The sequence below is a fragment of the Nelumbo lutea genome, chromosome 2 (assembly GCF_056320005.1).
Source record: "Nelumbo lutea isolate HS-2025 chromosome 2, American lotus-T2T, whole genome shotgun sequence".
Taxonomy (NCBI): Eukaryota; Viridiplantae; Streptophyta; class Magnoliopsida; order Proteales; family Nelumbonaceae; genus Nelumbo; species Nelumbo lutea.
In genome coordinates this window covers 33,404,709-33,461,865 of record NC_142685.1, presented here as the reverse complement: position 1 = coordinate 33,461,865, position 57,157 = coordinate 33,404,709, and the positions used below count along the sequence as shown (strand labels likewise).

The 57,157-nt window shown below is 37.5% G+C and overlaps 3 protein-coding genes across 7 annotated transcripts in view; 2 read left to right on the top strand and 1 right to left on the bottom strand.

The window, feature by feature from the left end:
* The window catches only part of LOC148869726 (Sas10/Utp3/C1D family), an 11,911-nt gene extending 9,545 nt beyond the window's left edge, over positions 1–2,366 (top strand). Inside the window, exon 6 of one of the 4 annotated variants that reach the window (XM_088972474.1) lies at positions 2,125–2,366. The gene's annotated coding sequence lies outside the window, so the exon portion shown is untranslated. Of the gene's footprint in view, positions 1–53; positions 270–1,114; positions 1,383–2,112 lie in introns of those variants that run through there. The other 3 variants (XM_088972471.1, XM_088972475.1, XM_088972470.1) reach the window with 3 other exon arrangements.
* A 9,271-nt stretch (positions 2,367–11,637) lies between these two features.
* Positions 11,638–39,546, top strand: LOC148869725 (nucleoid-associated protein At4g30620, chloroplastic-like). Its single transcript, XM_088973341.1, has 7 exons — positions 11,638–12,140; positions 13,413–13,567; positions 25,691–25,791; positions 25,895–25,934; positions 27,340–27,411; positions 39,119–39,175; positions 39,261–39,546. Exons 1-7 carry the CDS (start codon positions 12,050–12,052, stop codon positions 39,333–39,335), a joined length of 591 nt encoding a protein of 196 aa, XP_088829467.1. The 5' UTR covers positions 11,638–12,049; the 3' UTR covers positions 39,336–39,546.
* Positions 39,547–42,006: 2,460 nt separating this feature from the next.
* On the bottom strand, positions 42,007–52,863 carry LOC148869724 (serine carboxypeptidase 24-like). 2 transcript variants are annotated; one of them, XM_088973339.1, is made up of 9 exons: positions 52,276–52,863; positions 46,226–46,333; positions 45,938–46,033; positions 45,750–45,842; positions 45,292–45,377; positions 44,030–44,427; positions 43,802–43,897; positions 42,541–42,646; positions 42,007–42,435 (listed from the first exon to the last, which is right to left on the bottom strand). In XM_088973339.1, exons 1-9 carry the CDS (start codon positions 52,517–52,519, stop codon positions 42,292–42,294), a joined length of 1,371 nt encoding a protein of 456 aa, XP_088829465.1. In that variant the 5' UTR covers positions 52,520–52,863; the 3' UTR covers positions 42,007–42,291. The 2 variants fall into 2 exon arrangements, with proteins under 2 accessions (XP_088829465.1, XP_088829466.1); XM_088973340.1 differs by having other exon boundaries at positions 46,226–46,346; positions 52,276–52,826.
* Between the last annotated feature and the right edge of the window lie 4,294 nt (positions 52,864–57,157).

Sequence of the window (57,157 nt, the reverse complement as noted above, 5' to 3'; positions counted from 1 at the left end):
GGACTGATGTGTTTTTTCCTACTTTGTTAATAACCTTTATATTGGAATTTTAGGTGTATTGCCAATATGTGTATGGGTAAACTCGTCAGTCACTTACTGAAGACGACTTTGACAAGCCAGAAGTGGTTGTGGTACTTTACCCTTAGTTAAGTAGGATATTGTACTTTGCTACTCTCTTTGGATTGATACAGTTTTCCTACTAATCCAAAAAAATAGGTGTATCTTCAATATAACTTCTAATTTAAATCTATTTTCTGTTTGACTTGGCATGTCTGGTGCTTCTAGAAATAGCTACTTTGTATCAGTGTCTTTCCGAGTTTTGGTAATTAAGTGGGGCATTTTTCTTCAAATGGCTATTGGAAAAGAAAATTTAGACTGTGCAAGCCACAGTTTTTTTTTTAATTTTTTTTTTCATGCAACCAATAAAAGCCACAAAAATACTGGCCTTCTATGCTTTCTATTTGATCGGTAAAGGAAACTTCTTTGTTCATGGTTATAAGTCAGGTGTTGGAGAGGATTAAGGTTGTATTTTCTTTTTTCTTTTTTTTTTTTTTTTGTTTTTATCAAAACAACAGATTTCATTAAATAGGAATAAACTTACAAAAAAGAGGGGCTAAAGTATCTTAACTCCCCAGAAATTGGGTAGGCACCTAAACTGAAAATAACAAACAATTACAACTGAGCCTAGAACCCAGAAACCCTATTCATCCCTTGCCTAGCCAATCCATCAGCAAAGGAGTTTGCATTTCTCTTTACCCAAGTACACTGAACTTTCATATTCTTGATCAGCCATTTGAATTTTTTCTTTTCATTACTGCAACTCCAAAGCTTAGAATTGTCTTCTTTTAGCCAATTCACTACAACCACAGAATTTCCCTCTATAATCAGTTTATTGACATTTAGGTCTTTAGCCCTTTGTACCCCTTCCAAAGCTGCTAACACCTCAGCCCTCTAAGAGTCCCCCACTCCAATTGGGCTAGAGAGCATAGCTATTATATTACCATTCTCATCTCTTAATATCGCCCCCCAATACCCGAGGGCCTGGTTTCCCCATGCTACTACAAGGTTGTATTTTCTTCTTGCGACTTATTCTTGTTTCTAACAAATTTATCAGGGCTGCATGGACAAGATGTGCTATAGTTTTTCAATTTTCAATCTGGCAAGCAACAAGGCAGGCTTACCATCTGTTTCCTGCCGTCTCCTAACATTCTCTGTTACCTGAGGCTTGTTTTTTATTTTTTCTGCTATAAGTTTTCAATATTCTTTGGAGTTTTGAGTTGGTAGAAACTAAATTTTATACCTGTATAAGTGATGCCTGTCATATTCATTTTAAACAAGGATTTTTTTTTTTTGATAATTCATTTTAAACAAAGATTTGCCCATCAGGTTTTGTTAAATATTAGACACACGCATGCATGTATACTATTTTTTTCCTATTTTTGCCACATGGTAGGTTTTGGGGGTGGGGGGTTGCCAGCCAATAGAGTCCCCGCCATCCACCTGAGAGGGGACCTCTCTTGATTAACCATATGTTGAATCCTCCACTCTAAATCAGTCCTATCCCCATCTTGTATTGGTATTTTACCCACTTAATTAGCCTTCCAAAGATTCAAATCTTGATCTAAAAGTTGCCCATGGAAGGGCATCTAAATGCAGGGCAAGGGCAAGAGTTTGTAGGCCAAAATTTGCCCCAAGCGAAATGGTATGAGGGTGATCAAGGCTCTTCTGGGTTCCGAAGTCCTAACCATGTTTTACATGAAAAATTCGTGGACCATTTAGACTTTTATGAAACTACCTACCTAGCAATCTCATGGATGTGAATGTCAACATGTGGATATTTCCTTGCAAACAACCCAAATGTGTTGACAAATAAGATGATGTTGGCCTAATGCCCTAAGGCTCAGAAAATAAAGGAATAGGGGACTGCTGAAAGAGATGAATTGGATGTCACATTCAGAACATGAAAAATTCCCATGGTTTGGTAATTATGTGTTGTGCCTCAAACATCTAGCTTCTTAATACAGTGCCTTTGCTACCTAGACCATCCACTAGAGAGTTGGTGTTTGATGAGTTTTGACCCTAATTTGCTTATTTTCTGTTCTGTTTGTGAAGCTGAGTTCTCAGCCCTGCAGGAACACTCCAGAGGATGGCAACTGAGTAGAAAAATGAAATCCTGGTGATTCTCAATCACACACATCTAGAGTCTAAACTTGAATATCAGCCCTGCAGGAACACTCCAGATATTCTAGTCTTGTATCAAGGATGAATGCTTGAAATTTGCTGAATAACCTACACCAGTAGGAGTGTGCTGCATGTTTGTCATACTCTGGAAACAATGGAGGCACTTGAAACCAAGGTTCAAAGTATTACTTATTGGCCCGTATCGTAACGGAGCCTCCCTGGTATGCTCCTACAGGGGGTGTTTCAGGTTGCCAAGTGGTTCACGGGGTAGACTGGCCTTAAACTGGTCCCTCTAAACCAGATTCGAAAAAGTAAAAAAAAAACAAAAAAAAAGAGTACCATTATAGGCCGATATGCCCTATTGGCGTTGTATCAGCCTATATTGATACTTTGAACCTTGACTAGAACTTGACGGTCCAATGCCCCCATCCCTTTCCTCCTTTTCATATATGCAAGATTCAAAATATTGATATACCCGATATGCTGGTGGGGGCGTATTGGGCTATATCAGTACTATTTTTTCACTTTTTTTATATTTTTTCAAAACTGTTTCGGGGGGTGGGGGTTAAAGCTCCTCCACCCCCTGAACCGGTCAGAACCCCCGTACACCCTCAGTAGGGGTGTATCGAGGAGCTCCCGAAATGATATATCGCCAATACGGGTCGATATGTGTTGGTATTTGAACCTTGGATATATATGGTTGAAGAGTTTCTGGGGTTGCTATTATTGTTAATTGTGAATTGTAAAATTTGGTAGGAAGCAATTACAGACTATGATCAATACATATGGGTGACCTTAGCAACTTGCTTGTAATTACTAAAATGGGCAGTAGCTGGGTTTGTGAATTTTCCTTGTGCCAATTTGGAGTTTGCTCGACAACTCTTAAACTTTGTGAAAAGGCCAATTTTGACCCAAGGAAAAAAGGGTCAATTTCAATTCCAGACCTTGATAAAAAGGTCACCGGCAAAAACGAATGGCGTCTAAACGGCGTTGACAAATCCATTGAACTGGCACTACTAAAGTTTGATGAAAAGATCACTTTTGACGCTAAAGTTTAAAAGTAGGTCACTTTAATAAAATTAATTAAAGTAAATCACTTTAAAAATTTAAGGTTTAACTAAACAACCTTAAATTATTTAATTTATTTAAGTAAATTGAAAAACTATTCTAATTAAGTAAATTAAACAATTAAATAAGTAAAGTAATTAAGGAAACAAAGTTAACTAATTAAATTTAATAAAGAAAGTTAATTGATCTAAATAAGTAAATTAAGCTAATTAAGCAAGGTTTTAAAAACCAGATCAAAATGGAACCACTTTGGTCACCAGTTTCTAGGTCAGTGGTTCCATTGTTTGGTCTGAATGGATCAACCTATGGTGTTTTGAAAAATAAAAGAATATAATGTAATTAAAATAAAAAAAGACACAAAAACCATTTACTGGATTGAACAGTTTAATAGTTCAACTGTTTGGGTTAACAATTTGTTGACCAAGTTAAAAATTTTGGGCGGTCAAACTGTTAAGTCCAAGAATTGGTCAATTCTCTAGTTCCGTTTTATACCCAAGTGGATTATTGCCCAATTCCGTTTTGTACTTGGCCCGAAATTTTTTCAAAAAAAACATTGACTTTGTTAATAAACCGCTATCCCAAATGGTTGAATTGCCAAATTGTTTGATACAATAAATGGTTTTTGAGTCTTTTTTTTTTATTTTAATTATATTTTATATTTTATTTTTTAAAATGTCATGGGTTAATCCATTTGGATTGGACTATCGAATTGTTGAGTTAGAAACTAGTGGCCAAAGTGGTTATGTTTTGGGTCAGTTTTTAAATTATCTTGCTTAATTGACTTAATTTACTTATTTAGATTGATTAATTTGTTTCCTTAATTAATTTATTTATTGATTTAATTGCTTAATTATCTTAATTAGTATGATTTAGTTAATTAACTTAATTAAATAAATAAAACACTTTAGGGTTATTTAATTAGTCCATAAGTAATTTACTTAATTAACTATATTAAAGTAGTCATTTTTAAACTTTGGGGTCGAAAATGCCCTTTTTCAAACTTTAGCAATGCCACATAATGTTGTCTAATAGATTTGTCAATGCTATTTCAAACACCGTTTGTTTTTTTCTATAAATGGCTTTTTTTTTTGCAAAGTTTAGGGGTTGTCAGAGCCAAAAATCCTAAATAAAAGTATTTAAATACGTGGATGCAAAAGGAAATAGAAACTGAAGTATAACGGAGCAAGGTTTGAAGATGAAGAATTGTCAGGGCCTAGGGATCTGATTTGATCCGATAAGATATCTGACTAATTCAAATTTGATTTGATTAGAATTGCAATAAAAATTTCCATAATATAATATAAATAATATATTAGAATATATAATATTGTATAACTAATGGATTAGATTGGGTTGTGGTGGATTGGGTCAGGGTATATCCGGATTTGATATGTTAACTAAATGGATCTACTTTTTTTTTTCGATTCATTTCGATTTATTAGGAATTTAGGATCAAGGAATGTATCCCAAACCTACTCTAATTGGATCAGGTTTGGGGCATGTTTGGAGTCCCAAGCTAAAGTCTTATTTGGAGGGGTGGGGCATGTTTGGGCCAACCACCTCATTTCGTGCATGAATAGTAGATATTGCAGATTTGGGAGGGAAATCTTGTTGGGAAAGAGTCTTCACTCATGCCAATTTCTTCGGAATTTTGGTGACATAATGTTCCTTTGGGTGTTCAAATAACCCCCAACAAGACTGCTCCTATAACGTCTCACAGCCCATCCCCGCCATGTATTGTGAACAGACCCAATGATAATATCAGGAATGATGATGTCACCTTTGGGAGATGTTCCCGACACATGGTGGGGATGTGCTATTCCCAATACCCATGCACCATTAATAATTTCCCCTTGACCCCTTTTTCCCCAAAGTGTTGGTTATAGGATTTTGTTCTGCATCAACGTTTGAACAAATTGGCTAATACACCAACGAACCAGCCCTTGGTTGGTAGCCTATTAGTTTGAGTCATTTGTAATAGTTGAAGGGGATCAATGGAAAAACTTAATTGCTTTGTCTTTTAATGAGTAAGATTTTAAGGAAGTCAAGACATTAATGGCTGAAGGTGAAGTTGCAAAACATTAAGTATAAACTGGGCTATATAATCAATCAAGAGTAAACACACAGTGTTTTATATACATTGGCATACATCACATGTTGGTTTCATGTATATTAAACATTGATGTGTTCACTTTTGATTTGTTACATTAAACATTTTATGTGTATGTGCTAAATAGTAGATCCCAATGCATATTGTTCATGTTAGCTCATACCCCATTATTAATCAAAATCACCCCCATAAATTTAGTTAATTGTTACTTTAGCCTTAGCTTAAAGGTCCAAGGCTTAGTACAAAAATGGAAGATCTAGATTAAGGGTGACCATAGGCCAGGCCGGGCTTTGCACTTATGATAAGGGCTATAGCTTAGGCCCGACCCTGACTTGACCCAGGGTTCAGGGTCTAAAACATAAGCCCTAGCCCGAATCGGCCCTGATTCTGGGCAATGTCACTCATATATAAAACATTATATATCTATATATTAAATGACATAACATGCATATAAACTTATTTTATACATTATATAATATAAAATATTACATATAATATAAATTATACATGTCATGTTATAATATTTATATATAAAATATATAATATAATGTAAAATAACATGTATACATATGTATACATTATACACAAAATGCGTAAGTTTAAATATATGTAGGCCAGGCTTGAATTATTAAGCCCAAGCTTGGCCCTAAAATTTGCAGGCCTGATGTGGGCCTAGCCCCAGGCCAGGCCTGAACACAAAACCTAGGGCCAAGTCTAAAACTTTTGGGCTGGGTCGGGCCGGGCTGAAATGGTCACCCCTAATCTAGATCTCCTACACTAATATGCTTGATAGTTCCGGATTGGTGTGTTAATAGAACCTAGATATGTTGTTCACTTTGTTGTGTATCACTTGCTATGTAACCAATGACAAGTTAATACACTAATTTTCCATACACTAGCATGTGGGCCCCATGGGTATAGAATTCTAGCATGTTGACTTGTGATTGGTTATGTAGCAAGTGATACGCAACCAAGCAAGTAGCAAATCCTAAGTGGTGTTGATAAGGCCTATCCAACCTCTCACTCTCACTTCAAGCCTTTGTGTTAAGTAGGTGTGTGCAACTCATGTGGGTTGGGATGGGTTGAGCATGGGCCGAACTTAGAACCTACCATGTAGGGGATTATTCTAGGCTACAGGTGCATAGGTGGATTGTTGTTGATGCCTTAGACTTCTTTGATAGTTGATGTAGATGTTAAGGCAAAGTATGCAAGGAAAGAAAGGCTAAGTGCCTTATGCATGTGTTATGTGTGGGCAAAGTGTTGAGGATGGAGTCCATGTTCTATGCACCCGTGGGTGCACTAGACGAATGCACCCGCCAATCACGTTTGACCACGTCGAACTTGGCGTTGAATGTGTAACGGGTGAGTTTGGATGTTCATCAACCGATTCCATCTGGTTCAACTGGATGCAAAAAAGACAAAACCCTCATCTATTTTCAAGAGTTCAAACTCCCCCTCTCCTCTTTTCAATTCAAAACCCTAGCACCTCTAAGCTGACCAGCACCTTCACTCCAATTGGCGCCACCGTGAACGATGAAGCCACTAGCGGCGAGGGATAAATTGTCCAAACAAGCGTCCGTACGTCTTCTTCCTCTCCCTCTTCTTCTTCTTCTTCTTCTTCTTCTTCTTCTTCATACTTTTTGCATGCTTGGACCTAAGATGCCCTTTCCATTCCTTCTAGTTGAAAAACACTTTGTTCTCCCTATTGTTCCTGCCATACTTCCACTTAGCATGGGATGCAAATAGCCAGTAAAGTTCGTCTTTCACCATCCTCTCACTTGACCAGGAAGGCGTACATCCATGTCTAGATTCTTACAAAGCCCTAAATCTCCAGCGAAGAAATCACGATCAGGCTACATGACTGGAGAAGGATAAGAAGAATGAGATGTTACCCATCGGAAAATCCAACCCTGAACCCAAGAATCCTTGTGGCATTGGCAACCGATAAATCCACCTATGAACCCAAGAAGATGTTGATGTTTTCGTCATCTTGCTATCTCCGTTGCTATGGCTCCAGTGGTCGCCAACACTGAAGCTGTTAAGACCATTGACAACTTTCCTATCTCTACTCCTGAGTATGGTGTGGGTTCGGCAATGGCTGGACACCAGTTGATCCTTTGTCGCTGGTGTCGGATGGTATTAGTTGCCGATGATCTGGTAATAGGGCAAGATTTGGAAGATAGAGGGGGTTTGAATTGAATTAGGCCAAATCATATTTTGTGGCCAGTTCAACCAACTGAACCACTAATAACGGAGAATGTCTCCATTAATTTGCTGTTAAGACTGATGAGATGACGTGTTCGTCTCACATTGGTAGGTGCACTCATCCAGTGCACCCATGGGCGCACAGAACACGAATTCTTGAGGATGTGCGTCAACGATGAAAGCAAGGCTATGTATTTTGTGGCCTATTTAATGGGGCAAATCAAGACGTTTAGGGCATCTTGGGCATGAACATTTTCCCTTGGGCTCAGTTTGGAAGGAGTACAAATACAAATATGTACCATGTAAATACATACAAAATAATACAAAATACAAGGTTTTGCACTCTACAAATTTGTATTTGTACTCTTTCCAAACTGAGCCTTAGTGTGTAGTAATAAATCATTCTGGTGACAACCTATTTGACAAACTCTCTTTTGTGTATGTTTCTTTGTCTTTCATGCTTTGTTGCTTGACTAACTAGGTAGGGTGTTTGGTGCCACACGAGAGTTTAACAGGAGAAAAAATAATACTCCCATCTTAATTGGTATTAAAGCTTGGGTTTGACTCTATCTTCACCAATAACAAGACTATGATGGACCATTCAAAGACCTTGAAGGATCAAATCTCTCAATTGGAGTCCTTGGTGGCGAACATCTTAAGATGACCAAGAGGCCAGACACTTAGAGGCATTATGGATGCTTGCTAGTACACTTGGAGACAATAGTAGAGGAATTAGTTCCCTTTCACTGATTCTTGCAATATACAAGTCCCTAAACCTAAACCATTCAATGGTGCTTGAAATGCTAAGGATCTAGAAAACTTACTCTAAGAAATGGAGCAAAACTTCAAGGCTTGTTATGCCCACTGGAGCGAAATATTACCATTGACTACCATGTACCTTATTGGGGATGTCAAAATTTGGTGGAAAGCCAATTAGAAGATGATTTTGAGGCTAAAAGGTCGAAGATAGAAATTTTGGAAATGTTGAAGAATGAGCTACATGATTAGTTCCTCCTTGGTAATGCCTCCTAGATAGCTATAGACATGCTTAAGAAGCTTAAGCACATATGCATCATAAGGGATTATGTGAAGTAGTTCTCCTCATTAATATTGGACATCAAGGGCATTTATGAGGAGGAAAATTTGTTTAATTTTATGTCTGATTTATAGCTTTAGGCTTAGACATATTTACGGAGGCAAACTGTTAAGAATCTATCATCAATCATGTTTGTGATATAAGGATTAACTAGCGGGGACCTGTGTGACGCACATGATTTATTAAGCAAAAGATAAATAACAGAAATGTTCATTTACTAAAATACCCTTATAGTTTCATGGATTTATTAGAATCTACCCTATAATTAGCATTTTACTAAAACACCACTTATAATTTGCAACGGATTTAATTAATCTTCCATTAGATGATAATGGAAAATGATAGTGTTGACCTTAGTGTTCATTTAAATAAATTTAATCAAAATAAAATAGAAATAAAAATGCCATTCTTGCCCTTAATAAGGCACAAACAACCACTCTATTGGTTATATTTGGCCAATTTGTTTTCTTATAAAAAAGTGTTAAGGGTATTTTTAGAATAAAGAATTATGGGTTTAATGGCAAAACAAACACTCATTAATGAAATGTTGATTAAGTAACTAAGTTGTAAAATATATGGAATATTTTAGTGAAATGAAAACTATAAAGTAGATTTAAGTAAATATGTAAAACTATAAGGTGTGTTATAGTAAATGACCCTAATAGAAACACATAAGAGTATACAATTGTTTTATATTTTCAAATTTGTAAATAATTAATAGTTATTCATATTTTATATACTACTTTTAATAAAATTTTTATAATACAAAAATAACAATAATTAATTTCAGTTAGGTTTATTCATAAAACTTATGAAATCGACCAACCCGATCAACTCGACCCGAGTTGGTCGGTTTTCTAGTATTTTAAGTCGCCTTTGGTTAAAATATTTCCCAATTTGACCAAGTTGGATAAGTTTCACTTTGGTCATTTGTAAATCCACCAAAATCGAACAACCTAACCATGGATATATATATTATTATTTTATATTTTAAATATGATTTTTAATATGAAAGAGTGAGAAATTTCCCATATTTCTTAGTCTAAAATGTTTGATTTCATAAATCTATTTTTTAATAATTGCACTATAATTTTTGAAAATAAATTAAAATTTTATGTTTAAATCTTTTGAACAACTTACCTTTTGTGAAAACCGACCCAAATCAATACAACTTGAGTGGGTCGATTTTCACAAAAGGTCAGTCGGTTTCAACTGACCAACTCCCCAACCAAACCAGGTCAATTCGGTTGGCCAAATAGCCTATGGTTGGACCGAACCAACTCATGAACACTCATAATTTTAGCTAAATTAATACTTATCTTCAATAAATAACAATAGTTTAATCTCCAATAATTATTGCAAATTATAGTGAAAATACACAATTACTGAAAATATATTGATAATGAAAAGATACAAGAATTACAATAATTATAAAAATACAATAATTACTAAAAATATATTAACTTAGTCAATAAATAGTATAATCTCAAATAATAGTTTAATCTCTAATAAATATTAATTAATCAACAAGTTATAACAAAAATACAATAAGTACAATAAATTAAATTTAAAAAATTCAATAATAGTAGTTTAATCTCCAATAATTATTGAAAGTTTTATGTTAAATAACAAAACAAAATAAATTTATACATAATCATTGAAAATACATCTATCACAAAAAATAATAAATAATTACTGAAATACAATAAATATTAATTTTAGTATATATAATTATATAATAAATACAAATTAAGAGTTTAAAATTATTATTAAGAAATATTAATTTTTTGAAAGTTATTTTCTTGAATTATTACTTGATATAAGTGAAATTAGTTACTTACAATGTTATGTAAAAATATTAAATTATTATTAATTTTAATATTATGTTAAAATTTTTTTCTACTTTCCAAAAATTTTTAAAATTTATTACATAATTTCTTTATTTTAACTATTTAAAATCTAGCTATGTTAAATATTTTGTTATTTAAATACTTAAATAATATGTAAAATATTTAAATCTTAATATATTAATTATTTATTGAATTTAATTATCCATAAAATCATAATTTATACTATTATTACATAATTTCATTATTAATTTTGTAATATATTAAATTATTATTAATTTTAATATTATGTTATAATTATTTTTCTACTTTGATTTTTTTTTAAATTTATTACATAATTCCATTATTTTAACTATTTAAAACCTTGTTATGATAAATATTTAAACAACCTATAAAATATTTATTTATTTTTTGTTATTTAAATTTTACTATTTAAAGCTATTAAATATTCAAAAACATTTAAATTGATTATCCAAAAAAACATAATTTAAATGGTTAGTACATAATTTCGTTATATATTTTGTAAAAATATAAACTTATTTTTTGTAATTTTAATAGATATTTTAATGTTTTTATATAATTTTGTTAGAATATTTAAATAATTCTTAAAATTTTTTAATCCAAACTTTCTTTAGATAGATATAGATAAAAAGTAGGGGAGAGAATAAATAGGAATCAAATATAATTTATGAGAGAAACTCTTTACTAAATCAGAGATAATTTTGGAGATAAATAGGAATTATAGATAAATTTTGAGAAAGTGGGGGATAATGGGAGAGGTAGTTTAGGAGAAATTTTAGAAGAGATTATTTATGTTTTGGGAAAGTGCATCTCATTGGTTGTTTCAAAAATTACATGGGATAAAAAAATAAAAAAATTCAGAAAAAAGAGAAAATTTCTTCAATTTACTAATATTATCTTATTTATTATTATTATTGTTATGCCATAACTACCCTTTACTAATATTATCTTATTTACTAATATTTCTTCACTTTACTAATATTGTTATGCCATAACCACCCTTTACTAATATTATCTTATTTATTATTTCAAACATAAAATATGATAAAATTTATAAGAAAGTTATGAAAATATTATATATATTCAATAAAATAATCAATTCCGGATCTGAATCAAGATCGGAACAGACAAGAACCGGAACCGATCCAATTGTTGGTCGAGACAAAATCTGAAAATCACGGAACCAGAACCGTTATAATGGATTCGATCGGTTCGGATCCATAAACCGACCAATTAACAGCCCTAGCTTCAATTCTAATACTCAAATCTCGGTGACACTCGGTGCGGATCTTTGAGTTTTAAGCGTGACTCAGATTTCAGTGTTCAGCTGTCGTAAATAGCAAAAGGATTAGGTGCAGTTTTGTCAATATCACAGAGACCCATTAGAGATTCAGACTTCAGACTGGATATTTGGGAAATTCGAGTCATTTTATCCTGTCCTCCAAGAAAAAAGGGGGAAAAAACTGGAAAAAGTTCTTCCATTTCCGTCATTTCTCCAGCTCTCTGCTTTCGGTTCACTTGATGGCTTCGACGAATGCTTTAACCGCTCAGTTTACGAACTTGCACTGTCTAAATGACCGCAGAAACCCCAGTTGTTCTTCAATCTCCTTCTGTGAGCCTTCTTTTCTTGTTCTCTTCTGCTTTCGTCTGTACTGTTCATTTTTTTTTTTTCTTTTTGGTTTCTTTTGCAACTAGTTAACTATTCTGTGTCTAATCGTAGGCTTTCGATTTCGTCTTAAGATGTTAAAATACGGACATTAAGATGCCGCAGCTGAAAATATACACAGTTTGGTTTAGTCGACTATCTAGTTGAAATTCAATTTGTAGACTATATTCTTTTTCGAAGGTTTTTGTTAAGCATCCTTGATGTGAAAATTTTGGTTAAAGATGTTATTCTTTTCTTTTTATTTATTACACAAAAGTGTGAGGTGGAAGAATGGATAATTTGGGAAGAATGGATACAAGGATTTTCAGGGAGAAATCATGTGAGGTGGAAGAGGTTATTTAATATATTCCAAACAATGTGATACACTAGGTTAGGGCTTTACTATTGCTTGATCCTTTTTCCATGGATGATTTATCTAGAAGATGGTCTGGGAGCATCTTCTAGATAAAACTAAATTTGTTTACAATACAAGGATCATCAGGTGCTAGGCAAATGCTTCAGAAAAACGATGGTCCCCACCCAGTCCCAACCATATAAAACTAAATTCGTGTGGTTTCTGCTTAGGAAATCTGGGGTTGTCTGTTATTGGTGAGTGTTCAGGGACCATAATGGATCCATCTTAGGTGTCTTCTCAGGGTTGGAAGACTCATTGAGAGCAGAATTATTATGGCACTCCGCACTACAGGAATTGAGATGGTTAGCAAAAAAGAGACTAGGAAGTCTAGGATTATGGCACTCCAGTAGAGAGAGATTTCTATTATCATGGAGGTAACTTCTCATTCCTCCCCTCCTTAGGGATTTGGTGGATGTTCTTGGGATGTGCATCCATTACTCTCTCTCCCTCTCTCTCTCTCTCTCTTTCTCTGACTTTTAAATCAATATAAACTGAACCATAGGAATAACCTTGTTAATGTTATATAATAGTTTAGAGAAGGCAGCCATCCTTTGAAATTGGGATTCACCATTAGGTATTACATTATGATGCCAGTAAGATTCAAACAATGTCAAGAAGCTCTGAATTACATGGTTTCCAATACCAACTGAGTTGCTTATCTTCTGTACCAAAATAAGTGGATACTAAATCTTTATCACATGCTGCTTTTTTGGTTGGAATTGATTACTGAGTTACTGACTTTCAATTTAGTGCAAAAAAGGGTCTATATTGTATCTGAATTTGTTTATTTATATTGAAATTTATCTTCTTGCACTGCTTATCAGGTAATAGACTAAATTCAAATGCAATTCCAGTTGGTCTACCAAGTTTATCTTGGCCTCGAAGGAGATCTAGGCATATTCAGAAACCTTTACATGTTTATAGTTTATTTGGAGGGAAAAAGGACAACAATGAGAAAAGTGAAGATGCACCATCGAAGGTGAGATCGGCTACTTAATTTTCTTTTTTTTTTTCCTGTTTTCCTAAGTGAGCTCAGCTACCTTATCTTCCTGGTGGAATTTTCAATAGGTTTAGTAATGAGTCCATCTCTTCAGTTTTACATTAATAAATGGTAATGCTTTCATGTTTACGTAGAGATTTACTGGCCTAATTCACATTTATCGTAAAAGCAACTATAACACTTAGTAAATATATCAAAGACACACACACACACACACACACTAATGTGGAGGTTTGAAAAAGGAAAAGAAGAAAGGAGAAAAATAGCCAGATCTGATACTTCCAAGAGTCTCTAGACAAGTTTTTTTTTTTTGTGTGTGTGTGTGGATCTTTGTAGGATGCACTTTCCCAGCCACTCTAGGCTTGGAGAAATATGAGGTATATTGCAGTGTGGTAAGCACCTAAACACTCTCAGCCATGTCAGACATTCAATTTTACCAAGTTTGTATACCAAAGGTAATTTCATAATAGTGTCTTTTAACCATGTGCCCACCTGGTCTTTCTAGAAGGTGTTGATCTCTATAAGAGCCTTTGGGGTCTTTAAAGGTTCTAAGAAATTCCCATTGGTTGCTTAGTGAGGTTGTTGTCTTCTTTTACCTCAGATTATTGTGATTTAAGTTTTTTATTTAGCAAGAGATTTGCCAATCCAATCTCCAGATTCTATAAAATCATCAGTTTTTCTTCTATTCTATTCCTTTACTATTCTATTTCTATTTGTTGCTATCTCTGATTTCTTCTCATACCCATCATTCCATCTATTTCTTGTCTAGTTGCTATCCTAAGTTTCCTGTAATTACTTGATTAATATACAACACCTTTTCTTCTATATTTCAGATCTAAAATCCTTCTATAAAGTATAAACCTTAAATTTCCCCTTTCTATTACCTGATCTTAAAATTGATTACCCTTCTTAGCCACCATGTAATGTGAACCATTCCAGGACTTTCCCTTTCCCAACCCACATAACACGCACTTGCATCAATACAAGCAAAACTTTTATTCATGATATGGTCACAAGGATTCCTCTAGGTCAATAAAAAATTCTCTTTACAGTATTCTCCATGGTTGTCACCAAGGTTCAAAGTATCGATATGTTACGCCCCGTATCGGGCGTATCGTATCGTATCTTTTGGTCTCGATACACCTATTTACGGGTGTTTCGGGACCCTGGTTTATTTCAATAAAAAAACCATTAAAAAACGTCTTTAAAAATCATATTTTGAAAAAAAACTAAAAAAACCATTGAGCGTGTCTTTAAGTACTGATACGCCCCTGCCGATACACAGGGGCGTATCGATACTTTGAACCATGGTTGTCATAACTGGCCTGGAGGTTGACCTTGACAGATGGCTGGATCCCAGGTAACTAGTCGGGTCAACAGGCTGTATGTGATGCTAAATGATATAAGAAAAACTTATCCATAAAAAATAATGTAAGAAAATTTCAAACATGATGTGTCTGGTAATACATAATACAAAAAGCTTTCTATCAAGTTAATATATTTTTTTTTCCTGTTTCTCTTAACTTGTTATTCTAAGTGGGGAAGGAAAATCAAGGTTATTCATTGAAAACCATTAAGATCACAACTCACAATAATTAGTAGACCTGGTCGAGTCATCTGGATTTTTTTTTGAAAACTGGATTTCTAAGAGGCAAGAAGCCCTCAACATGTACAAAAAGTGCCTATATATTGTTTGCAGCATTGACATTCAGCTTGCCATACAAGAATCAGAGAATTGTAGAGATCCAATTGCCAGTGAAATAACTGGCTGGAGTTTCCTCAAAAAGCCTAGAACCACAAGTCCATCTCCTCAAGGTCCATTCCACTTACTAATAACAATGTCAAGTGGAGCGGAAAGGTCAAACAATTCCAAGGAACTTCCCTCTTTCAGAGAAACTGAGAAAGAGCCACTTCTCCAGGAAGAAAGCAACCCAGCCAAAGTGGGTGGAAGGGCCCAATGGACCTGAAACAGCTGAAAGAAGTGGAGCCAAATCTGATTAGTAAAAGAGCAATGAAGCAATAGGTGATGAACAGATTCTGATTGTGCACCACAAAGGCAACATACATTGTTCAGCGCCAGTCCACAGATGAACAGATTCAGATCCCTGTGACAAGCTCTACTTCATGCAGTCTGCTCATCAAATCCAGCAAAGAAGGGACCTGTCAATCTTTCAAATTCCTCTGGAGGGCGGAAGCTAGGAGACCAGACCACCTGTCCATTAAACAACTTCACAGAACTGCTGACATTTCCTTGTTAGAAGCAATTGCAAAAAGGAAGGGTTCAGCTCACAAAGGGGTTGATCTGAGCACCAGGAATCTCTCCAAAAGTAAATACTATTACCTGTTCCTGGTTTGTATTTGATGTTCTTTTGAAGTGTGGGCAACCTGGCCATAATTCCCTTCGGCACACTAGTGCCATGGGATAGCTGAGGTTCAAGAGAAACCCAATCCATTGGTGCTCTTCCACATTTGCCTTCAATCACCTGCCACCACAAGTGAGGCCTTTCTTGCCCGTGCCTCCATAACCATTTTAATAAAAGAGCGTTGTTCATAGTTCTCTGATCTCTAATACCAGTCCTGCCTTTCTCCTTGAGTTCACAAACCAAGTCCCAAGCAATTAGGTTGAGTCATCTGGATTTATCTGGTTTTATTTCATATCTAATCTAATAATCAACCTAAACCTGATTGAGGAATGGATCTCAGGTTTTCTGAGTTGATCTCTCAGGTGGCTATGATTGTGGTATTGTCATCAACTCCCAAAATAGAAAGAAAGCTCTCCAAAAAATTTTTATGGATAATGGAAGCAAAGAAAAGAGAATAGTGCTGGGGATACACTTTGTCTACAAAAGATTCTACTGGAAATGGAATAGACAAAATACATACTGTATACATCTGTTTAAGAGTTTTGTTTCAGTTGTAAATCCCCTTTGCACAAGTCCTCAGTGTACAGGGGTATTTCATTGTACCTTTTGATTTTCTTTAATACAATATGATCACTGCTTTATCATAGCTTCCAGATCATATTTTCCTAAAGAGCCTTCTGAACCTATCATTGATCATATTTAATGTATCATCTCTAGTAAGTGAAATCATGCCGATTCCATGATACAAACCTCATTTTGATGAGGATACAACACCAATTTCTCATCCTTTTCCCTTTACTTGAGCTTCTTACAATTCTCTCCCTTAGTTTCGGTATTTCCTCCCACACTAACAGTCTTATCCCAATTAGACCCAGCCCACCCATTCTCTCCATTTATTCCCTCTTAATTTCCTCTCTGCTATCTCTTTCCCTGATCTCTTCAAATATGTTCCTTTCCTCCTCCCTTACCCTGCCTTGTACCTTTTCCCAATTACCTTCCACTTCTCTCCTATCTGCACCTGTCTCTCGTCCTTTTCCCTTTAAGCATCCCTCTTCCATTCCCTGAAAAAAGAAGAGAAGTAAAAGTTATCTCTAGTCACACCTTCCTATGGCTCACTTTGGGGCTTTTGCAGTAGCTTGCTGTCTTTATGTTTCTTCTATCTTTTTGAAAATAGGATTGAAAAAACCATCCCATTCAATAAAGTAGAGACCTAATTTTTTTGATAGGTAGTACTAACTTTTATTCATTGAATAAGATCTGTGCAGTATTAATTACAATTTATACAATAATTAAGCTAGCATCAGGTATCTAAATCCAAATTACATTTGAAATCCTGTTACATGATTACTCCCCAATACAAGTTTTCCCTATTAACTCCTTGCCTTGCAAGTAAGTCTTCTACATTCATTGCTGTTCTATTAGTCCAATTCAAGTCCACACCAAGCTCTCTAGCCAATTGTTTAGTTTTCCTCACAGTATATCTATGCTGCCAGGTTCCATGAGCCTCTTTGTGGAGCCATTACAGTCTGGGAATCAAATTCAACCAAAATTCTGCTCAAGTCCAGTCTTTGGCAAATCTGTAAACCTTGGATTCAAGCCCTCAATTCCTCTGTTGTAGAGTCCCCTTGCTCTATTTGGCCTGAATAGATAGCCAAGAAATTCCCATTTGAGTTTCTTATACCCCCTCCCCCAAATTCCTGTATTGACCTAAGGCTTTCCTCACCCTTGCCTCACTCTTCACAGCCTTGTCCAATTTAATAATTTTCTCAACTTCAAAACAGTGTAGCTAGGTGTCATCTAGTGGTTAAGTTTTTGGTTTTTGTGCACTAGGCTTGGTTTCATTCTTTGGGCTCCGGTTTTGGGTCCTTTGTTATCTGGTTTAAGGGGAGTATGGTTGGGTTGGTTGTTTTGGCATGGCTTTTGCATATGGGGTTGTATAGCGCATTCATTGTTCATGGCTGCTTTTTTGCTGTGTGGGCCTTTCTTCTTGTATTCTCTCTTCATTTTTTTTTCTTTTAATATTTTTTTTCCTATATACTGCCAAAAGAAATCTAGATATCAACTAGGTGTTTTGGAGTCCAATCACCTGCATGACCAATAAATCAAGTAGTGTAGGTGTTTTAATGGGCATAAATAAGTAATTGTGCTCCTTTTTAAATGTTGGCGCATATGTAACCCAATTTTGGTAGATACAAGTTCATGTAGACCTGAATATTAGGGGTTCTAATCTCTCTCTATCTGTGCTTGCCTATGCATGTATTACTTTGAACCAAGGAGGTTGTTTAGAAGTCTTGTCCTTCATTCCTGAAAATCAGTGCCACTAAATTGTTATTTAATCATGTGATGATTTCTTTACCAAAAATAGAAAAAAACCATATGATGATACAATTTGTAGTTTCATGGTTTATAATTAACATTTTTTTTTTGAGAAAGTATGAAGTATTTCATTAAAGTATTAGTCATATATGTACAACTAGGCCTTGCTCAACAAGATACTGAGCATAGAACCTGTACATTGCTTCTGTTCTCAAGATACAAAATGTGTACTATATTCAAAATATACATTGTATGGTATATCCTTGAAGCATTGTTGAGAAGCAGCCCAAGACACTACTGCTCCATAGATTCTTCATCAATGTTTCCTCAGTTTCAGAAGAATTTTAAAAAATGCTTTTATTTCTTTCCATCCATATGGTGCACACTACTTTCCATCCAATGCATAATCTTCCATTAAACATATAATTGCTTAGTACTTGTGTAAAATTATGCATACATAGAATTGTTTTATTTAGTCATTTATTGGTGATTGGCCTATTTAACTGCTTTTCTTTCTTTCTTTTTTCCTTTTTTGTTTTGATCATCTGTTCACCATCACTTTCTAAGCTCAACCGCCCATATCCTCTGATCAGGCCTAGCAGTGATACCATCTGCTTTATTTTCTATGTAAGCATACTAGGCCTGTAATCATGAGTCATTATCAGGGTGATGACCAAGTATCACCAATACAACTAGAATTAGAATATTCATATCAATATTAAATTATAGTTGTCTCTAGTTGATGAATAGAATGATTGTGGAGAGTGAGATAGAAGATTATGCCCAGAATATGGCCATCAGCCATTAAGAGGAGTAAGGGTGTTTGAAAACATGTCATTACTCCCTTGTTATTTACATTGGTGGTGGAGGTGTTCAGTAGTCTTATTTCTGGAGCTGATAGCTTGGGATTCTTTAAAGGTTGGAGGGTTGGGGGAGAGAGTATAGTTGTTGCACATTTACAGTGATGATCCTTAGAAGGCAAACAATTTGAAGCATGTGATGAAATTGTTTGAGTTTGTCTCTAAATTTAAGATCAATTTTGAAAAGAGCTTTATAGTGGGGTTAAGCTTGGAGGAGGAGGAGATGGTTAGGGTAGTAGAGGCCCTAGGTTGTCTCTAGGGGGGTGCATTACCCTGATTAAATCGACCTTAGCAAACCTTCCAATTTTCTTCCTTTTGGTCTTTAAGATGCCGCATAGGTAGTTGCTGAAAGTGGAGAAGATCATGAGGGAGTTCTTATGGGAGTTGGTAGAAGGAAGAAAAATCACTTGGTGAGATGGGATATAATATGCAAAATAAGGAGCAAGGGGGTTTGGGGATTGGTAATATAGGGAAGAAGAATACAACTCTGTTGGGTAAAAGGCTTTGGAGATGGCCTTTAGAGAGAGAGAGAGAGAGGCTTTGGCATAAGGTTGTAGGAAGTATTCATGGATGTGCACCTAGTGGTTAGAATGCTGGAGTGTCTTGGCGGGTTACCTTGAACTCTCCATGGAAGGCTATTCACAACATCCTTTTCTTGGTACCCAAGACAAGAAATGCAAACCATCTGAAGGACTATAGGCCATTCAGCCTAGTTAACATTTTCTATAAGATCATCACTAAGGTGTTGTCCATTAGAATTAGAAAGGTGCTCCCAACAATCATAGCAAATAACAAAGGAGCTTTTGTGAAAGGGAGGCAGATAACAGATCAAATACTTATAGAAAATGGGAGCTTGGAGGATTTCAAGAGATCCAAGAAAAAAGTGGTGGTTTGCAAATTGGATGTGGAAAAGGCTTATGACTTGGTTGATTGGTCTTTCCTACTGGAGGTGATGATCAATTTTGGGTTTGGAGATAACTGGTGCAAGTGGGTGATGGGTTTCATTAGGAATTGTCATTACTTTATCTTGGTGAATGGGATAATGGTGGGTTCCTTTCCAGATTTGAGAGAGATTAGACAAGGAGACCCCCTCTCCCCTTTTTTATTTACTTTGGTTGTAGAAGTGTTGGGGAGATAGTTTCTAGAGCAGATTCTAGGGATTTAATAAGAGGATGGAGAGTTGGAAGGGAGAACATACAACTCACACACTTGCAATTTGCAGATGACACAATACTCTTTTGTGAAGGAGGTGATATTAATAGGATCAGAAACCTGAAGCTCACTATACAACTCTTCGAGCAAATGTCAAACCTTAAAGTGAATTTTGAGAAAAGTTGTATAGTTGGAGTTTAACATGGGGGAGGGGGAGGTATCTGAGTCTGTAGACATTCTAGAGTGTGTAGTAGCTAGTTGGCCCTTTAACTACCTTGGTTTGCGATTGGGAGATAATCCCTAGAAAGGTGACTTTTGGGCTCCAATTGTAGAGAGGTTTGGAAAGGGACTTGCCAACTAGAAGAAAATTTATTTGTCTCTTGGAGGGAGAAGCACTCTAATTAGGTCTACCTTAGCTAACCTCCCTGTCTATTTTTTTGTTAGTCTTTAAGATTCCGATTAGAGTGGCTGCCAGGTTGGAAAGACTAATGAGAGATTTTCTTTGGGAGCCAGGGGAGGAGGACCATAGAGTTAAGTGGGAGGTGGTGTGTAGGAGTAAGGAGGGAGGTCTAGGTATTGGGAACATAAGGAATAGGAACTTGGCACTATTAGGGAAATAGCTGTGGAGATTCTCATTGGAGAAAGAAAAACTTTGGGCTAAGATAATGGGTATTAATCATGGGGTTGCAGATAATGGATGGGACTCTGGGATTTTGGAAAGGACTACAACAACATTTGCCTGGAAAGCCATTCAAGCTATTTTTCCCTTGTTCTCTCCTTGGATCAGGTATGATTTGCACTCAGGCAACCTCATTAAATTTTGGGAACATGTTTGGGTTGGGGATACTTCTTTAAAAGACCAATTTCCATCTCTTTTTTTTTCTATCTCTACCCTTAAAAAAATGATCTGTTCTCCTTCCTTGTACCTTCCAACTCAACTTCTGGGTCCGTCTAGAACTTGGGTTTGGGAAGAGACATCAGGGACACAGAGACATCTGGGTCCGGTCTCCTCCCAACCGGTCTCCTCCTTCCTCCATCCTTGAAGGGGTCTTCCTAGAGGCAACAAAGGCAGACAGTAGATTTTAGACACTCACTCCCTCGGGTTCCTTCACCTATGCCTCTTTCTTTAAAGCCCTAATACAAACTTCTTTTGTTGGACTGTCCTTTCCTGTTAAAGAGGTGTGTCAACCTATAGCTCTAAAGGTTGGGAGTTTCTGTTGGGAAGCCTTTCTGGAAAGAGTTAATACATGCGATTTACTTCAAAGAAAAAGACCTAATAACTGTTTGTCTCCTCACTGGTGTGTCCTCTATAAATCTGATGGTGAGTCTGGATATCATTTACTAATTTCCTATCAGTTTGCTGAAGTCATTTGGGAATGGTTTACCTCTCTATTTGGGTGCAGGTGGACTCCCCCTTTGAATGTGCAAAGCTTATTCACTTCGATGCCTAATTGGTCAACAAAAAGGGCTAAGACTATGAGGAGCTGTGTTAGGGTTGCAGTTTGTTGGACTGTTTGGGAGGAGAGAAATTCACGGATTTTTTCAGATAAGGAGAGAAGCTTGGAAGTAATTTTGGAGGTTATCCATATTAGGGCGATCCATTGGTTGAAAACTTTGGACCTGTTTGCAGATATCTCAGTTGATGAGTTGCTATGGAATTGAAAGGAGGTTGCAGAATCAGCTTCAGCTAAAAAGGCTTCAAGTTCCTGCTGGACCCCTCCACCTCATGGATTTACTAAACTGAATTTTGATGGTAGCAGTATGGGCAATCAAGGGCCCTTTGGAATGGGGGAGTGATAAGAGATGAAAAAGGGAACCTATTAGTTATGTATTCTGGTCCAATTGGGGTGGGAGATTCTTTGAGGGATGAGATACTAGCAGCCCTTGAAGGGGTATAAAGGGTCTAGGACATGAATATTAATAAATTGATCATAGAAGGAGATTCTGAAATTGTGGTGAACTAGCTAAAAGAAGACAACTCTAGGCTCTGGAATTACAGCAATGAAAAGAGGAAATTTAAGTGGCTGACTAAGGACATTGAAATTCAATGCACATGGGTAAAGAGAAGTACAAATTCATTGGCAGATGGTCTAGCTAGGCAAGGGGTGAACAAAAGCTATTTTTTGGGCTGTGCTGTAATTGATTTACATTTTGGGTGTACATTGGTTGTATTCAGGAGTTGAGATTGTTTAGCTCCTTTGCTATGCAATTTTCAATACTTTAATAAAATTCACTGTTATTGATAAAAAAAAATCCTCAGCCTAATCAGGTATGATGTGTGTTCTGGAGATAGGGTTCCTTTTTGGGAAGACACCTGGATTGGTAACTCCATCCTTAATGACCTTTTCCAGCTTTGTATTCCCTTTCCCTTTTTAAAAATGGACCCATTCAACGATTTGTTTCTTGCTTCCAATCCTCGGGTTTTAGTTGGAATTTGGGTTTAGAAGAGACCTGAGAGACATGAGCTTGATCAAACTGCTTTGTTACTCAAAACTCTTGACAATGTTTGATTGGACTTCTTTAAACCTGATACTAGAATATGGACTCTCAACTCTTGGGGGTGTTTTATATTGTGCCTTTTTTTTTCTCAGTTGTGTTCTGTCCCTAACCCTTAGCCTTTCTTTTGTAAGGAAATCTGGTCTAAACCCATTCCCCCTAAGGTCAGAGCCCTTTGTTGAGAAGTTTCCCTTGGGAAATTAAACACCTTTGATAACCTACAAAAGAAAAGACCCAACCTTTGTATCTCCCCAAGTTGGTGTTTGCTTTGCAAAGCAAATGGAGCGAGTTGTTACCATCTTCTAATATCCTGCCCTTTTGTTATGAAACTTTGGGAAAAGATCTTTGGTCTTTTTGGGTGCAGGTGGAGGATGCCTTTGCAAATCGGGGCACTTTTTGGCCCTACAACTTTTAGGTGGCCTAAGAAAAGAGGGAGAATCTTATGAAGGTGTGTTAGGGCTGCTTTAGTTTGGAAAGTCTGGGAGGAAAGGAATAACAGAATATTTAATGATAGAGAAAGGGATGGGGATTGTGTGGGAATGTCTGCTGTTTAAGCCTATTAACTGGGCTAAGCTTTGGATCTATTTTCACTATTCTACTTTGAAGGCATATGGAGAAACTGGGAACTAGTTGCTAAAGCTCTTTGGTTAAGGACAAGCCTGGTCTAGCCTGGAAGCCCCCGGAAGAAGGTTTCACAAAACTAAACATTGATGCAGAATGCAGCTTCAGTAATCCTGGGCCCTCTGGGATTGAAGGAGTATTCAGGAATGCGGAATGCTAGATAGTGGCTTTATTCTCTGGTCCAATGTTTTAAAATGTGGAGGCGTGACGCGAGGTGTTCCACTACCTAGAGGTGTGGGGCGTAATTCAGAATGCAAGAGGCGTAAGCCTCCCAAACACAAGGAGGCGTAAGCCTTCTTAAGAGGAGGGGGATTAGGAGGAGGATGAAGAGGAAGGGGGGATCTCATTTTTTTTTCTTTATTTTTAATAAAAATCTTTTATATTAAGAAGAATAAAGATGTATAACAGTAGTTCAAAGGGGGGGGGGTCTTGTCAAAGTGAAGGGGCAGGGGGCAAACCATTTTCTTTCTCCTTATCTTTTCCTCCCTTCCCTTTCCTTCTCTTTTTTTCTTCTCTTTCCTTTCCTTTTCTTTCCCTTTCTTTTCTTTTTCTTTCCTTTCCTTTCCTTTCCTTTCCTTTCCTTCTTTTCTTTTTTCTTTTTTTTTTCTGTATTTTTATATCAGGTGTGCATGAGGCGCAAGAGGCGTACACCTCTAGCATCATGAAAAAAGCGCTACGCCTCTTGCACCTGAGGCGTACGCCTCAGAGGTATCAGCGCCTCTGGCATATGCCTCAGGGCGTTTTGGGAGCGCCTCGCCTGGAGGTACGCCTCCCACGCCTTTTAAGGCACTGCTCTGGTCCAATTGGAGTGCGGGATGCGGTTAGTGCAGAGGTCCAAGCTGTTTTACTAGGAGCTCAAATTACTAAGAAATGAAGTTCAGAAATCTGGTCATAGAAGGAGACTCTAAAGTGGTAATTGGGTGGTTGAAAGAACCAGACTGCAGCTTGGCCTTTTGGGGGGTGATGAGAAAATTCAAATGGCTAACTTCTAATTTAACAGTCAGAGTTCAGTGGGAGAGAAGACAGGAAAATGAGCTGGCAGACCTATTAGCTAAGCAAGGAGTGAATAGGGATCAATTATTCTGGGCTACATTGTAATTTATCTTGTTTTTTGAGGCAGCATCTCGTGCCTCTTGGGAATAACTATATATATTTTTTGGAATAACTATATGTTGTATCAGTGGCTGGCAATCCATCTTAAGAAATTTTAATGAAATGCTTTATTATTCATAAAAAAAGAAACTTTGATTCAGGCTGCCAGTGAAGTTGGTTAATATTGGAGGGGCTCTTTTTGTCTTTTTGGGGTTTTGAGGTTCCAAGCTTAGGGGGAGGTTCTAAGAGTTTCTTTTTGTGATGCTGGTGGTCTTCTCATTTTTTTCTAGTTTGGGTTTCCAGGGATGTGGGGGATTGGGTATTTGCTAATGCTGATGTAATGGGGGGGGGGGGTTTCTATGCCTTGTCTCGGTTCTTTCATGTAATCTTTGTGGTCCTTGGTAGGTTGGGTTGTTTTTGTTTTTTTCTCTTGGGTGAGTTCTGATTGTCTTCCTGGTATTTTCTCTTTTTCTTTTAAATAAATCTTATTTTTATTACCAAAATAATTATCTCATATTTAAATGGTAAAATAAGTGTCAAGGCTCTTAAGAAAAACAAAAGTATTTTAGTTGAATAGGAAGAATTCTAGATCTGTGTAAAAATATTATGAGCCTTATTTCCTTACCCATATTTAAACGAAAAAACCAAAAGCCTTGATCTTGGTGAACACCATTTCTATGACAGTCCATGGAGATGTAGCCTATACTACTATATTAAACAAAGTGGCATTTCTGCTTGTGAGGTTCCAACACATTTTCCATTAAAGTTTAATTATTTTATCTTAAGACAAAATTTAAAACTGTGTAAAAGGTTAATTTTGTAATTGTAACAAAAGATAACTAGGTAAATGCCGAATGGTTATCCACTCACCTGAGATCATGTAACACATCCTATTTTCTGAAGAACTTTTTCCCTGTCTGGTGAATATGGACATTAATTGGTATCCACGAATCTGTCTAGTCTTTTTTTTTCCAGCACATGATTTACAAAATCCAAATTTGGTGTATATTTCATTTTGATCAGCAACTGTTGGGTCATTATAATGCATATTTTTCTTGTATATTACCATTCAATCTGGTCATGTTCTGCATTTTATGATGCTTTTTGCCTTTTTTATTTGGCCAATGCAACATGGAAATAACAAAGAATCTTTTGATTTTATACAATCTTTCTTAGCAAACTGACCTGTTATTTGATTATAGGCAGGAATTTTAGGAAACATGCAGAATCTATATGAAACCGTTAAGAAGGCACAGATGGTTGTCCAGGTTGAAGCAGTGCGTGTACAGAAAGAACTTGCTGTGTATGTATTGTTATTGATCTTTTTATTGTCTGATGTTACGTGTTTTCTTGTTGGCATTTTGGATGTCTTACTTTTGTCTTCTGTTCTTTTGTCTGTTTTGCAGAGCAGAGTTCGATGGTTATTGTGAAGGTGAGCTAATAAAGGTATGATTTTGTTATTTTATTATAATCATGGTTGAAGTTAGGTTGCAATATATATGCATCTTGTCCAGACTGGAAATGAGAATTTATTATACTCCAAATAAAGGAAAATGCAAAGGAAATCTGAATATTAACTTGCCTCTCTAATTTAGTGGCATAGCCTCCAGGGTCCACTAAGGATCCATTCTATTCTTCCATTTTAAATGTGTCTAGGACTATGAATTGATCTTTTCTCCATACACCAAGTTGTCTAGGACTGTGGATTGATCTTTTCTCAGTATGCCAAGTCAGACTATCAGATGTGAATTGGATTTTGACACCCTCATATAAATCTAGGGGTGTAAGTTGGGTACCGATTTGAAGAATTTACACTGCATTGGGCCCAGGCTTTTTGGGATGGGCCCATTTAGATTTTAGCAAATTCCCAACCCAAGCCTTCCCAAGTTTCACCCCTATATAAACCCAAGCCAAGCCTTCCCAACATTTGTTACTAATGTATCTGGTTTCTTATAGTTTTGCACTATATATTCCATGTAACATGTGTGACACATGATATGCTACATTCCATGCAATATGTTTTTCTCTGTAAAACTATTTTCTTCCTCTTTCTTTCATGTTTCATTAATTGTTGTCTTACTATGTGTATTGCAAATTAATGAATTATTATATATTTATTTTTTGTGTTTCTTTAGATCATGCATTAGATATTTCTATATTAGTTTCCATTTGCTGCTTAGCTTTAAAATATCTATGTTCGTTGAATATTTAATTCATTTTAATACTAACCAGCAAACATGACTCCAAAATCCATATCCATGTCCTTCAAGTAGGAAAAGATGTAAAACACAAAACCATGGTGCTTTCCTAGGACTGTATAAGAATATCAAATTATTCTGAAGAATTTATTCTTCTAACCTCCATATGTCAATATGTGGATGTCATTCATTCAGATGGTCCTACTCCTATCCATTCGTCAAAGTTCTACTAAACTAAAGTCAGAGCACTGCAAGTCGATGCCTTTTTCTTTCCCAACATTAGAAAGAGTAGTATACTCTTTATGTTTTTTTTATTAATACAAATTTACCTTTTGTATTAGTAAAAGGTAATGCCTTGCTGCTTGTGTAGAATGGTGCAATCTGCATACTTTGAATAAAGTTTTACTGATGTAAGATTAAAGCATTATAATGGAGCATGTTAATAAAAACTTAAGTTGGTCACCCTTCAGCCTTGGGTTAAAAATGAAGGATGCATCTTATGCATTCTGACTCTGAGTAGAAGTACATGTGGCAACAGAAACTGCTCTCTGCAAGACTGAGTTGGATCTAATTGTATAATTTTACTTTCAGGTCAAATTGTCTTATGATTTCAACCTAATTTGCTTTTATTTTCTCACTGAAATCTTATCTAGGTAACACTATCTGGAAACCAGCAGCCTGTACGTACTGAGATCACCGAGGCTGCAATGGAATTAGGAGCTGAAGTAAGTAGTACAGTTATATCAATCTAGTGATACATTTTTTTCTCAAATTTATGAATCTTTCCTCTGTTGTGTTGCCATATATTATTCACTTAGGTACAATTGACTAGGACATGTTTTTTCCACTGCGTATAAAACAGTAACACCCTATCATAGGTTTGCTTTAGGCTGTAGCCATGTCATAAAGGGAATATTCTAGTGGTTTGAGTTTACTAATCCTAGTTGTGGTACATACTAGTGCCACAGAGGTAGATAGATGGGACAAGTAAGAAGAAGATGGATTGAACAAAGAAAGGTGAGATGTTGTACCTTGATGGCCTAGCAGTGAGTGAGATTGGCTACTTACTTTGGTCCTATAGCTAGAGGTAGATTTGTTAAAAGGTGAAATATCGCCCTCTGCCATGTCTGGGGACTGATATTCTTTGGGGTGTGAAGGAGTTCATGTTGTCAATTGTCATTATGGCTGTCAAGAGAGTCAAGTGTATTTTCAGATTTTGGAACTTGCATCGTCAAGTGTATTTGAATCCAATTAAATTTATATTCACATACCACAGTTTGCAATATATGAGAGATTTGACAGATTTTAACTGAAATTTCCCCATTTTACTAGGTAGTGATACAAAATTTTTCAAGACTTATTTTCGTAAAATCTTTGACATTTTTCCAATACATTGGCGATATTTCAGAAATTTCAATGATAGACTATACATTTAAGGTTTTAAACTTTAAAATATTATTAAAAACTTTCTGATATTTAATTAGAATCATTATATATATTTTTAAATCTTTTCTTAAAAAATCTTTAGAATCTTGTTCCATATGAATGGGGCACACTAAGATTAAATCAGAATCTGATCTGAAATCCAAATCCAATTGAGGCCCCTAGATCTGATCAAATTTTGGATTGGATCCAAATGTGGCTGGATCTGATCTGAATCTGACCTGATTACAGCCCTAATTGTCACTGAATGGATGAAAGGTCAGACAAATATGCACTAGAGAGTTAAACTTGATCTTTGGGATTATGGATCAAGCACCTTATGGGATGGCACCTTGTTGAGTGAAGTAGATTTTCTTTGTACAGTCGTATCTAATAGATGACGAGGAGATTGAAACGTGGAAAAATTCCCTTCTTAGCCCTTACGGCTGAGTGGTCCAGGAGACTCCACAAGGGTTGAATTATTTGCAGTGTTACAAGGCCTTAAAGTGTGCAGAGCACTAAAGGAGTATACCGATAGAAGCCTAGAAGGTGATTCCAAAGTAGTAGTTATGTGGCTGAAGAAGAGTAGGTAAGGAAGGTGGCAGTGCAGACCCATTATGATGGAGATAACACAAATAGCATAGTTTTCAAGGCGCCAAGGTGAAGCTATGCGATAGGTCAATGCCTTGTCACCTGGTCACCCAGGCGATGAGTTTTTTAAAATAAAAAGTAAAAATCCTAGGGTAGTTCCCTAGTTTTCATAGTAATAATCAGTAATCTTAAATTAATAATTACCACAATCCTCATGAAATATGTGTAAACCCCCTATCACAAGATAGAAAATCAACATATTTATGAGAAGAAAAATAAGAAGGAAATAAAACATACAAAACATAAGGGCTGAGCTCATGTTTTGGTCCTAGGAAGAAGAAGATGATGAAGTTCTATTGATTATTCTTGTGTCAATTGGATAAAATCTTCAAGTTACTTCTTACTTGTCAATTCAGGTTTCAAGTCTTAAAAGGGTTCAAGACAATGGGGCCATCTGACAACAGCTGAAGATGCTGATCTGAGAAGCTTATTGCTTTGTCTTTTAGTGAACAAGTTTTTAAGGAGGTTGTGGGCTCCTTAATGGATGGAACTGAAATTGGATTGATCACTATATCTTTGAAAGTTTTTTTTCGATCAATAATATCTTTGAAAGTTTTACTATTTATAACTAAAATACAAAGCAATAAGTGTTTCAGTTCAGCAACTTCAGTTGTTATCAAAGGGCCCCTATGTCACTGAATGTTGATTGAACCCAAACAAGAAATCTTAAGAGTGTAGGATAGTGGCCGGTTGGGTTTGGTCTGATTGGGGTCAATGTGATCCCAACCCAATTGAACTAAGTGCCAAAAGATACATAATTAATGTTGTGTCCCTATTAGATTGTCGGAAGATGTAAGAGTGCAATCTCCATTTCTAATGATGTGTTTGTGAATTTTTTTCCCATCTTTTCAACAAAACTTTTGGTGCTGGGAATCCTAGGAGAGATTCTATATGATTTAGAATCCACAGACAGGAGACAGAGAGATTAAAATGCAGCTGAGGGAAGGAGAGGCAAATTTTTAAAAGGGTAAATTTCTTAAACTACCCTTATGGTTTAAGCTAATTGATAGTGTACCCATACTGTTTGAAAATTGACAAACACTATGTTGAGGGCGCAGGAATAGGATCTCGTCATGGGTCGGTCCACAGGGAAAACCTCCTGTTTTCCCTTGTTCCTTCCTGCTCGTGATGAACCTATCTTGGCACCCTTGGTGATTTGTCCAAGAGATCACCAACTCTCCTAACTCACTCTTGACTGAATAATTTGATATCTCATTCAATAACGGGGTCTCCTTAAATAGGAGATTACAAGAGTCCTAATCAAGGGGAGTCTCCTTGCTGAATAGGGAGACTTCCAGTTCTATCTTGTTAAGGATAAGATAAGCTAATTCTAATTTGATAAGCTACTAACAAGATAAGATAAGATAAGCTAATCCTAATCTGATAAGCTATTAACAAGATAAGATAAGATAAGAGATAAGAACAAGCAAAATGAGCTAATCTAATCTAGATAAGGCTGTTGTTGCCGAACTGGGTAGGATGAGCATCACTGAATCCTTGCTGCTACTGTTGGTGGGCCCGGGCCTGTTGCTGTCGGCTCGAAAGCTTGATATGTGGCTTGGAACTTTGCCAATGGGATCCATGTGGCTTTTGTTGGTGGTAGATCACACCATTCCACCAAGACATCAAGGATTCCACGATTGAAACGAGAGCGGGTGACAGTTTTAGGCTGGGGGACCAGTTTGCCATCTTTCAAGGGTGGCAGGGAGGGAACTTGGTTCGGGGGAACACTCGTAAATGGTTTCAGCAAGGAGATGTGGAAGACATCATGAATTCGGCTAGTCTCTAGCAATTCCAGCTGGTAGGCCACACTGCCAATCCGTCGTAGAACCTTGTAGGGCCCATAGAACTTAAGAGCCAGCTTCGGGGTGGCCTTGTGGCACAAGGAGCGCTGCCAGTAGGGCTGGAGCTTCAACCAAACAAATTGTCTTGGATCGAACGACAGTTCCCGGTGGTGCTTATCATAGTGGAGCTTCATGCGGAGCTGGGCCTGCTGTAAGCGAATGCGGACGTCGGCGAGGAGGGCGTCACGGACCTGTAAGGAGTGATCGACTGCGTCCAAGCGAGTAGATCCGGGCTCGTAGGACATCAAGCGGGGAGGATCCCTGCCGTAAACGACGCGAAAGGGGGTCATGCGAGGAATGGTAGGCTGTGTTGTAGCAGTACTCGGCCCAAGGAAGCCATTCCAACCACCGTCGGGGTTGATCGCCTACGAAACAACGGAGATACATCTCGATAGTGCGGTTAACCACTTCCGTCTGACCGTTGGTTTGTGGCCGGTAAGCTGATGAGTAGGCCAGAGTGGTGTCGTGTAGTCGAAATAATTCTTTCCAGAAGGCACTAGTGAAGACCGGGTCTCTATCGCTGACGATGGATTCCGACAACCCATGTAAGTGAAAGATATGTGTAAAGAAGGCGAGGGCAACCGAAGTGGCACTGTACGGGTGTGATAGAGGAATGAAGTGCGCGTATTTAGAGAAGCGATCGACTACCACAAAGAGGACTGATTTGCCCCCTACCTTGGGAAGTCCCTCAATGAAGTCCATGGATATGTCGGCCCAGATCTGCGATGGGATGGAAAGGGGCTGGAGGAGGCTTGCCAGGTGTAGGTTTTCCCATTTGTGCTGTTGGCGTGTGGAGCAATTTTGGACAAAATCTCGAATAGAAGTCTTCATACCTCGCCAATGGAAATCAGTCCGGACGCGGTGTAGTGTTTTTTGAATGCCCTCATGGGTGGAGTTACGGATGCTAGTGATGATGGTCGGAATTAACGGGCAGTCTGCTGGAAGATGGATTCGTCCCTTATACAGTACCAACCCGTCGTGAAGTGACCAATCGGGGTTGGCCGTGCCGGTCTGGATCTTCTGTAGTAAGAGCGACCATTCCGGGGACTGTGGTGCTGCCTTCTTAATGTCGTCAAACAGAGAGATTCGAGGTTGGGAAATGCTACATAGAACCATCGTGTCTTCTTCTCGCCTAGACAGGGCATCAACTGCGCGATTAGAGGATCCCGCCTTATATTCCACCCGGAAATCAAACCCGAGCAGTTTGCTAACCCAATGTTGCTGAGGGGAAGTGGTGAGACGCTGCTCTAATAGGTATTTGAGGCTATAATGATAAGTTTTGATGATGAACGACCGCCCCCACAAATACGACCTCCAGTGCTTGATGGCTCGGGCAAGGCCGGTTAGTTCGCGCTCATAGGCTGGAAGCTTCAGATGCCGGTCGGCCAATTTGCGGCTGAAGAAAGCGATCGAGTGCCCTTGCTGCTGTAGTATGGCCCCGATACACACTCCGGAAGCATCGCACTCGATTGTAAATTCGAGGGCAAAATTAGGTAATCGCAGGACATGGGTTGAAGACAGTGCATTTCACAATGATAGAAAAGCTTCATCAGCTGCGTCGTCCCACTGGAAAGAGTCTCTTCAACAGGTTGGTTAATGGGGTTTCCAACACTCCATAGTTCTGTACAAATTTGCGGTAGTAACCCGTTAAACCGAGGAACTCACGTAAGGCCTTCGCGGATTGAGGTTTGGGCCATTCTGTTATAGCGTGAATCTTGGAACTATCAACTATGACACCCTGCCGATGGATGATGTGGCCGAGGTAAAGAACCTGTCGTTCCCCGAAGGAGCACTTGGGCCGTTTTAGGAATAAGCTGTGTTGGCGTAGGAGTACGAAAACGGTCCTCAAATGGTGGACATGCTCTACCCATGATTTGCTGTAGACGAGGATATCATCAAAGAAAACTAAAACAAATTTGTGCAGATGGGGCTGGAATACGTCGTTCATTAGTGCCTGAAATGTAGATGGTGCATTGGAGAGTTCGAATGGCATGACTGAAAATTCGAAGTGGCCATGGTGGGTGCGAAAAGCAGTCTTCTTCACGTCACCGGGAGCCATGCGAACTTGGAAATATCCGGACCTGAGGTCCAGCTTAGAGAAATACTGGGCACCATGCAGCTCGTCTAGCAGTTCGCCCACAACGGGAATAGGGAACTTATCTTTGATCGTCCGGTCATTGAGTTCTCTATAGTCAACACAAAACCTCCATGTTCCATCCTGCTTCGCCACCAATAGAACCGGTGAAGAGAAGGGGGAGTGACTTTTGCGTATGATTCCTTGGTTCAGCATCGCTGTACATTGTTTTTCTATCTCATCCTTCTGCAAGTGAGGGTAGCGATAAGGCCTGACAACGACTGGTGCTGAACCCGCCACCAAAGGAATACGATGGTCGCAAGCTCGGGAAGGGGGAAGGCCCTTCGGTTCCTAGAACAGATCTGAAAACTCAGTGAGAAGTTTTTCTATGGTTGCTGGTTCTGTCTGGAGTGCATGAACCTGCAGTGTCTTCTCTTTAACCCTACAACCGTGCCATGAAACTTGGTCGCCATTCAGGTGGAAGGTCATGGTGAGTGCGCTGAAGTCCCACAAAATCGAGCCTAGGGTAATTAACCACTTGTCCCCGAGAACAATATCGAACCCATCCAATGAGAGTACAAATAAATCAACAAGAATTAGTTCAGAATTGACCTGTATTGGAACGTCCTTACAAATCCCTGGACTGTGAACTTTTTCACCATTTGCGACGGCTACTTGTAGTCGCGGCTGGAGTTCCATTGGTAGTTTTAACTGCAGGGCTGCATGTTCACTTATGAAGTTGTGTGTGCTCCCTGAATTGACGAGAATGCGCACCGGCTGACCTGCAATCTGTGCCTGTAACGGCATGGTCTGAGAGGTTTTAATACCGGTGATCGCATGGAGAGAGATCTCTGGTTCGAATGTGACGGGTTCCCCTTCCTCCTCTTGCTCATCTATGAGAAGGCAAAAAAGCCTCTTGCATCTATGTCTTGCCGAGTAGAGGTCATCACAGTTGAAACATTGACCTCTCACTCGACACTCTGCCATTTCTGCCCCGGTCAAACGCTTGATGGGAGGAGTGACCATGTTACTGCCTGTACTTGTCACTGCTCTAGAGGTGGTGGTCGTGGGAGGCTTCATTTCTCGGCTGGTAGCAAAAGAGGGGGTCGTTGCTGCTGGTCTTGGGGGCACCCACGAGTTCGGTGGACGACCCACATTAAAAATTCCGCGGCTGAGCTGCAGCTTGCGCTCAAATGCGCGGGCTAAGTTCATGGCTGTGACCAAATTTGGGGGATTCTGCGTCTCAACATCCACTCGTAGGGGTTCTGCTAACCCTGCTGTGAACATATCTACTTGCTGGTCTGGTCGCACGGAGGATGCCCTCGCGAGGAGGGTTTGGAACTGTTGTTGGTATTCAGCAACTGTTCCAGTTTGTTTAAGGTTAATTAGCTCGCCTAGTGGGTTGTTGGTCAATGGGGGTCCGAACCGAAGAAGGCAATAGGATTTAAACTGGGGCCAACTGAGCCCGGGCTCTTCTTGCTCTAACCGATAAAACCAAAGCTGTGCTTCTTCTGTTAAATGAAAGGCGGCTAGGCTTACCTTGTCCTGGTCATTTGTCCGTTGATTCCAGAAGAACTGCTCGCAGCGATACAGCCAGCCTAGGGGGTCTCCGTTGCCGTTGTACGATGGGAACTCTAGCCTGCTGTACTTGGGGATGATGGCTGCTCCATGCCGGACGGACTGCTGTTCGCTGGAAGACTCCGACAGATCTGGCTGGCGGTCGTTAGCTGCTGTCCCTTCGTCAGAGTTCTTTTCCCTGCTGGAAAGAAACATCTCCATTAGTCGCTGCAGTTCTCACACTTCACCTTTGATCTCACGAACTTCGGAGTTGGTCTCCACGAGTTGGTGCTCGAGGTCGTGGACCCTGGAAGGTAGTTGCTCCAGATCTCCCATGACGCCTTGCTCTGATACCAAGTTGTTGAGGGCCCGGGAATAGGATCTCCTCACGGGTCGGTCCACGGGGAAAACCTCCTGTTTTCCCTTGTTCCTTCCTGCTCGTGATGAACCTATCTTGGCGCCCTTGGTGATTTGTCCAAGAGATCACCAACTCTCCTAACTCACTCTTGACTGAATAATTTGATATCTCATTCAATAATGGGGTCTCCTTAAATAGGAGATTACAAGAGTCCTAATCAAGGGGAGTCTCCTTGCTGAATAGGGAGACTTCCAGTTCTATCTTGCTAAGGATAAGATAAGCTAATCCTAATCTGATAAGCTACTAACAAGATAAGATAAGATAAGCTAATCCTAATCTGATAAGCTATTAACAAGATAAGATAAAGAGATAAGAACAAGCAAAATGAGCTAATCTAATCTAGATAAGGCTTCTGTTGCCGAACTGGGTAGGATGAGCATCACTGAATCCTTGCTGCTGCTGGCGGTGGGCCCGGGGCCTGTTGCTGCCGGCGGCGACGGTACGTCTTCCCGAGGAAGGCGTCCATAACACACTATCTTTACTGTTTTTGGCAATTGACTAATCCTTTTTTGTCAGTAACGTCTGTCAACGGAAACATGAAAAAGACTATATTACCCTCCACTTTAAATTAAATTTTCAAAAAGTGTATCTCTCCCTCTCCCGCCCATTCTCTTCTTCGGAACTGCCAAAACTGCCAGAACTGTAGATCTCTCCCTCTCCCTTTCGTTCTCTTCTCTGGAACCTCTAGAACCATCAGAAATATAGATTTTTCAAATCTCTCCCTCCCTCTCGTTCTCTTCTTTGGAACCACCGGAACTGCCAAATCTGTAGATCTCCCAGATCTCTTCCTCTCCCTCTCATTCTCTTCTCTGGAACCACCGGAACAATAGATCTCTCAGATCTCTTCCTCTCGTTCTCTTCTCTAGAACTGCCAGAACTGCCAGAACTGTAGATCTCTCAGATCTCTCCCTCTCCCTCTTGTTTTCTTCTCGGAATCGCTAGAACTGTAGGAACTGTAGATCAGGAAACAGTAAGATTCCAGTTACGGCTAGAGCTGTAGATCTTTCCCTCTCCCTCTCGTTCTCTTCTCTGGAACCCATCGGAACTGAGATCTACACTCAGTTCTCTTCGTCGGAACTGAGATCGACATCTCTGTAGATCTCTCCCTCTCCCTCTCATTCCCTTCTCTGGAACCCGCTGGAACTGAGATCTACACTCTCGTTCTGTTCGCTGGAGCTAAGATCGACATCTCTGTAGAAGGGATTTGGTTGCAGCTGTCGGAATTTGATTTGGGGTTCTGTTCTCTTCTCTAGAACCCGTCGGAATTTGATTTGGTTGCAGCCGAAACCAGAGGGAGTACACATCCCTCTCTCTCTCAGCAGAGCACCACCGCTTTCTGTCAGAGTAATCCATCTTCAATGTTTTTTGTTTTTGTTTTCTTTTCTTTTTTTGAAATGAAAAGGTGTTAGAAACAAGAGCAAGTATTATGAAAATCCAAGAGCAATAAGAACAACCAGTTATACTGGGATCAATGGTAGCGATTAAGAGAGAGGGTATCACGTGATTCTTGAGTTTTCGTTGGAACTAAGGATGTTGGGACTAAGATCTCAGCCTTAGGATAGATTTTAGTTCCTGGGTTTTCGTTGGAACTGAGAATGTTGGAACTAAGATGTCTTCTTCATCGGAACTGAGATTGACATCTCTGCTCCTGGGTTTTCGTTTTAAACAGATAAAGAAGTAATGAAGAAGAAAGGTTTTGTGGATGGTATTTTAGTGACAGAAGTCAAAGGGTATTTTTAGGAACAAAAGTGGAAAGGGTATTTTAGGAATTTTTAATAAATATATAAGTCACATGATGTCACATGTAACGGATGCTAACGATAAGGGTAGAGTTAGTCAATTGCCAAAAACAGTAGGGGTAGTGTTAGTCAATTTTCAAACAGTAAGGGTACACTTAGTCAATTAGCTAAACCATAAGGGTAGTTTAAGAAATTTATCCTTTTTAAAATTAGTCTTTGGGTTGATATATAACAATGGTCATAATTTTAGTACAACTGAAAGACTAATTTTAAAAAATTGCCCGAACTACCCAAAATGAGTTAGAACTCATAACAATTACCTTCCCTAGGATTTGGGACCAAGAGATACCTCAATGTGACCATTTCCAGTACCTTGGTTCAATAAGTCATAACAAGGGAGAGATTAAGGAGGATGCCACCCAAAGATTAAATCAGGTTATGGAGGGGTGCATCTGGACTTTTGTGTGATAGGACCAGTGTTTTAAGGCATGGGCTCCAGGTGAGGCGCTCCCAAAACGCCCTGAGGCGTATGCCAGAGGCGCTGACACCTCTGAGACGTACACCTCAGGTGCAAGAGGCGTATGCCTCGTGCACTTTTTTCATGAGGCGTGCTAGAGGCGTACACCTCATGCGCCTCATGTACATCTTATATAGAAAGACAAAAAAAAAAGAAAAAGAAAAAAAAAAAAGGAAAGGGAAGGGAAAGAAAAAGAAAGAGAAGAAAAAAGGAGAAAAGGAAAGAAAAGAAAGGGAAAGGGAAGGGAAGACCCCCCTTTCAACTAATGTTATGCATCTTTATCCTTCTTAATATAAAAGATCTTTATTAAAAATAAAGAAAAAATGAGATCCCCCCTTCCTCCTCTTCATCCTCCTCCTAACCCCCCCTCCTCTTAAGTAGGCGTACTCCTTGTGTTTGGGAGGCTTACGCCTCTTGTGTTTTGAACTATGCCTCACGCCTCTAGGTAGTGGAACGCCTCACGTCACGCCTATGCGTTTTAAAACATTGGATAGGACATAGGAGCAGGGTGTAGCAGAAAAACAGTTGTAAGGCCATCTATGTTGTATGGAGCAGGGTGTTGGTCAGTCAAGAAACATGTCCCGAAAATGAGTGGCAGAAATGCGAATGCTAAGATGGATGAATGGAAAAACTAGGAATGAAGTCATCCATAGGAACCTAGGAGTATCTCCAATAGGTGCTAAAATGAGAAAGAGAGTAAATTAAGATGGTTTGGGCATAGAAGGCCACCAAGATCTCCAGTTAGAAGAAGTGATTTGTTACAAGTGGAAGGGGCTAAGAGCTAGGGGTAGACCAAAAAGGATATGGGTAGTAAGAAATGATTTATCACTCAAATTTTAACAGTGGATATGGCTTTAAATAGAATTGGTGAAGCAGGATTCTTGTAGCCAACCCCATATATTTGGGATAAGGCATGGATGATGATGATAACAACTGGTGGCTGTGCAGAGCATTGTCCTATGCCTGTATCGACCTTCATCACTGCCCTAACTGAGTTCCATTATGGAATTTATATTCTTGTGCCTTGACATTGTGTTATCTGAATTGGCTGTCTCTAAGAGTTAGGAGTAGTGTTTTAAACGATTTATTCTATTACTATAATTAATTCCTAAGAGTAAATTATTTACATTATTGAAAATCTGGAACTTCACAGTCCTGACCAAATTTCAACTTTTCAATTTTTTTTTTCAAATATGTTAAATTACATTTACATGTATAATGTAGGTAGAAGGATCACGAATGAAAAAGAGAAGAGTTCTATGTTGACATGGAACTTTTTTTTCAGTAACATGGAAATTTCCACTGTACAATCCTTCTCTACTGATCCCACCTTATGCCAATATAACAGTTAGACCATTAATCCTTTTGTATCATCTATCCAGTTTATGTGCTTCTTGGCCTTACTGAGGAGAGGCTGGTAATAGCTACAAGATCTCTCCTCACTTCACAGTTAGACCATTAATAAGGAAGGAAATTATTCTCCTTTTTCCCAAATAATGGGGAGTGTGGTATAGAAAAGAAAATATAGCTTCTACATTTATTCCATTGTCACCATATTAGAGAACGAGTTTCTAGAACAATTATCCATTATACACCATGTCACCGTCCCCCAAATTTCATTGTCATGGAATATCCATTGTGCTACCTGGAGGCTGGAGCAATCCAATTAAGACTAAAAAAAGAAAAAACTCCGCAAAGAAACAAAGAAATATCATGGCAATACGAGGAAGAAAGCATGGTTTATGGATTTCCTATTCTTGGGCGGAAAAGCCAAAGTATGCATTGTTAATCACTTGGCATTTCGGGACATCATGTTATCTTCATCTTCTAGAAGCTCTGTGCTACCCATCTGAAAAAAAAGAACTCCCTACAAGATTCTTCAGGTTTGAGTGGTTTCACTAAGAAGCTTGTGGACAACAATTTCTTAAAGATCCACCTTATGTTACTAGTTAGGTGTAGATTGCAGGAAACTAATTTTCATTTCCAGTTTCAATTCATAATTTATTTTTATCTACCTGCATTCATATGATAGATACCTGTAAACCAGTCAGATCAGATTTTTCTTTGGCCTTTCTTTTCTCTAGTTTTCTTAATTCTGGGCATTTATGGCATTTCATGAAAGTATTCAAACTGCACTTTCTAAATGCTTCAGAGTGAACTTCAAGATATATAAGTATAGACTTACTAGACACCGCTCCTTGTTCATGCAGAAGCTGTCACTTTTGGTCACAGAAGCATACAAAGATGCCCACCAGAAAAGTGTTCAGGTGAAATAGCCCATCCTCAAGAAGTTGAACCAAAATTTGCTATTCTCCTTTACTGAGCTTAAAATTTTGCTGTTGTGTTGTTCAGGCAATGAAGGAGAGGATGAATAATCTTGCACAAAGTTTAGGCATGCCATCAGGCCTTGGTGAAGGCCTAAAATGAAGACGGTATTCCGTGAGCTTCAATTTTGTATACTAGTTGGATCAAAATGGTCATACACAGTGACCATACTGTGGGTATCTCATCTACTTCAATGGAGACCATTATCTTTGTCCTTGCTAGAAGTATTTAAGTATTGAGTATAACATGTTTCTTGAATACATATTTGTTTTTGGTTATAATTACATCAATTCAATAATTAAGTTCTTGCTCCCTTGTTGTGGCAACTTTAGACCTTTATCTCAAATGCTAGCCTGCTGAGCCGAAGCATATGCTTTGACTTGATGCGATAGAAGCTAATTACGGGGAAGCACGAATTGAGGTATAACCAAAATTAGGCCAACATTTACTTGTTTTATTTCAAACTGGCACAAAGGTACAAGAATTTGAGAGGCTCCTTAATCCTTGTGCTGTGTTTGCTTGAATTCAACAACATTGCGTGTGTAAATGGGATAGATTGGACTGGACGTCTGTACGACTGTACCCACCATTATTGTACTGGTACATGAAAAGTTTCTGATTGCTGAAGGCCTACTAGGGTTTACATTTTGAATCCCGGTCAAATATTTTTTATCAAACTTGTCATGCTGACGTATTGGTTTTCACCTCAAATTGTTGAATGTGAAAGGCTCAAGGGTACCGACGTACTGTGATATGGTTTTGTACCTGTTGTGTGATGAATGGCGTCTTATATTTGAAAATTTGTGTACTCCATGGGAAATGGAGGCTGCATTCAATGGGGGGTTGCCATGTCATTGATTCATTGTGAACTGTCATTTTATTGATCATCGATGGATACTGAACTCATTTGGTTTGCATTGATCATCGATGGATACTCATTTGGTTTATGGAGTCTTTCTTGGCTCCCTTTGACCAAAATACTAAACTTTGGCTCAAAAGGTAAGGCTGCATTTGGAAGCGATGCAAACAAGTGTGAATGTAAATATGTAGTGTAAAATGGTCCATATAAATTGTAAAGTTGGGATATTTTTGCACTGATAAATTTACTTTCTTACCAAACAGATTTTTAGCTGTAATGGATGCAAATATGAATACCAATAAAGCATGTATTTTTTGTTATAAAAAACTCGCGTGAATGTAAAATTACTTTTTTTTTTATTATGTAAATATGCATTGAACTTGAATTCAATTCAAACTTGAATGAAGCGTAAATCAACTTGAGCCCAAACTATTTGATTAAATCTTGTTTTGATTGCACTCTATTGGAAAACCCTATTCTCCACAATTCCCCACCCCAACTAACTAACCTTGGTGAATGTGGGATTCAACCCAGGGAGGCTTCACCAACAATTAGCACCCAAGTCAAAGGTTTAGAGTATAGTTGTGCAAAGAGATTTATAAAGCGTGGTTTTTGAACTGTTGTTGACTTGACGGTTTGACCATTCGGCTTGGGAACTTTCCAAGCAACCAGTTCCGTTTTACTCTAAACCCGATCCCTGGTAAAAAATCGTTAAACCGGTCAATGATCTATTGAACTGGGCAGTCAAATTGTTTATCCATTCAACGGTTTTTGGCCATTTTTAAATTTAAATTTATTTTGTTAGAACGGGCCATTCATTTGGATCATACTGGCAAACAATTTTAAGGGGCCGTTTGTTAATAGTTGAGTTTGCTGAACTAAAAATTTATTGTTCGACTTTTAGTTTATAAATTAATTAAATAATAAAACTTTAAGGTTATAATGACGTATCCAACTTGGGCGTCAGCCATCGAGGAACCCACAATCTACTTGAAAACTTATTCAAGACGAGACAAAACAATAAAGTTTTCAGTTCAGCCACTTCAACTTCTATGAAATGGCCCCTAAGAAATATTTCTTAAACGATATGGCCTTAGGATATGTTAGAACAATTAAGGGGTTCACTTGACCTCTAAAAATGAACAAAAACACCCAGAAATACCCCTGATGGATGCATCTAATAATTTTTCTGGATTAAAGGCATCGTAAACTTCCTTCATCCTGTATCGATTCATATTGGTGTATCATGCCCCCCAGCCCAAAAACTGACAAGTATTGTCATATATCAGTTGTGTAGTGTATGCCCTAAACTTGATGGGCATATGCTTAAATTTTCATATTAAAAAGAAGTTGGAACAGGATTCAATGGCTCACATGGGGTCATAATTCAGTAGTAATTTAATGACTGGGGGCCTGGGGCTACTTGGAAGATACTAGAATTGAAGGTGAAATACAAAAATTACAGTTTTGAACCTTCGATGATAAATTTGTTTCCCACTTAATTTTGGAAGAGAGAGAGAGAGATGAACATGAAGGAAAAAGCTAGATCAGTCGGGAACTTAAGAGCACTTTGAATAATTACAAGGAAAGTTGACTGAGAGTCTGAGGCTTGGCTACATGTATTGAATGCTCATGAACTCCGATCGTCAGAGCATCGGTGAATCAATGAAAAGAAGGGTCTATGCTTTAACGGAATACCTGACCCATGGAAAAGTTGGATGTGCATTAAGTAGGAAAAACCCAATTCTGTTTCCGACTTGTTTTGTTGTAGATGAAAAAAAAAAAGAAGATTTAATGGGTGAAAAAATGGTTGAAATAGTATTTCAGTTCGAAAAAAGCTTGACATCCATCTTACCTTGAAACAAACAAAGCCTCGTAATCCAAAATTCTTGGATTGAGGGGAGAACAACCCGATTATCTTCAAATTTATACGAACTTGCATTAATTCCATTTCTTGGCTGAACTGATTACACTTTCATTTTGTGTAGGAATGAAATCAAATTGTTTTACCAATGTAGCATTGAAAACAACTTGAATGAATAATTTATCTTACTCTAATCCCAATAATTTTATGGGTATTGATTCTGCATTAAAGAACTGAAAGCACCTCCATCAATTTTGATGCTTTCAGGCTAACGCAATAGCCTGCTATGAGTGTTTATTAATCTCCTCATTCCCATTTAATGAGAAAAAATTTAGCTAGGATTTGGGTAGCTCTGCACCAGCCAAGAATGAACGGAAGAGAGTCAATGCCCTCTCGGGCTGGAAGAGTGGAACCTCGTGGCCAGCCCCCCGAACTGTGGCAAAGGTCAGCCCTTCATAGACTTCAGTCCATCCTCCAACCTGATGAACAGAAAAGGAAAATACAGGTTCTGTGATCAATATTTGTTTATAGAGAGAGACCTGTTACTGTTACTGTCACTGATAGAAGATTTTTAATTTGTTTACCTGGCCACCTGAGTACCATGGGTACCACCGAGTTTTTACAGTCAGATTCAGATGGTTAAGGGAGAATCTAGTGGCAGTTACTGGAACTACTGAATCTGTGTCACCACTGCATCAAAGGATGAAGAATGAGCATCATAAGCTGTAAATACTTCTATTGTAGGACATACATTTAATGTTCAATTGATGCGGAACATACTGTCCTCAAGCACTTTAATATGTTCAGTCACATCCTCCAGCTAAGGCTAAGGCTGTGGTTCTCTAGGCTACCAAATTACAGAGATAAATATAACGGGTGCTTCTGAAGTGTGAACACAAAAAAATGAAGTCAAGCTTTTTTTCCTTCTCTCATGGAGGCAGAATTGAATCACTGATTTAACAAGTCCTACCCAAATTGTATTTCTTTATTGTTGTTTGAATTTACACATGCAGTGATACGGGGATTTGAATGTTGATCCATTGGCCCAAATTTTTTTGGAAAAGTTTAATTTGTCATCGTCTGAAGTAATTAAATAGGACCAACAGAAAAATTGAAAACCCACGTCTAGTTCACGTCAGTGTTGTATCAATTCTACCTAACAATGCACATGCTTGCTTCATTTGCTCTGGAATTTGCAACTCTTGCATGTCTATTTGACGGTGCAGTACTAAATACAGTAACCAGAATGATTCAAAGTTTTCTTTTGAGTTTTGAGCTTCTCTTCTTTTCATTAATGCACGTCAGATCAGACCTTTCAATGCTTACCATCCGGGGAAAGAGGATGTCTAGCTGGTTTGAGGTAATAGGCCTTGACCATGACTAGAAAAATTGAAAATGCTAGACAGTTAAGATACTAACTGTGTGCATGTATCTGTTTTGGAACTCTAAAACAGCCATGCAGACGTAAACAGAAAGGGTTGATATGATGCCTTGGAATGTCTGAGAGTTGGTTCACGTAGCCACATAGTAAGATCAGTCCAGAGAGAGAGAGAGAGAGAGAGAGAGAGAGAGGACTGTAGGCCATTAAGGCAGAGAGGCAGGGAAGTGGAAACTGATCTCTTGCTCATTGAAAGCATGCTTGTCTGATCTGAAGTGTATAAAACCTTTCTTTTTTTGGACAATCGATCATATTAATTAGTTCTAGACTTATACACATCCAGATTCCTGCAGACCCATTGATTGAACCAATAGACAAAAGGTTTCTTAGGGATGATTAAGTAGTGCAGTTTACTCAATTTGACACTGAACTAAGTAATCTAATAAAGAGGCTGGTCATTGATTTACCTGAAAACCCATATCCTGAGGCCACCTTCCATTAGCTCCTTGTAAGTGGGTAACATAGAAAACTGAGAATCCTTCCAGTTCTTGAGTAAAAAATCACTGTTGAATGGACACCCAACAAAAAGAGAAAGTTCATCATGTTAGGAATACTAGCATTAATCTATATATAGTTTCTGCATTTCTATGGAGAGAAAAGCTGAAGAAGGTTACTATATATCAAGAGAAAGACACCTGCAAGCAGTCCATCTGTAGGGAATGCCCGTGGTATTGGCATGCATGGCCTTCTGTACATCAGGCCTGTTATAGTATTTCTCTGCATAATTCTCTGTACATGGATCGTATCCATATACCCGCCTATGCAGGAGGGTGTTCTTGAGCCTGATTGATCTTGTTGTATTCTTAGATGCTTTACAAATGGGTGTGTAGATGCTGTACTGATCTATATCACCAAATTCGTGGTTCAGTGCATAATTAATTGCCTTATCGCACTTGGAGGAGTACTTAGTTTCTGTGAAGTTGCACTGTGAGAGTATAGAATGATAGCTTCTGTCTGATATTATCGAGTGGGTCCACCAGTATGACACTGTTCCAATGCCATCGTAGTAGTTATCTGTTACAGCATTTCCCACCTGTATATACATATATGTTTCCATTTGAAATAATTCTTTAATCCCAATATATAGATGCCAATGAAATCTAGACTCTCTAGAGGGAACTCAGTCCTTTGATAAATACCCAATAGTTGGACTTAATCAATTTCTTGGTCATGACTAGGTTTTAACCAGGGTTTTCAAACTCGGTTAATTTGGAGGTTTAACCCCTTTTTCCTCCGGCTCAATATGGGGTCAGTGGTTCAATCATCCGGATAATTAGCAGTCAATGATATCATTAAATAAATTCTAAAGAATAAAAATATCAATGTTTTCAAAACCAGACCGGACCGGACGGTCAGACTGGAAAAACCGGGAACCCGCCACCTGATCAGTTCTGTTTCACCCCAGAACCGTCTTTTGGCCAAAAACCATTGATTTGATCATGAACCACTGACCCGGATTGTGAAACTGTTTGAATCGTCGACCCAAACAACGGTTTTGGCCATTTTTATTTTTTATTTAAATTTTATTTTTTGTCAAAACGGGCCATTCATTCGATTCAAATGATCAGACGATTCAACCCAGGAACAAGACCCTGAATGATTTATTATCCGGTTTGATTTTAAAAACCTTGAAAAATATTACAAAAAACCACTAACCCATGCATTGAATGGGTCAGATGGATTAATGGTTCAACCATTCAAATCAATGAATTACTGACCGAGTCAATGGTTTTTGTGATATAAAGAATTAGAGGTTAACCCAAACCAGGATTTTAATCGGATCACTGGTATGATTGACAGGATCAGTGATGGGTTGATAACACTGCTTTTAACAAAGACTAATATTATGTTGTAGGTAATATCTAAAAGACAATCCATGGAATGCATTTTAACTTACAATGAATCCCTTGAGGTTGATGAAGGGCTTGGATAAATTTTTGTTGTAGTCGTAAATTTTCTTTGCCAACTGAGGAACATAATGTCCTACAAATACACAACAACAATTAATTATACATTTGAAATTGATTAAAAGGTTATTTTGGGGGGGGGGACAAGTCTTGTCACATATATACAAAACCCTCCCACCCGGCTGTTTTGGGTTTGGGTTGACTGGTTCAATGAACCAGGTTAAGCTGGTATTATCTGAAGACCCAAGTGGACATTTGTTCAACCCCAATTTTGGTGCAATTTAGATCCTCTGGACCATTGATAATGCAAATATCAATGGATTAAGATATAATTTAAACATGATAAAGTAATGGGATGTTATTGCCACTCACTCCCTCTCAAAATTGTTTTGACATGAGCAAAAAGGAGAGTGGCAATAGCAAAACCCTAAATAATAACTCTATATACCTGCATAGCTCTCCCCAGAAATATAGAAATGTCTATATTTGTACTGAGGAAATCTTGTCATCCATCTTACCATAAACAGAAAAGCCTCCCGAGCTGCATTCCAAAATTGGCAACTGTAGACGTTACATGATCGATAATGGTGATGATTACTATAATAAGAAATATACATATTTAACATTAGGTTTTACCGGTGCGCCTGTCGCCGGAATGTTTAAGCTCCGAGCTTGTATTGGTATACGAGAAACCCACACCGGCGGGTGATTCAAGGAAGAGAATATTTGCCTCTGAAGCCAAGCATACATAAGAGAAGAACAAATCTGAGAGCAGTTTGGTTGAAATTCTAAGAATAGAATTTAATTAATAGCATAAGAGTGGCCATCCTTCCACATCTCTAAAATTTAATCCATCAGCCAATCGTTGTTTATTAAGCCAAGGGCCCTTTGCTTAATAAAATGAATTAGTGTAATTGGGTTTACCTTTATTCCAGGAGTATTTGTTGAGATAAAGAGATGAACCATCTTTATTAATCCGAAACGGACCAATCTCCTCTGATGCTCCGTATGCAATTGAGGAACAACCTGGACCTGCAGCGTTCAACTTCAGAAAAATTTCACTAAGGCTCCATTTGGAAAGAGTACAAATGCAAATCTTATATTTTATATTATTTTATATGTATTTATACTATACATATTTGTATTTGTAATCCTTGCAAACTGAGCTTAAGTAAATGAAATATGCTTATTCCATTGCAGCCCATTTTAAGGGAATTGTTTAGTAAGTGGCCTTATATTGCCTTTACGTTTTGGCTTGATTAATACAAGTTTGTGAGAGGGAGATTTTTTTATTTAAAATGTTTTGAACACATTTTGAGCTGATCAATACAAATTATTATTTTTAATTAAAACATTAAAATTTAGTTTTTCTCATATGCTTGCATTTTTTTAGTTGAAACACGGAATCTTTATTTCTTATAAATTTGTATTAGTGATGAACCCAAAATACGTTGTAGCAAACACCCCCCTAAATGTGGGTTGGTGATATGGATACTCTGTACCTCCACTTGTATTGTAAGAGGGTTTAAAGAAACTTTTGTGTATACGTAAAAAGCCTAATAATAATCTATGTTAGTCTTTTGAAAATGAACACATTTGTTTGTTTTTTGTTGGTTTCAGGAATAAGACTATTATCTTGAATCAACTAAAAATGGTTTCATCACTTGTCTTGAGAAAATACATGTTTTAGGACACGCTTTTGTTTTTAGATGTTTGTGATATTTTTAGAAAAAATAAATGGGGATTTTATTGTGTTCAGTCCACCTCATAAATCTTTTCTGGTTTGTACAATTGGAAAAAATATGTTTGTTTTGAAATACACCCCTCCTAATAGTTAACATCTGTCACTGGCTCACCACTTATGAGAAGCCCCACTTTTATAGTAAGATGTACGGTGTTTGGTAGGGTGTTGGAACTTGTTTTATTGGCACATGATGCTAAATCATGAAAATTTGAATCACATACCAACAAAATGGGCGTCTTACAAGCACATTCACCATGCATAGAACATCCATCATGAATAAATACGCCAGGTGTTCCCATGCATGGTAGGATGTGCATGTGGCGTCGGTGTGAGATCTCAAGAGAAGCAGAATCTGTTCCTCACGAATGGGTGCCTCATAGTCACATTCACCATGCATTGAGAACATCTCCCATGAATAATAATTAATAAGTACGTCAGATATTTCTAATGCGTGGTAGGATGTGCATGTCAGGCGCCACATGTAAGGAGCAGATGGGTCTCATCTCAAAAGGGGGACAGTGTCGAGTCAGGTTGAATCTGTTTAAAAAAAATGAAAAGAAAGAAAGAAGAAACTAGTGTTGGAATTGGGTTTGTATAGGACAACTCCTAGCATGAGATAAACTCCTTTTTCTTAATCATATTTTGCGTTTTTGTGCTTGTGTGGGTGTGTTGTGGATCTGTTTGTTTTGGTAGAAAGAACAACTTGAATAAACAAGGGTCAACCATTGACCAAGCTCACAAAGGGGTGATTGAGTTAGGTCAAGGATCTCACTATCATCTTTTAGAATTACAAAACAAATATATAAGAAATATTGAAGTCTCTATGAAGTATATTTGAGTGGTATAAGGGCTTCTTATTAGTTGAAATATTATTGCTGCACGTGTTTGTTTTTTAATAAAATGAAAGTAAAAATTTTCAAAATGAAATATACTATTTCTGTCTTTTCTGCTACACTCTTATTTCTTCTCCAATGAAAACAACGCTTCCGGTTAAAAAGATAGCTCAAAATTTTTAGTCTGGCAAACTTTCTGACTATGCATCTTACATTTAAAGAAATGGAGTCTATTTGTTCTCTCAAGAAATCCTTTAATGTAAAAGCTTAAGCTGTTAGTTGAGGTTTTTGAATACGTTTTTTATTTCTCTACACACTCCCTTATTTAAATCCTATGGAACTTGAAGGTGTGGACAAGTATAAGCTCATCTATATTTGTGCTAAAATTTAATTATAATGGGAGTGGCTAATAATGAATATTGAAGAAGGTTCTCATACCATCTTAAGAAACCATTCAACTTAAAAGCTTAAGCTATTAAGTGAGGTCTATTTTGTTCTCTAACATATTGGTATATAATTAACAATTTGATCTACGGCAAATATATAGGATATTTTGGTTAATTAATTTGATATTTTTATATAAACAATAAAAAATCAACCAATAAAGATAACATCCGATAAAGAAATCCAATAATTTTAATGAATGCAAATTTATGGAAATAAGAGGTACAAGAACACAAACGGGTTATTTGCTAACTATTAAGATTGATGTCTGAGAATAACCTAAAGCATTCTCTTGATATCTCAAATTCTCAATATTGTTAACAAAGGACATTGGAAAGGCTGAACTGCTGAAGAGGTAGTCTACTGAATTGGAGGCCCACAAATTGTCACATGAGAGTTCACATCTCCACCCAATAAGGAGTTGCCCCACAACGCCCTACAGCACATTACTCTGGTGTATCGAAAACATCTTCCAATGATGATATCATCGGGACTGATACATAATCAGGAGATTTTCCCAAGGTGGGGATGTAGTGTGGGGAGGAGATGTGATGTCGTCACATGCGTGTATTCAAATCATCATGACTATGGACCCACCATTGGCTGTTCCAACCTAAACGACAAAAGACAGAAAGGGTAAGTTGGTTAAAGTCACGGCCATGGCTTTTACTTTTTTCAGTGGGCTTAAATCCTTTTCAGCAAGGAGGGTAATTTTGGCTCTTGCACACCTAAAGCCACAGAAAGAGAAACACAAAAGCGACAGGAGACTAGGCGAGAAGAAAGAGGTCAAATCGCTTTTATGGGTCAGATCGGCTGAGGGACCTGGACACAATCAAGGAGGCTGTTATTTTTATTATTTATAGCAAGGTTCAAAATATGGATACAGTTTGATATGCCGTTAACAGCTTATCGGACTGTATCTGGTCCATTCCCCTATTTATTTTATATTTTTAACCTGATTTAGAGGGATTGGTTTAAGGCCTATTTGCTATCCCCTAATAAATTGGGTTAAACTCTGAAACATCCTTTGTAGGGGCGTATAGGAAAGTCCCCAACACAATATATATCGATGAATACAGTCTGATATTATCGAAACTTTGAACCTTAATTTACAGTTAATTACTTCACCCCTCTCATTTCTCCTACTCAACTGGTCCACAATAACTGGTCCTGGTCCAGTACTATGCAAAACCCTAGGCCCAAACAAGACTTTAGGGTAATTTTATCTTTAAATACTTTGAGGTGGTCCTATCTGCATGGTCACATGAGACAAAAATACAAAATAAAATGAACAAATATTTAAAAAAGTAATAATATTTTGAACACATATAGTAATTTTCTCGAAGTAAAAAGTAAAAACTGCAGGCAAAAAGGGTAATTCTACAAATTTCCTATTTGTTGTATTATTCCATCTAACACCACACATCTGGAATAATACTGTGTTGTGGGACAATTGTACTAGATGTGTGGAGTACAATGCATTTGTGAGGCATGCAAGAAATTAGAGTGTGTAAGCTTAATTGATCATTTTCTAAATATGTACTGGCTTTAAATATCAGTTAAGTTTTGATTTTGGACAACCACCGACACAAATGAAAAACATGGGTTGTATCAATTTTGGCTGTATTTTTTTAATATAATTTTAAAATAATAAAAATTAATGATGTAGATAGAAATATATGATCGATGAAATATTAATAGAGTTATCAAATGATCAAATTTATTAAAAAAATCGTATAAATTTTGAAATTTTCTAAAAACTTCATCGTGAACCAAAGGTCTGAAATGACTTAAATTCTTGCCTAGCTAGCTACCACACTTGATATATTTGGATTTGATTCAAAGGGGGACCCATCATTCTAAGGGCCATATATTTCTTTTGTAAGATTGGAACTTAATCAACACTCGACATGAGAGATAAAGACAAAAGTCCATATGTGTACATTTTACCTTTTATAAGAAAAAAACAATCTTAAGACTATTATTATTTTTATGGAATTGGAATATATTCCTGCCTCACACTGACCTCACAGCTACATCCCACCGAAATGTATTAACAACATCTTCTCATAAAAATGAATACAAATAGGATAGATGTTCCAGATGTGCGGTCAGGCATGTTGTGAAGTCCGTGCGAAGTACGCTCTATAAGAAGCAAATCCAAACTCATTTCTATGCCCATTCCTGGGTCAGAAAGTAAAAGCCCCACATCATCTCTCATTGGGGTTTGCGTGCATCAAACTATCAAAAGAGAATATAAGGAGGGTGGAGGTGTTGTAACTTGTAAGCTTCTGCGTTGCCTTCTATTCCTTCTATTCCTAGTCAAATTTGAGAGAGAAGAGAGATGAATCTTTTGTTAGGACAAATAGAGAAGTTCAGAAGAATTAACTGTAGGTTGTATTATTATATTTACCCCAGGGCTTGTGTTTCTTCTATCTTTTGACCAGAGAATAATCCCTACTGTGAAACAGACAGGAAGAGATCACGAGGAGACCCAACTGGGTTGTGAGGACTGAAGAGATATGCATCATTTTAGTGCAAACCCAGTTGAGATTATTGGGTTATTTTGATATTGGATTGGCGCATGTTAGGATCTATGGTCGAGATATTCTAACGTGAGCAGGGAGAGTAGAGAGGGGTATCTTTTGCCTTTTTTGGCATTGATCTGTTGCCTGGTTGACCATTAATGAGGCAGTTTTCTGTCAGATTTGGGTAAAAAGTAGGACGCGTGGCGCAAGGAAACGTGCATAGAGGATTGAAGGGCACTAGATGGATGGAGAAAGTGTGGATTGGTGATCATTTATTGAGAACCAGAGGAGTTTTTATCTTCTCATCATTTTGGAATGAATATATAACTGAATAAAATTTCCATTCTTTCCTTCCATCCCATCCCTTCCAATCTCTCTCTCTCTCTCTCTCTCACTGAGAAGAACATCATAGACTTGCAGGCTTTTCTTGTATCCTTTCTCTTGTTCCTCTACATTTCTGCATCCTTTTTGTAAAGTTAAATGAATGGGTTAACATCAAAATTATAGTTAGTACTTACTGTTTATTTAGAACTCGATAAGTTACTAATATGAAGTTAGAGATCTCATATCTCTAGCTAGCATGCTTCAAGGTTAACAGAAGTGGAAAGCAATGCGACTGTTTCACGAAAACTGTAATTAATTAGTAATTTACACTTTTGTTTTGAAAGCTTCTTATTTCCTCAGTTGTTTTCTGAGAACCCAACTCATGATAGATGGTGAAAATTGAAGGAGACAAGCTTAAGTTAGCTAGAAAGCTGACCTCCATTGAAAGCTTCTTGTTTTCTCAGTTGTTTTATTCTGAGAACCCAACTCATGGTAGATGGTGAAAAGCGAAGGAGATAAACTTTACTTAGCTAGAAAGCTGACCTCCATTGAAAGCTTCTTGTTTTCTCAGTTGTTTTATTCTGAGAACCCAACTCATGGTAGATGGTGAAAAGCGAAGGAGATAAACTTTACTTAGCTAGAAAGCTGACCTCCATTGAAAGCTTCTTATTTTCTCAGTTCTTTTCTGAGAACCCAACTCATGGTAGATGGTGAAAATTGAAGGAGACAAGCTTAACTTAGCTAGAAAGCTGACCTCCATTGAAAGCTTCTTATTTTCTCAGTTCTTTTCTGAGAACCCAGCTCATGGTAGATGGTGAAAATTGAAGGAGGCAAGCTTAGCTTAGCTAGAAAGCTGACCTCCATTGAAAGCTTCTTATTTTCTCAGTTGTCTTATCAGAACCCAACTCATGGTAGATGATGAAAAATGAAGGAGATAAACTTTACTTAGCTAGAAAGTTGACCCCCACTGAAAGCTTCTTATTTTCTCAGTTGTTTTCTGAGAACCCAACTCATGGTAGATGGTGAAAAATAAAGGAGATAAACTTTATTTAGCTATAGACTTGTAACTTAATAGCAAAGAAAGTTCAGCAAACTTGTTACCTCCATTGAGCCAAAGCACAAGAGGCTTGTTTTGAGGATCAGTAGTAGCTTCTGTGAACCAGTAAAAGAGAGCTCGGCCGTGTGTTGAATCGACGGTAATGTAACCGGAATACTGTGAGAATGTCACCTGCGGCTGTCCAGGGAGGGCTGATATTCGATCCAGTTCTTTCTCCGTTGCAGATTCACCGACACCAATCAAACTTATGAATAAGATCATTAAGATGGTCCTCCATTGACTTGCCATTTGCACTCCCCTCCAGAAAGTAAGAAAGGTGCTCTCTCTCTCTCTCTCTCTCTACACACTATGAGTGAGGGGAGATATTAATACATAGAACTGAGTGAAGCATTGATGGAGAAGATTAGCTAGGATTTGAGGTGGCCTCAGCTCTACTATTAATAGATTTCTACAGCCTCCAGGTTGAACTCTCCGGTGAGAGGAGTTAGCTGGCACTATGAGGCAATTAAACCTACATCAGAACTGGGTTAGAAGCCCACTAGCCCAGAAACAGGTCCATAAATGCATCACAGGAATCTCTCTCTCTCCTCCACAGTTGTGGTCCTACGTATGGAAATGAGGAGGAAGATGGTTGGATATGGGCTATGACCAATAGACCATTATGGATGTGACTTTGGGACTCCTTATTGCATAGGCATAAGACAAAGTCCAAAGGATGGGTGGCGCTTGCTGATGGACTACCCACAAACAACCGTCCATATCCTTATCACCAGTACACGAAGCCCTTTTTTGTTAAGGTGGGGTCTGGGGGGAAAGGACTTCTTTGTGATTATTCTAGTTTAACTACGATTGGCTGGTCCATGGTTTGTTCATCTTTCATATCCTTTATTATCATTAATTTAAATTTATTTTCATAATCTTTCTGCTAATAGTCCAACTAATTAATCACGCTTAACTATAACCTCTACTCCATCTACCCTAAACAGTTTAGTCTGTACAGGTCTTTGGATGTTCAACTGATGTATTGTTCCTTTTTGTATGTATTTATATATTCATGTCTGATGTTGGACGCACACACACCATTCAAAATGAATTAATACGAAAAATATTAGGTGTCTTATTAGGAGATTCTTGGCCACTTATTTTGCCCTACATTTTGGATGTATTAAATAAATGAAAAATCAATAATTAATATATTATAAAATAACATAAAAGATTGATAAATTTATTAAAATGAAACTAAAAACTTGCCTGAAATTCCAAATTTCCAAAAGTTTCATCATAGACCAGATCAGAGTTTGAAATTTCCAAAAATCCCAATGTTTGTACTTTAAAACTTTGTTTATATCTTGAGTGTAGAAATTGAACTGCTACTGCAAATTAAGAGCAAATTCATTAAGGGGAGCTCCCATATTACTTGAAGGGAGTATTAGACAAGTTAAAGAAAAGGGCTCTGACCTATTTATGACTTTCAGGTGGCAAACATGATTCTTGAAAGTTTAAGTTCCCAATATTAACTTACACCGGAAGATCCTAACCGTCCAATGTTCTGCATTCATTACAAGAAAATAATGAACACACCAAAACCTAGGCGAATGTTAGATGCATGATTGGATGACTCTGATCATAAAAGAACTTTGAATTTTGGGACCCACTGAATGATGTTTGAGTCCTCACTGATCTTAATTTATGTACTTCACTTGGGTTCTTTGAACTGTTTCTGATCGACCCAAGCAACTAATTAATCCCTTCTTCACCTGGGTGCTTTGTAACTGTTAGAGCAGATCTATATATCCATGATTTCCGTGATTTGCTTCCTCCTATTCTCTTCATAAAGTCTTTTTCGAGATCCAAACAAACCCCATGTGCATGCAAACGTGCAACCTAGAGCAGCAAATCAACAAAAGAGTCGTTTTTTTTACTACAAAGGCTACAAACTAATAATATATACAGTTTCTGATGCTGTAGATGATCTCATCCTTTCACAATCACCCCAACGGCTACGGCAGCAGACATTTGACTCTCCCCATGTTAGTTTATAGCTTATTAAATCTTTTTTTGGCCAAAGTTTTCATTTGTCACCATCCAAGGAGTTATAGATAAGCATTGAGGGGAATTGTCTTTATCCTCTGTATCAGTATTCAAGTAGCTAGTGTAGTTCTTACTTCTTACTCTTTTATAATGAGTTCATGTCTCAAGAAATATTAGATTTTGGGTTTGAGATTTCTATATACATTAGAGGTTGATAGGGATATTCATCCTATTTTGCACATAATCAATCAAGATAACGACATAAATAAATAAATTTATAGGGGCCTGGGTCCGGAATTTTTGGCCAGTTATGGATGTTCATTGGGTTATAATGAACATTGTGGTCAATGAAATGCTTTGAACCGGCAATAGGAAAAAAAATGGCACCTTCATGGTTTGATTTTTTTAGGTCTAGAAGGAAAAAAACAAACAAAATTTATTGGTTGTGAGAGAGTAATTAATTTAGAGTATATATCGACAACCTAGATGTGGCCTACTGCTAAATGTCTTAATCTAAAAAAAAAGGAAATTCAAAACAAGCTTTTAGGAATCTTGTTGGATAAAGATTGTATTTTATTTGTCTGTAGATCTATGGGGTTGTTTTTGTTTTTTATATATTAAGGTTGGAAACCAATAAAGGGGTTCCTTCTAGAAGGCTAATAAAGGGTTTTTTTTGACATTGGACTCGAGCTTGGTAAACCATTGGTTGAAGGTTAGCTTACCTACAAACACATATAAATAAATAACCAGAGTGAAAGAGTCAGAATCATTGAATTGACTTAGGTGTTAACTGTACTAGCTAGAGCTATCTCTAGCTCATAAGTTATACCTGCTGAAGAGTGACTTGGGCGTTAACTGTACCCATAGCGAACCAGATGAATATATCATGTTCAGATTATTAATGGAGATTCAAATTTCAAAAAGGTCTGTCTGGCAGTGGATGGATAAATGAAGTATTATGAATTTTCAGTCTGCTACCTCTAAGGCAGCCATATAGCTTAAGAAGTTGACCCACATAGGGCTGTGGGGGGGGGGGGGGGGGGGGAGAGAGAGAGAGAGAGAGAGAGAGATGGGTGTGCAGATATAGCTGGCTTTGGATAGAAACAGTCCAACAGAAACCTGATCCAAATAAAAAGATTAAAGCCCGGTTAGGCTAAAGAAGAAGAAAATAGATATGAAACAAGAGCTTCAAAAAGTTTCCCCTTTTCATGTATTTACTATGTGTTCAAAACTCAAAAGAACCTGTCCAGATTTATAATATTCAAAATGCTTCACCATCTTATAGATTTATCAGTAGTGGTCCTCTATTGACTTAACCTAAACTACACGCAAAAGCAAGGAAAAAAAAAAAAACTATGCAGTAATTACTTAGACAGTTAAGTACTTGACCACTTTTGATATCTGGTTTATAGACATTTCAAAAGATAATGCGAGTGAGGACTGAAATAATCATGTAACAAATCCACAATAAATTGTCATTTTCTTCGTAGCTGAAAGAATGTTAGGTTACAATGGATAAGGATGTTACCAAATAATGAAGGCTTGATAATATAGTACTGTTGGATGAATAACATACGGTCATTAAACCCAATTCAACCCTTGATTTCTCACTCATACAGTCATACTTTCTGAATTTAGGTTACAATGGATATGGATGTTACCCAATAATTGGAAATTGATAATATAATACTGTTGGGTGAATAACATATCATCATGTACCCAATTGAACCCTTGATTTGTTATATCATATTACTTCTTTTATTTTTATTTATTTATTATTTTCTTAGAAGAACACTTATGTACAAATATTTTCTTGTACACTAATAAAAATCCATTTTTTGACGCCTATAAAAATCCATATTACACCATATATTTGGAATATTATGAGATCTAACTGTACTAGAGACTTGAAACTACAATCTTTTTCCCCTCTTCTTTTACTCTTAGGGGGCGTTCTTTTTTTTTTTTTTTTTGGATTTTGAGAGAGGGGAAAGCCGGTCAATTGGACTGATTTTGGTTCCCATTGACCAAGAATCTCATGTTCTTTTTTCAGCTTTATGTGGGGATCAGGGAAAGTTTATTTTCTTGGGTACCACTTACACATGAAAATGGTACCTATCTCATAGGTGGGTAAATGATTTTTCCATAGGGGGGGATTTGTCAACACTTGAATGGGACAAAAATGCCCCTTTAAATAATGGATTTCTGTCTAAAATGGTCATTGCCTTATTTACATGGGAAATAAAAGAATATGGGTAAATGCACTTACCCACGTAAATGCACTTACCCGTTACTTATCGAAAAGTGAACGGAGCCTTAATGCCTCTTATCTCTTATCCCTTAATACTTTTAAGAGGCATTAAAAGCATTTGGTTCCCATTTTATCTTCAGCCTTTAATGCACATCACATCATGTACAATAGCAATAATGTTTACTTTTGTTTTTCAAAAATACCCCCCAAAGCTTATTCCTTTTACATATGATGGCCCTTATTGATAATAACTATTAATTATTACTAATATTTAAATTAATTACTTAATTAATAATTATTTAATTATTTATTTTAAATATAAATTAATTATTTAATAAATGTTCAATTCCTTAAAAATAATTAATAATTTATATTTTTTATTAATTCCACAATTTATTACTTATTTTATATTCATTTAGTTAATTTCTAATTAGTTCGTTAAGTAATTAAACAAACTATCTCATATCCAAGGTTAAAATGGTCAATTGTCATTTTTAGAATTCAACATTCAGATTTCAAAATAATATTCTTCACATTCATACTTCACAACCAAGAAGAGTTCACCAACTCCAATACACTTCTATAAGTAGCTATTACAATTTCAAAAGCATTCAAATGTAAGACTTCAATGCAAATGAATAGGC

Excerpts from the sequence above, each read along its gene's own strand:
- LOC148869724 (XM_088973339.1), bottom strand. The coding sequence starts at position 52,519 with ATGGCAAGTCAATGGAGGACCATCTTAATGATCTTATTCATAAGTTTG. Across the intron at positions 46,334-52,275 it reads TGTGCTTTGGCTCAATGGAG|GTCCAGGTTGTTCCTCAATT; the intron begins GTAACAAGTTTG and ends TGAACGCTGCAG. Across the intron at positions 46,034-46,225 it reads CAAATACTCCTGGAATAAAG|AGGCAAATATTCTCTTCCTT; the intron begins GTAAACCCAATT and ends GCTTGGCTTCAG.
- LOC148869725 (XM_088973341.1), top strand. The coding sequence starts at position 12,050 with ATGGCTTCGACGAATGCTTTAACCGCTCAGTTTACGAACTTGCACTGT. Across the intron at positions 13,568-25,690 it reads GTGAAGATGCACCATCGAAG|GCAGGAATTTTAGGAAACAT; the intron begins GTGAGATCGGCT and ends ATTTGATTATAG. Across the intron at positions 27,412-39,118 it reads CAATGGAATTAGGAGCTGAA|AAGCTGTCACTTTTGGTCAC; the intron begins GTAAGTAGTACA and ends TTGTTCATGCAG.